Source organism: Ammospiza caudacuta, chromosome Z (assembly GCF_027887145.1).
Source record: "Ammospiza caudacuta isolate bAmmCau1 chromosome Z, bAmmCau1.pri, whole genome shotgun sequence".
NCBI lineage: Eukaryota > Metazoa > Chordata > Aves > Passeriformes > Passerellidae > Ammospiza > Ammospiza caudacuta.
Window position 1 is genome coordinate 29,636,183 of NC_080632.1, and position 71,578 is coordinate 29,707,760.

At 39.8% G+C, this 71,578-nt stretch overlaps 3 protein-coding genes across 3 annotated transcripts; all 3 read left to right on the forward strand.

The window, feature by feature from the left end:
* Nucleotides 1–1,182: 1,182 nt before the first annotated feature.
* ZNF367 (zinc finger protein 367) lies at nucleotides 1,183–8,242 on the forward strand. The gene is made up of 5 exons (XM_058824062.1): nucleotides 1,183–1,713; nucleotides 2,693–2,843; nucleotides 4,463–4,582; nucleotides 4,954–5,092; nucleotides 5,673–8,242. The coding sequence occupies exons 1-5, from the start codon at nucleotides 1,354–1,356 to the stop codon at nucleotides 5,911–5,913; spliced, it is 1,011 nt and encodes a 336-aa protein (XP_058680045.1). The 5' UTR covers nucleotides 1,183–1,353; the 3' UTR covers nucleotides 5,914–8,242.
* Nucleotides 8,243–8,924: 682 nt separating this feature from the next.
* On the forward strand, nucleotides 8,925–30,261 carry SLC35D2 (solute carrier family 35 member D2). Its single transcript, XM_058823923.1, has 12 exons — nucleotides 8,925–9,067; nucleotides 11,811–11,844; nucleotides 13,440–13,526; nucleotides 16,333–16,400; nucleotides 19,182–19,253; nucleotides 21,200–21,268; nucleotides 22,338–22,440; nucleotides 24,391–24,483; nucleotides 26,694–26,761; nucleotides 27,502–27,580; nucleotides 29,345–29,427; nucleotides 30,032–30,261. The coding sequence occupies exons 1-12, from the start codon at nucleotides 8,925–8,927 to the stop codon at nucleotides 30,132–30,134; spliced, it is 1,002 nt and encodes a 333-aa protein (XP_058679906.1). The 3' UTR covers nucleotides 30,135–30,261.
* Nucleotides 30,262–34,108: 3,847 nt separating this feature from the next.
* HSD17B3 (hydroxysteroid 17-beta dehydrogenase 3) lies at nucleotides 34,109–55,432 on the forward strand. Its single transcript, XM_058823924.1, is given in 12 exon segments — nucleotides 34,109–34,194; nucleotides 34,196–34,260; nucleotides 36,951–36,995; nucleotides 43,128–43,199; nucleotides 48,579–48,692; nucleotides 49,149–49,215; nucleotides 49,984–50,026; nucleotides 52,090–52,124; nucleotides 53,150–53,231; nucleotides 54,899–54,912; nucleotides 54,914–54,962; nucleotides 55,268–55,432. Coding segments are annotated over 12 exon segments (837 nt in total).
* Nucleotides 55,433–71,578: the final 16,146 nt, after the last annotated feature.

Genomic DNA, 71,578 nt, shown 5'->3' on the forward strand with positions numbered 1-71,578 from the left:
TTAGCTACTAATGTAATAAATGTAAGCTATGTTCTCAGACTGGAGCAGCCCCGTGCTGAAGGGAAGCTTATGTTTTAGTTCTCTACCACACTCAACGTAAAGAAGCCGTCACTCATGTTGAAGTGAAGCTTCTTATGTCTCAGTTTAGAGCCACTGCTCCTCGTCCTGCCGCTCTGAACCACTGAATAAAGTCTGGCACCATCCTCTTAAAATAACACCTGCCTTAAGAACCTCCTAAAATTCCCGAGTCGACGGCCGAGAGAACGTCTTCTACACACTTCTCACAGCCCCGGGACTGGTGCACGTAGCTGTACAGCCACAAGTGCCCTATTGCCACGGCACCGCTGCTAGACGGGGCGTCTCCCCGGGCGGCCCCGCCAGAGCCATAACGGCCGCGCCGGCCCGACCCCGCCCGCCCTGCGATCGCCGCGGAGGGTACTCTCCCAGCCCGTAAGATCGGTCCCAGCTCTGTCCGCCGCTGAGGGCAGGGCTCCAGCAGGGGAAAGGAAAGCGTTTCCCCCGCCCCAGGGAGGGGAAGCCACGACCCGCCGTCCCACCGCCAGGCGACCCCTTTAAGCCGCCGGGCGCGCCAACTCCGCTGCGCCGCCAAGGGATTGGCCCGTGCAGCCCGCCCACAGCCGAAGCGCGCCAAACCTGCCCGGGCGCACCGCCCCTGCCTCCCCCCGCCCCCGCCCCGGCGGACCAATCTGCGCCTCCGGCGGGGCCGTGAGCCCGGCTTCTGCCCAATAGAATGGCAGCAACAGCCCGGCCTCGCCCTCAGGCCCCGCCCCGGGGGGCGCGGCCGCCGACTTTCCCGCCCAGCGGTTGGCCGGCGGGAACAGACTCCCCGCGACACCCGCGCCGGGCCGGGTGATTGGCTGCGCTCGGGCGCGAAACGTAACGCGGGAAAACCTGGGGCTCGGCCCGGGCTGCGAGCACGGAGGTATCGCAGCGGCGGCGGCGGCTCCTCCTCGGGAATCGCCGGGACCGGGGCTGCCAGCGGGGCCGGCTTCGCTTCGGAAAGGTGCGGGGACGCTGTGACTGCTTCGCTCCGGCCGCTGCCATGGCCGGGGGCCGCCGCTGACTTGGCGGACCCTCTCGGGGGTGGCCGCGGAGGCGGAGGGGTGCGGAGGGCCAGCCGCCGAGACCATAGGGAGCCGCCGTCCTCAGTGATGAGCGGCTGAGGCGAGCCCAGGAGCCCAGGCGGCGACAGGTGGCGACGGCCGCGGGACCTCCGTGCAGCTGCACGGCCCATTCCGGTACACGGGCGCGGACTGCGGGGCCGTGCCGCCGCGGAGCGCACTCCTTTCGCTCTCTTTCCCACCCTTCGCCGCTGCCCGCGAGGGTTCGGCGATGGCGGAGCGGCTCCCGCCGGGCGCTCCCCCGGTGATTTTTTGCCAGGACTCCCCGAAGCGCGTCCTGGTCTCCGTTATCAAAACCACGCCGATCAAGCCCTCCTCGGCGGGGAGCGGGGCCGAGGAGCCGATGCCCGTCCCGCCCGTCCCCACCAGCCCCGGCTTCAGCGACTTCATGGTCTACCCCTGGCGCTGGGGCGAGAACGCGCACAACGTGACCCTCAGCCCGGGCGGCGGCGACAGCACCGCCGGCCCATCAGCCCTGCCGCCGCCCCGCGGGGGAGCGGGCAGAGTCCCCGGCGGGGACGACGAGAAGCCGGGGAGCCCGGGGAGCGGCGGGCGGCACCGGCACCTGAAGGTGAGTGCGCGAAGGGCGGGGGCGGGCGGGCCGCGCGCCTGCAGGGTGACTCCGCCGCGCGCGCCCCTCCCGCGCTTCCGCCCGGCATTTAAAGTGAAGTCACTTCCGGCTACGGCGCGCGCGCCGCGGGGGAGAGCGGGGAGCGGGGCGGCTGCCCGTCCTCCCTCCTTCAAAAAGTAAAAAAATAACCATAAAAAAAGCCATCCTCACCGCCGAAAAAAACTCTTGTCTTCTCTCTCCTCGCGTCTGGAGCGGTCTGTCTCGTACTGAGGAGCCCGTTCTGGGCTCCTCAGTACGAGAGAGGCATGGAGCTCCTGGAGTGCGTCCAGTATAGAACAACAAAGATTATTTAGGGACCGGAGCATATATTTTATGAGGAAAGGCTGAGGGAGCTGTACGTGTTCAGCCTCAAGAAGAGACGATTGGGATGACTTTAATAATGGATATGAGTATCTTACAAGGGTGGCAAGAGGATGGAGGTAGGATTTGCTTGTAACAAGCTGGAGGAAAAAAAGGCAGTAGGCAATAACTGTTACACAGGAAGTTCCACCTCAATATGAGGAGGAATTTTTTTATGTGTTGGTGACCAAGCATAGCACAGGTTGCCCAGAGAGGTTTTGGAGTCTCTGTCCCTGGAGATACTCAAGAACTGCCTAGACACAATCCTGTGCCATGTGCTCTAGAATGACTGTTTGAGCAGGGAGGTTGGAGCAGATGACCCGCTGTGGTTCCTTTCAGCCTGACCCATTCTGTGATCCTGTTCTCAGTTTCCCCTGTGCTCCTGAGCTCATGGTGGTGCCTGTTATCTCCCCTCCTGCACCGGGCCCTTAGGAATGGGCTGGGCACAGTCTGGTGTGGCTCTGTGCTGTCACAGCACCATCCTTGGTCACGCCTTCGCTCCAGGGGATGCTGTGCCAGTTGGCCAAACTGCAGGGAGGAGGAAGTGCCCGAGTTTAGTTGCCTCGTTATTTGCACCCAGGATGGAATAAGACGTGGCCGTCCAAGAGCAGACACCGTCCGAGACCTGATCAGTGAAGGAGAGCACTCTTCCAGCAGGATACGCTGCAATATTTGCAACAGGGTCTTTCCACGAGAGAAGTCACTGCAAGCCCATAAACGAACTCACACCGGTGAGTAAAAGGAAGGTGTGAATAGCTGGGGAGAGCCACTTAGGAAGCACAAATGAAGGAATTAAATCCCCCCAGACAAACATAAAGGAACCTCAAAGAACTTGACCTGTTATGATTTTATTGTAACTGCTAAATTAACCACACTTCGCACTCAGTGCTTGTCAGTCAATCAAAGTCTTTGTAACCATATTTGTAGTGGGGAAGTGTAGCAGCAATTTAGGCTATAATAGTATAGCCAAATTGTGTAAACATTTTATCTGTCACTGACTCACTTTTTAAGAAAGACTGTAGTCTTGGGCTTGGTACTCTGTACTTGAGCCTGGTAGCACTTTGTATCCTGATTGCGTCTTTGCGCTTTGTTTCCTCTTTGCTGACGTATTTTTCACATCACAATTGAAGTTTTGCTGTAAGAGGTTAGGGTAACTTAAAAAGTGGCAGCTTCAGGATTGTCACATCCTAGGAAGTAAGTTTAAATATTGAGAGAAGAGTCTACAGCTTAAAATCACCACCCAGTTTTTTTTTCCCACCACCTAAAATTAATTTTCTGGGGTGGAGGAGATCAGGCTAATTTACTGAACTGTATTTAGAAGGTGATTTGCAGTTAAGTTTAAATGTATGATGAACTCACTCAATACTCAGCTGAGCTTAAACTGAAGATGCTGTTTGGGTTTTTTAAACCAAGCAAATACATTTTATTTCTTCAACAGAACACTGTTTGCCATAAAACATGAAAAATGTAGTTCACAATACAGACACAACCACCAGCACTGCCCTCAAACCAACCAAAAAAAATCCCACAAAAGCCCTGGCTATCACCATCTCCTTCTGACTCAGGTCACTATGACTAATCTAAATAATGATATTAAACACCAGCATTCCTCATTTTTTGCTCAAAATAAATTATTTCATTCGGTCCTGCAATGTGTTGAACTTGTAAGAACTACTTAACTGCGTAGAGCTTACCCTGTCATTCCTTTGAATTAGTAAGCCAGACTCACCCTCATTTTGTTGCCTTCCTGAGGGCAGTGGCATGGCATACCTTTGTGTAGTGTGTGCAGTCAGGTCCACTTGAAGGAGGGGACACCTGCTACCTTTGTTCTCCTGGTTGCAGTTTGCATGGAGAACTCTTCCTTGATGACTGATTTAAGAAAACTTGAATCTGGAATAAGTTTCTCATGCACCCTTCATCATTATAACTTTTCTTGAACATGAGCTATTTCTTCTAATGAGATATTTCTATAACCTTGTAGTGATGTTGACCTCAGGATATTTTACCCTAGTTCAGTCTATGGTAAGGATAAAATGTTTCTAGTTACAACTTGTATTACATTACTTGTCCAATTACTTGTCCATATTTCTTGCTTTGTATCTGCACAGTTTCACAAAACTTATGTAGTGCTATCTAGGAGTCTTAAATCAGGAAATGTGACAAGGAAAAGTACAATTTTTTTTTTTTTTTTTTTTAGGAAGTGAGTGTGTTGTTCAGTAGCACAGAGCATGCGCTTCTAAGTAAACCAGGATTTTTTAAGTAGATGCAAGTTTCTGAAACCAGGGACCACTGCTGGGTGCTATGACACTTCTAGTCATCTTTCATAAATCTCTTCTGTTACTACTTTTAGGTGAAAGGCCTTACTTATGTGATTACCCAGATTGTGGGAAAGCCTTTGTACAGAGTGGGCAGCTCAAAACTCACCAGCGTCTCCACACAGGAGAGAAGCCTTTTGTCTGCTCAGAGAATGGTAAGTCATCAGAGAACGATTTGCAGCTTTCCGGGGTCAGACTAATATTGGGAATATATGCGTGTTGACATGGCAAAAGCTTTGGAGTTTAAATTTGCTGGAACTTTTAGGGAAGGGAAGAGCCCTGCAGAATCTGCGTAATTCTGCAAGTATGTATCTAAGGATTGCATACATTCTGTGTCAGTGGATACTAGTGTATAAAATAATGGGGCGTGTTATGGACCTAGAGCCTTTGGTTTTCAACAAAACCTAGGGTATTTGTGAATGGGGAAGGGTGGATTCAGTGGCATTTCTATCCCACAGATGCTACACTTTCTTTGGTTGGCTGCTTTCTGTAACACTTCTTCATTGTCACTCTGTGTTTTTTTAAGGCTGTTTAAGCAGATTCACACATGCAAACCGTCATTGTCCCAAACATCCCTATGCCCGACTGAAGAGGGAAGAGCTCACAGACAGGCTGAGTAAGAAGGAGACAGCTGACAATAAAGCTGTAGCTGAGTGGCTAGCGAAGTAAGTTTCCTCATCTTTCTCAAAATACTTAAAAGAGTAGTGTAACACAGCATTATTCTTTGGGATAGATAAACCTCAAGAAAGCAAAACTAGATGTTTTTCCAGTACACATCAGCACAGCCTTGCCTCTCCTTAAAGAATTATGAACTCCTGGTCAAGACAAAGTTCTTGAGACTTTTTTCTTACAGTTTTGTTTTGTTTTGTGTTTGCTCTCTGCTTCAATACTTTTTTTTGCTTGATCAACACCTGCTAATACTTTATTAGCTAGTGCTACAGTTTTGCTGAATTTGCATGTGTATGAGGTGTACTGTATGTCTGGAAGAAGTGCCTGCTGAGAACACCATGGAGACAAGAAGTCTGTCACAGATGTTCACTTGGGCATTTCACATTTAAAATACTGAGTAAAGAAGTTTTCTGACAGCTTAAATGCTACCATATAAGGGCTGAAAGGTAAAGCCAAGTGCAATGCCCAGTTGGATGCAAGCTAGTACTTGGGAGGTTTTTGCCCATTTTGAATTGTTGGTGTGTGAGTCAATTGTTGTGTGTATTTTACAAGTATTCCTCACCTTTGATGTTATAGATACTGGGAGACTAGAGAGCAGCGTGCTCCTGCTTTGAAGACCAAAGCAATCCAGAAAACAGATCAGGAACAGCAGGACCCAATGGAGTATCTTCAGTCTGATGAAGAGGACGATGAAGAGAAAAACAGTGCTCATTCAGCTGCCCGCCACCGTCGCCTCCAGGAGCAGCGTGAACGCATGCATGGCGCGCTGGCACTCATTGAGCTGGCAAACTTAGCTGTGGCACCCCTGCGACAGTAGATAGGAGGAGCAGTCTCTGCCCAGGAAAAATGTGCTTTCTGGTGTTACTTAACCAGTTAGATCCCAAGCATAAGCTAAGCACCTTATTTGCTTATAATAGGCTGCTATTCTGTAGAATTTATGAAGAATGTTGTTGCCCCATAACATGGGGTGAGAGAATTGCACTTTTGTTAGGATAGAAGACAGATGTAAAATTTCTAAGTATTTTGTAAATATGGGACTGCATAAGGCAGGGTTGATAAATTTATGTGTCATGGGAAGCTAGATTTTGCAAGGTTAACTCATTTATCCGAAGCAGATTTCACAGGAAACACTTTCTGAACAAAGTGTTCACAATTAGCAGGATGGTACATGTGGCCAAAGAAGGCTAACAGAAAAGTATTTATCTGACTATCTAGCAAAGTGATGAGTCTGGGGATATTGTTAAACAGCAATGAAACCATGTTTTTCTAATGTCAGTATATCTATACCTAGCATCTCCAAGGCGAAGGGCAGAGTTTAGTTATCTCAACTTGTACAGGGAAAGAAAATGCTTCATGCAGGGAATGTCTTCACTGTGACTGCCCAAGGTATGAGGCTTGACTTTGCTGCTTCACATTTTTTTGATTTGATTTCAGCAGAATCTCTTGGTAGCACTTGTTATTCCTAACATGTGTAGTTGGGAAGTTTTGCACATTGCTTTATCTGAAAATGATTAGTCTTGCAAAGTCTAGAAAAAGGTAAAGAACTGGTAATATTTTTTCAGGTTTTTGGGCCCTGTAGTGATTTGGCACTTGATTTTGTTAATAAAGGGGTTATTTACAGGGTGGTTTGAGTTTGTAGTAAACTATTCTAGGTTCTTCTATTAGCAAACACTAAGTTTTAAAACATTGCTTTTATAATGATTAGCAAATAGAAGCCTCCATACTTACTGTGCATAAAGCCACCTTACTGCTTTACTCCAGCATAACATGCCAATTTTTTGTTCACTAACCATAGCACAGCTATAAAGTAAACACTGCAGAAAAGTATTCACTATACAAATAGAAAATAGGCTTCCAAAGGTAGTTACAAGTGTGTTAACAGTGTGATTTCATATATTTCCCAAATAAATGAAGTTGCAGAATGCTGTCTAGTACTCAGATGCTGATATAAAATGTTTAACAGGGTATCTTGTCACTTTGTGAATGTTATGTACTTTCAGTAGCATTGCCTCATGGTGATCTTTTACCATATTTTGCTTTGAAGGCAGCCAGAGATTCCTAATATGCTAACAAAACTTTGTTTTCAGATTGGACTTTTTGTGTGTGGTTTTGTTGTTGGTTGTTGTTGTTAAGCTACTGCTTAAGGGGATATTAATAATGTGTATTTACTGACCTGCTTGCTTTAATTTCTTCCTCTCGTTAGAAGTCAGGAAATTCAGACGAGAAGGGAAGTTTCTTTTCCTCTCGCTTGAACTGAAAAGGAAGAAAACATTTTGTCAATCACTTGATGTAGGATGACCAGATGCATACAGCTGTTCCAGAAAAGTAGAGTGGTTTTATATCAGAAACTGCAGCTGTTGAAGTATGTTCTCTATAACCTTCTGTGGTTGAAAATCTCATTAATCCAGTTTGTTTAAATCCTGTGTTGATGCACTTAACTAAAAAGAAATTGAATAATTTTAAAAAAGAAAGTGTCTTTCATTGATTGTAAATAATTTTGCACCAGTGATACGGTTTAACTTCTGCTTCAGCTTCTGAAAAAAATAGCAAGCACTAGTCATACAAGGCTTCTTTGCCTATGTAAAACTAGTAATTCATTAATGTATGTAAGTTTTGGGTTTCTAAAAAATATTAAGTGCTTCTGACTGTTCATCTGACTTCATGTGAATAGTCTGATCCCAAAATGAGCCCTGAACATACATCTGTTGTAATTCTGAATCATAACTCAGAATTGCTACCAAGTAGTGTTTCACAGGGCAGAAGACTGTAATTACCAGCCACTTGCAGACTGGAATATTACTTCATCAGGATTGGCTGTGGATTTTTTGGTGGGGTTTTTTGTTGTTGTTGTTGTTGTTGGGTTTGAGGTTTTTCAAGTTCTTTTTTCAGTCAGCCAGAATATTTCCTCAGGTCTTTGAAGTATGACAAGTACACTGGATTGTACTTTGCCATAGACGAAATTCAGACAGCTGAAGCAGTTTTCGATCATGACAAGTTTAAGGTAAAATACCAAGTTAAAAAAGCAAAGATGGGTTGTGGAAGACTGCTTTTTGTTTTATTAAGTGATTACATACAAGAAATTGTTTGGTTCTTTGAAAGATTTAAATTGTAGTTTGGTGTGAGTTAAAAGCAGATGAGTTGATGTGCTGTCGTTCTAATAGATGCTTTGAATAAAAACTTGATTTAATTTTCAGGTTTAATGTGTGCTGTTTGGTAATTATTAAATACTCTGCCTCCTCCTCGTTTCTGACAGCCCAGCTTGTTGCAGAGAAGGCTTAAGGTGTTTATTTTCCCTGTCCCTTGAAATTTGACACAAGTTAAACCACCCAAGGCAAATTGTTTTTTAGTTTCAGGAACTTGTGAGAATCCGTCCCTCCGCGCGAAGCCCAGGCCGAGCTCTGGGGGTGCTGAGGGCTAGCTGCAGCAGTGCCCCCGCGGGGTTCGGCCCTCTCCCTTCCGCAGGCTGGCCCCAGAGGCCCCGCTTTGCCGCCGGCCTGGTTTAACAGCAACGGCCGGGCGCTCTGGGGGCCGGGCTGCCGCGGCCCCGGCCCGCCGGAGGCCCCGCACGGTGCCCGCCCCGCCGCCGCCGAGCCCCGCGGGCCGCTCTGGCGGGCGCCCCGGCCCTGGCGGCGGCAGCGCCCCCGGCAGGCGAGGCGCGGCGCGGCGCCGCTCCAGACCCGCCCGCGGGGCCGCCGCGCCCGGACCCGGGGCCGCCGCCGCTGCCGCCGTCTGGGGACGGGCCGGGGAGCAGGAGGAGGAGCGGCGTCCCCACGGCCACCCTGGTGCAAGCCCGCGGTGCGGCCCTGCTCGCCGCCGCTCGTCGCCGCCATGAGCGCCGGGCAGGCCGCGGGGGAGGAGGAGGACGCCGCCGCCGCTTCCCCAACACTTCCCAGGGTGCTCTCGGCGCTCTTCTACGGGACGTGCTCTTTCCTCACCGTGCTGGTCAACAAGGCGCTCCTCAGCGCCTACAGGTGAGCGCCGGGGCGGAGCGGGCGGCCCCCAGCAGCCGGTGCCGGTACGGCCGGTGCCGGGCCATGCCAGGCTCCGTCCTTGCCCAGCGGAGAAGCCTTCCTCTCCTGTTCCCTTTCCCGGTGGCGTGACCCTCGGGCGTCCGTGCAGCTCGGGATCCCAAGCAGCCAGCTAGTGGGTAATGTGCTGGAAGCAGGGCCAGTTTCTCCAATCTGAGACCCCACCCGTGCCCAGTATGTACCGGTTCTGCTGCACCGCCCGACGGCAGGCACAGTTCTGACTACGCCCGTCTTTTCCTGCGGGTCGTTTCGCTATTCCCAGAGGATCGCACTACCTGAGACACCCGTGAGGGAAACAGCGTATCCTTTAACTGTTCCTGCCGAACAGTATCTTCCTTCCAGCATCTTTGTTTTCTGAGGCAGCCAAAAACGAAAAGTGAACCTCGTAAAATGGCTTGATCATAAAAACACTGAGAGATTCCGTCCTTGACTTGATGGCGCTAATTCCCATATGGAATCCAGGTGATATTTAGATTCTTCTACCACTGTGTAAAGCAACAGCATTAACTGCACACCTCTTACACTGCATTTTACTCTTAGTCTTGCAGCTGAGGGAAGTAGGAACTTGGGCATTCATCTCCAACTCTTTTCCCATCTAGATGTGTATACTTGTTACACTTCGATCATCCTTCTGGGTCCCTTCTGACTCAGGATATTCTATGATTCTATATTGTCCTGTGACTGCCATTTTTGTCACCAGTAACATGTTTTACTTAAAATCTTTGCTCTGTTTTTGCTGTGGTTTAGCTCATCTTGAATCAAAATAAGAAAAAGAAAAACCAAAATGAGAAGAAAGTTAAAAAGCCAAATGTCATTTTCTAACGTTCAGTGCTATTTGAACATATAGCAGCTGTATTTAATATGTCTCATAAATGGTACATGGTGCAAGTTGAGATTTTATTTTATAGTGCTTTTTATCCTATGGACTGCAGCTCCCTGAAAGTCCTTGGCATACATCTAGCACATCTGCGTGAGATAATCGAGTATGTCCGTCAGTAAACCTAAGTTTTGTATTAAGACCTTACAGCATTGCTGGAAATATTTAGGCCTCTGCAAATCACAAATGTCTGCAGAAATCTGTGTAGTACAGTTGGACAAACTCTCCATCTTTATATGGGGGAGCTGTAAATATTAAACAAAAGACAGTTTAAGTGTCACATGATTATAAATGGAAGTCCTGCTATTTTTTATGTTTTTCCTGCCCCCAGTACTTCTGTTTCCCTGATCTCTTTTGCTATCAATTGCTCCTAACTCTGTGTTAGGACAGTAGTGCTCTTATGGCCTTTTTGCTGTGAGTCAGCGTGTTTGTTTCTTTTGTCAATGCTTTGTTCCCATCTCAGTTACGTTAATATTAGATGTACATTTCTCACTGCACTAAGTAGGATAACTGCATCTTCTGCAAATGTCATGAAGTTCAACAAGGCCAAGTACAAGGTCCTGCACCTGGATTGAGGCAATCCTAGGCACAAATATAGTGTGCATGGAGAATGGGTCAAGACTAGCCCAGGGGAGAAGGACTTGGGGGTGTTTGTGGTAAAAAGCTGAATATGAACCAACACCATGTGTTTGCAGCTCAAAAACCCAACACCTGGGCTGCATCAGAAGAGGTGAGGCCAGCAGGGGGAGGAAGGGGATTCTGTGCCCCTGTTCTGGTGAGACCCTACCTGTAATAATGCATCCAGGTCTTGGAGTCCCCCAACTCAAAGAAGACATGGACCTGCTGGAACTAGTCCAGAGGAGGCCACTAAACACAGTGGCTCTGATCACAGGATGGCAGCACCTCTCCTGTGAAGACAGGCTGAGAGAGACAGGATAGTTCAGCCTGGAAAAGATTCCAGGAAGACCTTACTGTGGCTTTCCAGTACCTAAAGGGAAGAGCTCAAGAAGGACTTTTGAGAAGGCCATGTAGTGATAGGACAAAGGGAAATTAGGCTGGACTTAAGCTGAAAGAGAGGAGGTCTAGATTGATACTAGGAAGAAATTCTTTACTGTGAAAGTGGTGAGGCACTGGAGTAAGTTGTCCAGAGAGCCTGTGGGCTCCTCGTCCCTAGAGATGACCAGTCATCAAGACCAGTCTGGATGGGGCTTTGAGCAACATGGAGTAGTGGAAAGTGTCCCTGCCCATGGCAGAAGGTTTGGAGCTAGATGATCTTTAAGGTCCCTTCCCTTTCTGTGACTCTATCCATGCTTTCAGCTAAAGCCAACTGAAGGGTTATAGTAGGAATGTAGCTGGTTTAGTAGACAATAGATGTTTCTACAACATTTACTTAAGAACTTGATTTTGACAAAAACATATTGCTAGTATGTTTGGATTGTAGAGATAAGCTTCCAAGTTAGAGCAAGTGCAAGATGTTTTAGTTACTATCCCCTCTTAGGATTTAAAATGTATGTGTAAAGCTACTCAAGAAATGATGCATTAAGAGTTCTCTAAGTGTGTTACCTTCACTTATGAGTATTCCCCAAACAACTAGCAGTTCAGAACTGATCAACTGTACATGAGCTGTATCATTTGGGCTTCAGAAAGAAAATATTTCTACTACATTGAGTGTAGTCCGAACTCTTCTTAAACACAGGCCAGACATCCTCATGTTTAATTGTTGAATTTGGTTTTAAAATTTAACTTTTTTATTTTTCCTAATTATTTATTTCCATTCCTCAGTACTAAATATCTGTTCATGCTTTTCAGCTTTCCATCACCAATGTTTCTTGGAATTGGACAGGTATGTTCACAAGTAAAGCATACTAAAAAGTATTCATTATTTTTTTAAGTTAAACTAATGATAATAGAGGTAGATTTTAGGGGGCAAAATCACAGTTACAGTGAACTGCTTGTCTTCTGGATTAGATACACTTTAAGGAACTATAATTTGTTTCATTGAAAACAGGCAACTTCGAGCTTTAGTCAAAATTACTGGCTGGAAAGAGTCATGTGAAAGACTGGAATGCTATTTAATTCTCCTTGTAAAGTTCAGTAATTAAGGAATCTGGCCTTCAAAACTGTCCAGCTTTGTTCTAGCAAGTGCATACATTCTGTATGCATACATTCTGTATACATACATTCTGTGAGGGTCCTTGAGCCTTTGTGGACTGCATGCAGAGATATTGCTCCTGTTTGTAGCCAAACCATTAATTTCCTCATAAATTTCTCCCCGTTTTCCAGTAGGACCAGTGCAAAATTTTGATTCTTTCTTGCTTTATTTACCCATGGGTAAGTTGGAGTATGGCAGCAGAAATGTTTGTTGTTAGGAAACATTGCAATAAAACCAAAGTTCAAATGCTTGTGGACTGGGTCCATAAAGAGGAATGTATCACTGCAGAGGGATCACTGATAAAGACTGAGCCTTGAAGCAAGTATTATTTAGGCAAATACATTTTATAGGGAAGCTAGTGAGGGAGTATTGAAAACAGGGTACCACAGGTCTGACATCTCTGCTGTTAGGTGCTAGAGAGATGTAAAATGTCTTGTAAAGACTTTGAGATGTGATAGAGTTTTACATACCCGGACTGCTCAAGGAACCATAGACCTTGAAAGGCTTGAAAATGTGGCAATAATTCATGTCTTGATGCGGCTTTTTTCTTTATAGAAAAAAGAAAAAGAATCTTTGCAGAATCAAAGACTTAATGGCATTTCCATTTTTTTGTTGACAGATGCTTCCAAGATTTTCCTGAACACTATATAAAGTACATATGATATGGTATAATGCTTTAGTCTGCAGAACATGACTCCACCTCATCCTCTAGATAATTGATTGATTTGCTGTATTTTCATATTAGGAAAATTTGACCCTTTGTTTTGAGTCCTTGGGGCAACATTAGCACCTGTGATGTATGATTGCTCAGATACTCTTCTGCATCTTATTCTGTCTGCATCTTTACTATTTCTTCCTCATGTTGTCAACAGATTGATCAATGCCCAACTTCCTTGTTGCATTGCCAAAAAAATGTTTTGGGAGTGGTTCTGCAGACTAAACTATTCTCTGAGTAAAAATTAACATGGTTTATCTGGGATTGTGTCTTATTTTATTTTCTCAATTCCTTCTCAGCATGCATTGTTTCACAAAATGCCACTAATTTTCTTCAGGATAGTAAAGTATATTTGCGTATTTTACTTTTAAATAAATACCTGGTGAAATTGTTTCAATAAGAGAAAAATTACTTCAATTTGTTAATTTCATTCTGTGCAGTTCTTTTAAAGAAATACATAAAACCTAGCATTTGTCAAATTCATATAAAGATTTTATCTTTGAAGCAGTTTTTTGTTTCACACATTATAATTTTGCTCTTGCATGACTTCTCATTTTTTCTTTTTGTTTAGATGGCAGCCACTATACTTATCTTGTATGTGTCAAAACTAAATAAGATTGTTCACTTCCCTGATTTTGACAAAAGTATACCTGTGAAGGTAAGGATCACATATGTCATGGTATTAACAGGAAAGAGTTACTTCTTATAGTAGCATTCTTTCTTATGTAGACAAGAAAAACATTTGCATTTCTTTTTCAAATGGGATTCTTTGCATCATTGTTTCATTTCAAAATTGATTTGATAATTTTAATTTCTCTGTAATATTCTAGTTTGGGCAATAGATATAAACTCTGTTTGCAGAGCAATCTGGTGCCATTTAGTTATGCAGCACATAGGAAGGGTGCTTTACCTTTATACAGCAGGATGAAATCTTCCACATTTCTGAAGATTTTTTGTCGAAATAGCTCTCTGTGGGATCAATGGGAGATAGGTGTTTGTGAAAGACTTTTAAACACGGCATAAAGAGAGAAAGGCTGCTTGGAAATATGAATGAAGCATGTGATAGTAGAAAAAATAGTAGAAAAGTAATGTGGCAGATGAGAAACCAGAACAACAGCTGACTCCCAGTATAACATTTATGTTCCATAGGGGGGGCTAAAATAATGCCAACTGAAAATACTGTTGGTAGTGACTAGCTGCATTATACAGTCTAAAGAGGCAGGATAGAACAAATGTGACAGGATCTCCTCTTACCTCAGTTTGGGAACTAGGATATGAAATTACTACAGCAACAATCCTCAAAGAGTTTTGCATCTATGCAATGTTGCTGGAATGTTTTTTTGATGCATTAGCCTGTGTGTTTATGTCTTGTTGCAGGTTATCAGTTGTGTTTGCTCCAGGACACAGGGAATGTTCCCAGCTCTGCTGAGGGATCAGATAGCATAGCTTTTCAAGCCCACATCTTTACTGCAGAATGTCTTGTCTTCCTGTCAGTGTGAGGTTTACAGTGGATGTCTCACAGATATGTTCATTCTTAATGCATGTTGAAATCATTGGCATTTGTACAAGTCTTGGAGGAGAATCTATGGTATTATTCATAAAATAGACAATCCTTCTTTATTATTCCAGAATAAGAAAGAAGGTTTCCCAGTGGGTAGCTTTGAGTTCCATGTATAAACAACTTATTGAGACCTTGAGAAGTTTTTTCCCTCCATCCCCACAAGTCCTGCTGTGGTCCCTCTGCTGTTGTCTTTGCTTTAACTTATATACAAAGGCATTAAAAAATACAACGTGTATTTTCTTTATCCTAATAATATCTGTTGTTTGGAAGACTTTGCTGGATAGGCTGGAAGCAGTCAACATTTTAGCTTCCAGGACCTGTACACTGTTTGTTGTGTGGATTTGACTAGTCATAGTGAATGAGCTGAATTGCTCATTGTTGATTTCTCTACTATTTAAGGAACCCTTAGTCCAACTCCTTATCCTTTTGTCAACTTTTGCTATGACACTAAGATAATCATTACTTTTCACTCCTCAACTGGTAAATGTCTTCAGTGCATTCAGCTAGAGTTTTAAAGTAATGAAATGCTTATTTTAGTGACGAAACTTTGAAATTCCTGACCCCTTTTAAGTAAATGATTCACTGATCTCTGCTGTTATGCTGGATGTTGTAATTTTGTCTTTACAATGGAATGAATTTCAGAGGAAAGATAATATAATGTCTACTCTGTTTTCAGCCTATAAATTAGATGAACCAAAATGTTCTGAATAAAAGTCTGCAGATGAGACTGTGCTTTACAAAATTTTTGCAAACTTAGGTCAACAGGCTGAATATTTATTGTTACTCATACTCCTGCTTTCTTTATACTCCTGTTTACTTTTACTGTGACTTTCACTTAAAAGTTAACTTCAGTTGACTATCAGTTAACTTTTACTTCACTTTTTTCTCTCTTGCTGTGAAAGAAACACACCATTTTTAACATAGATTAAATACACCCTACTCCTCTGTATGCTTTTCCAGCAAGGTTTAAAAATGAATAGCCTTTGACTTTAGTGTCCTCCAACGTCTGTCTCCCTGTTTAGAAACAAGAGCAACTATTACACATTAGGATAAAGGATCTGTTACGTCTTTCTGCCATCTCAGCCCCTCTTGACTGATAGTGAATGGGACCAAATGTACACACTGCCTTTGTCCCCATTGATTACCTTGGTTGGTTTAAATCTTCTGCAAATTCCAACCTTATCCATTCTGTGATAATGTAATTTTTTCTGTAAAAGGAAAATTAATGGCTTTGAATTGCAGCTGATAATTGTAGGGATTAATGTATTCTTGTACATTTTTTTAAGGCTCACAAGTTCCATTATTGTTTCTCTATATTGTGTTATGGACTATAGATTTCTGTGCAAGTCAGTCTCTTTGCTGGAATCAAAGTTTAATTTACTCATAATTACTTAACTTTCCTTTCTAGTATCTTACAAAGCAAATTTTTTGGGTTGATCTAAAATGTTGCAACTTCCAGCTATATTAATAAATGTGGAATATGTAGAAGAGCACAGCATACTTATAGTTTATTAACTTTTTTATTCCACCTCTTCACTTGATTATTTAGATACTGTTTACTGTATTATTACCTTTATATCTGAAATTAAATGTTAAAATGGATATTTATCTGAGGATTATAGTAATTAGAATAAGAGTGATTAACATTTACTCTAAATGGATTCTAAGTCTCATTTGTGATAAATTGCAACTCTTCTAATGACATCAGTGAAGCTGTGGTCATGACCCGTCACATAAATAGGAGCTATAGATGAGCTTGCGGCATAGTTACCTTTTTTTCTGTTGAAAAACCCCTCTTTCTTCACAAAAGTACATCTGATATGATGAGTATCAAATTCTATCAAGTGCCTCAACACTACTTCTAAACAAAATAATCTGAGTTATGCTTTTAATTTTATCACAGTTATTTCCTCTGCCTCTGATTTATGTTGGAAACCACTTAAGTGGATTATCAAGTACCAGCAAACTCAGGTACAGTAAGTAGAAGTTATAAGTAGACTGTTTGGATTTTACCCTTTTTTCTTGTGGGGTAAAAAAGAAACACTGAAGAAGAGCATTGTCTGGAGTCTTAAATCCATGTGGTGTCTGTCTGTCTGTCTAAACCCCTGGTACTGTTATGAAATTTTTACACAAACATTTGATCAGTTTACAAGTTGTCTACTTCCTTTAAGGGGAGCTTAGCCAGTCCTGTGCTGACATAAAATCACAATACTCCTATGTAACCATGAAAATGCTTACACTTTTGCCTCACACCCAAGCATCCAGCTTTTCCTGGGTGTCTTAACCAGAGAGTTGGAAAACTGTTTCTGAAGGAAGCAGCATAAGGAAAATGTTTGTACCATGGTGTCATGGCAGATATTTAGGAATCACCAAGAGATGAAAAATTACTGTGTAGTGGAGTAGTGGTGGTGCTTGGGGAGGTGGTGGTTGTCAGGGAGCGCTGCTGAAGAGTGCCTTGACTCCCATGTGCCTGTAAGCTAAGACCCATGAGAGCTGCTTCCATGCTAGTGCTAAAAAGGTGCAAGCAATGCAGATAGAATGAATGTCTGTATTTTCTGTGGAAGACAAGCACAGAAGCATGATGGCTGCACCAGGACTGGAGGATACAGCTAGAGGATACAGCAGGATACACCACTACCATGTGGTGGTTTTTTATGTTGTTGCAGGCTCCTGAAGTTTTGGTACTAAGCTAAACCAAAACAGAATTTTGCAGGTTTGTGTGCAATTCAGAACTATTAGACAGATGCTAGGAAAGAAAGTAAAACCACAGAATCATAGAATCATCAAGGCTGGAAAAGACCTGTAAGATCATCCAGTGCAACTGTAAACACAGCTCTATTACCACTGTAACCCTGGACTAGTAATCTTATCACCCAATGCCAGATCCAAGCACCCTCAGGGATGGTGACTCCACCACCTCCCTGGGCAATCCATTCTAATGCCGGATCACCCTAACAGTGACAATTTTTTTCTAATATCTAGTCTGAATCTCCCCTGCCTCATCTGAAGGCCATATGTTCTGGTGCTCTCACTGTAGGCACAGTGGAAGAGACCTGCCCTCACTTCTCTGCACCCTTCTTGCTGGGAGTTGTAGAGAGTGATGAGGTCCCCCAGTGTATTACTTTTAATTTGTTTGCATTTCTGTGGTGTTGTTCGCAGGGGTCTCAGGACGAGGGAAGGGACAAGAATTTTGATTCTATGTTTCAGAAGGCTGATTTATTATTTTATGATATATATTATATTAAAAGAAAATTATATATTAAAACTATACTAAAAGAATAGAAGAAAGGATTTCATCAGAAGGCTAGCGAGGAAAGGAATGATAATAAAATCTTGTGACTGACCAGAGAGTCCGAGACAGCTGGACTGTGATTGGCCATTGATTAAAAACAATGACATGAGACCAATCAAAGATGCACCTGTTGCATTCTACAGCAGCAAATAATTATGGTTTACATTTCATTTCTGAGGCCTCTCAGCTTCTCAGGAGAAAAAATCCTAGCAAAAGGATTTTTCATAAAATATGTCTGTGACACATTTCTTTTTATTTATAGAATTAATATTCTCTAGCTATGAACACTAGATGCCTGGTTCTGCAACTCCTTGTTGAATGTGTTCACGAGCTGTTCCACTGAAACAGACATTAAGACTTAGACAGTACTGTGCCTGGTAGCACTTCAGCCATTGTGAATATGGAAGAAGTTTCAAAGCTGTAAAAGTTGGGTTTTTCTTTCCCTTTTCTCTGATTGTAAGTTTAAATGCTTAGTAGGGTATGTAAGTGCACCTTCTCCCTCCTCTGTGGCTTGTATACCTATTTTAGATTTGCTAGTTTTAACTAATTTTTATAACAGAAACTTTAAAATGCCTGCAGTGTTCCTACCATTAATATTTTGTTACATTGTATTTTGGTACAATATATGAGACTTGTTTACATCATTGAATTCTCCACCTTGTTTAGGTTGTCTGGAAGGTGCAGGTGATCCCATGCAAAAATTCAAAATATCTGTTGTAAAGTTTTTAAACATTGTGTAAGGAATTGTATGATTGACTAATGCAATTGTTAATAATTATCTTTAGCAGGGGATTAATTGGTCCATATGGCCATGCTGTTATATTTACAGTGTCAGATGCAAGTGTTTTCTCACCCAGAAAGGTTTCCAACTGCATTACTTCATGCAGATCAACAACATCTTGCTAAAAATAGAAGTTTGTTTCGTAGTTGCAGCTGTGGCCCCACCTTTTATGTTTCTTGTATTTCCTCTAATTCTTTGGTCATGGATTTATTTTACTTTTTCAAAGTACAGCTTGTTTACTAAGCATGTTTTATTTGTATTTTATTTCTGTTACATGTTTTCAGAGAAAGGTTTAGTGTCTGTCCTCTTAAGTTTCGATAGAAATAGTTTTTATTTAACTATGGTTATGAATTTTACAGGAAGAATTATTTTATAAGGGTTACGCTAGGTAAAAAATACCTACTATATTCCAGTTCAGTAATGCAGAGTGACCTTCAAACATAGCCAGTTGCACAAATTTACTCACTGGCAAAGCTTGCTATCTTTCAATTATTTGATTGTCTAATGTGCATTGCAGACTGACATTCATATAAATGTACTAAATTATTTGCTATTTGGTTTGGTTTCTTATTCCTGGATTAATTGTTCCATCCCCTGGGTTAGTAAAATAAGAGTTAGGATATAAGAGTGCTATTAATCTAATACTATGCTTGGATTTTTATTTTGTTTTTTTTGACAGTTTGCCGATGTTTACAGTGCTCAGGAAGTTTACCATTCCACTTACTTTACTGCTGGAAATCATCATACTTGGGTGATCCTTTTTGTTTTTTTTGGGGGTTGTGTTTTTGTTTGTTTTTTTTTTTCATTTAAGATTCCTTTACTTTAGATCACATCAAATGGATGACTTGTGTCATCTCACCAGAAAATTGCATGAGTGATTTTTACTTACAAATAGACAAAAGCAAAGAAAGTGATTTATGTAGCTTTTTTGAAGGCATAGATTAGACATTTTAGTGAAGAGAGGGAAAAAAATCAACTTGTCTCCATTTTCATATCTCATTCTCTAGACCGTTACATGGGTTTCAGGTCAGCAGACACAACTCAGTCACTTTCAGTGGTTATGTTTGTGTCTTGTCTTGGAAGCTTCTGAACTGTGAACTGCTTCAAACAGACAGATCCTTATGTCTCCAAAGAGTGCTGATAGCATGGCAGTCTGCTTATGTAGAGTAACTGTCTGGGTCAAGTCTGAAAACATACCAGGTTAATAAGCAAAATGGTATTTACCAGTGCTTAGATCACAGAATTCCTTACTTACAGACACCTATGTTATTTTTAATGAGAAATTAAGAAGGATATGCTAGCTGCTCAGGATCTCTAATTTCAGTAGTACTGAGTTGGAGGAACAGGAGTAGAAATACATCATACTTTGTCCAGAATTCCACAGTTCTATCCATATGACTGATGCTGAGCTCACCAGATGAATTCACAAGGAAAAAACCAGCTTGCTGAATCTGAACCCAGGCAGTGTGAGAGTGATGATCAGGGGAAAGCTAAAACTGCAAAAAGCCCCCAGCTAAACTGTCATCTGCTTTTGGCTGACACAGCAGTTAATTGATCAATGTGATTAATATTGGGAGATGCTCTGGAATGCTTTTGTAGTTTTAACTTCTCCCAGGGAAAGCAAAACTTGCTGTCTTCTGTTGGCCTGAAGACTCCCACAAGCAAGTGAAAAAAAATGTGAGTCAGTGAGATGCACATAAATGCTCAGCTGGAGAACAGCAATGTGGCCTGTGAGTGCAAGCAAGTTCCTAACCAGTGGAAAGCCTGGGAGGAGAATGCTGTGTTGGTGCAGACTGACACAGTGGACTTCGTCAGGGCTGAAAGTGAAAGGACTCTAGAGAGTCTGTGCAGGCTTATGTCAGGATTTTTGAAACAATCAAGATTTGGATTGTTACTCTTGAGAGTCATTATGATCAAAGCCTAATTTATCTAGAGTCTGCTCAGCACTTTATTCTTGGGACACAAGATCCTTTAAACACAGGATTTCTCCAAGAGTATTTCTTCAAAGAGAATTGTACATTTTGTTTCGAGGATCTTCTCTCTCAGTTCTTATCTTGACAGAATAAGGACTAGGGGAATATCTGTAAGGCATGTTGCAGTACAATTCAAAAATGAGTGCTTAAGATATTTCCAAATAAAGTGGTGTAGATATAAAAACCTTTTAATAGGTTTGCAGTATGCTTTTTACTACTCTGTGGCAGCACTGATGTGGTGGTGAAGAAAGTTATAAGCTCCATGTTTTCCCTTTCAAGTAAAAAGTTTCAGTTTGAGTTCAAAATAAGTATCTATTTGAAAATAATCCAGACAGTGTCCTGTATAGCAGCTTCCTCAACAGAGGTGGTATGAAAAACTGCCTGAGAGATGTACTGGACTGCTGGACGACACTGAAATATGTCTATTATGAATATCAATACACATTAAATTTGTTTGGTTCAGTGCTGTTACTTTGAACCTTTAATCTTTTATAATTGTCTAGTAAGAGAATGCTCAGAGTGCTTTTTCAATCTCCGTTCTCAGGGCCAAGGTCTGACAGCATGGCATATGAGCAATCACATTGTTTCTGTAAGGTTGTCAAGACTTTGCCCTCCTATTAAGTGTTCTGTGATTGTTAATTGCTTTGAAACTTTTCAGGCAGACAGCCATTTAATCTCTGCTTCAAATAATGAAAATGTGAACTGTTTCAATTTTTGCCTGCAGGAAACGGTACCCACTGAATATTATAGTCAGCGTATTTGCCATCATTCTTGGGGCTTTCATAGCCGCTGGGTAAGGTTTTAATTTCTCATACAAAGCCATATTATGAGGGGAGGGACAGCAGGAGAACTTTTTCCTTGTTTAATTCTGAGTAAACCTAAGTGGAGACAAGTTACTCTAGATAAAGTTTTGATTTGGAAAATCTCTCTAGTGACATCACTGGGAGCTGCAGTTATACAAAGGAAAAAAATCTAATTCCTGCTGACAGTCTTTGGGTGTGTCTTTTTCCACCTCTAAGTTTTCCATGTTTGCAGGATCATAAGTGAAGCAAGTTAAAACTGTGTGAAGAATCTTGTTTTTATTTCATGGTATCATTGTATTTTAATAATCTTGGAAAAGTATATTCTTGTTCTGGATAGAAAGAATGATATTTTGGTTGTCAAATATGGAGTTACACATTGTATTTTTTTTAATCATAACCCCCTCCCCCCTTTTTATTTTTTTAAGTTCCATTGTGAGATAATTGCTACAATGCACCCATATGCTGTTCTCTGTTTTCTGTTTGAACATGCCTTTACCTATCTGCAAAGTTAGTGTTTTCCTTGTTTGTTTCCTGGCTTTGCTATGAACAAGGGTAAATAATTTCCATGTGATGTGACAGAGATAGAGCCATGTCCTGTCAAATGAATTACCCTGTATTGATGAAGTAACTAGTCAAAAAAAAAAAAGGATGGCAATATGTCTGAAAAACATACAAACCAGTTGGATTTTATTCCCTAGCCGCTTTCTTTCTAGTAAAAGAAATAGGCAAGTAAATTCAGTTATAATTTGACTGGTTGTCAGGGTTGAGATGGGTGGAATTTTTCTCTGAATGGAAACTGAACATTTTCTGCGACTTTCACACTGAGCATTAGGAACTCTGATGTTTCATTTGTGGTGGTCCTGTGACTGGAGAAATGTAAAGTACTTTGACTTACAAAGAAGGCTTGGAGCAAAACCTGTGACTGGCTGGAGTTCATGGGGTTTGCATATCCTCATTCACAATATTTTTCTTGGTAAACAAGGTAATGCAATGCATTGCATATTTTTTGCTTATTTACAATATAGTATTTCTTTCTTTCTTTCTTTCTTTCTTTCCCAGGTCTGATCTGTCTTTCAATCTGGAGGGCTATATCTTTGTGTTGCTAAATGATATCTTCACAGCAGCAAATGGAGTTTATACAAAGCAGAAAATTGATCCAAAGGTAACTTGGGGTAATTGGTTTGAATTTAGCAGTGAGCTACTGTCTTGGTTTAGGGTAAATTTAGGGAGGGGTCCCTCTACAAAGCAAATTCAAGTGGCTCTTCTCCCTACCTGATTGGGAGATAAACTTCCTTGGAGAAAAGTGGAAAAAAATATTTATTTAACAAGCAAGGTACTCACAAACATGAAAAAAAAAAAAGAATAATATTAAGCATTGCAACCTCACACTGTTCTGAAGAGATGGCAAATTCAGAGAGAGAGAGTTCTTGTCATGGAGTGTAGCTCGGCTTGCTCAGTCTCTTATCAATCCCTCTGGTGCTAGAAAATGCTGTGTCCTGGGCCCTGGTGGGGCACAGACATGAGCTCCTGATGTTTTCCTGGGTTTTCAGTCCAGAGCAGGTTTGAATAGTTCCAAGAAAAAGACAAACTACAGTCCAGGGAACTTCTCTGCCTCAGCTAGCTAAAAGAACTAACTAAAAGCAAAGGGGAACTCTCTCCCACTGTCTGTGCTGCAGACAACACACATCAAGAGAGAGAGCTGAAGCTCTTATCTCTATGTTCTTGAATACAGCTGCCTCAGACATTTCACCGCTTCTCCTTTTCCCTCTCTTCATTCTTGGATCTAGTTTTAAAGGCACAAAACTTATTTCTAGGCTAAACAGACAAATGGGGATAAAATTCAGCATCATAAAGTCACCCCATTAGTCACCCCAGGACACCTACTTATTACATGACTTTTACGTACGTACCATTATGAACTCATAAATAACTTCATTTACTTTCACATTCCAGTTGATATATGCATTCTTAATAGAGAACAGCCTAGAAAAAGTTGTTATTTCTATCTCTGGCTAGACTTTGGTAAGCTAACTGTATTTTCTTTTCTCCCAAAGCTTTTAAGCAGAGTTTGTAGTTATTAAAAAAAAAATCAAACCATAAGCAAACAGTTTACCTCTAAATTTGATATGTATATATATAGGGATGATGACTTTTTGACTAGAAACACATGTTATGTGAGGTTTATGTAAAATAAACAGAGAACTGTCCAGCCTAAATCATAACCACAGTAACTGTAGTCTTTTTCAGTTATCTAAAAGCAAGTCTTCAGCAAAAGCAGGTGTGATAAGGTATTAGGTGATGTCTTGATATACATTACTCATGTAAATGTGTATCAAGGCTGCTCTTCAAATGCAGTGTCATGAAACATACTAAGCCATAGCAAAGAGCAATCTTGGATAGAGGTTTGGTTTCTGACTTCTGTGCTTCACTCTGTATAGCAGAAATATATATCTTTTAATAATCTCAGACATCTTTGTCGATTCCAGATTCCTTTTGTATTTATAAGCAGCACTTAACAGCCTCACAATTTTCTGCAAAACACAGGAGAAGAGATAGGCTGCAGAGATTTTCTAAGCAGCATGGCTGAATCTGTAGGAAGGGAAGGTTATTTTTTCATTCTCCTAATTTCCTGCCTTTGTGCCAAGCAAGTTAACCCACAGGTTATGTGGCAATCTTTAAGTCGCATAAAGTTACATCAATTACCAGTGATTACAGAGTTCTATCTATGAGTCAAACTTCATTAATTTTCCTGTTATATGTTTTCGTGGTTGATTTGTAGTAGAATGAGTAGGTGATTCCTTGGCCAGGGAAAGACTAGTGTGAAGTCAACACAAAGCACTTCTGGACCAGTGCTTTTGAAAGTTCCTAGGGTTGTATGGGAAGTGTCTAAGGTATAACAGAGTAGTAACACTCTGCTGAGTGCACAGAGTGAGTGAAGAGGAATTTCAGCTTAGTATGAAACACTGAATAAAAGGATTGCAAGTTTGTATTTTAAATTGAGATGTACTCTGTCTACTCGCTGACAATAGTGTCAGAAGAATTACCAGAGAAATATGCAGTATTTTGCTCCCAAGTGGCTTTTAATGCCAAATGCCATGTTTGTTTTTCACAGGAGTTGGGAAAATATGGTGTCCTGTTTTATAATGCTTGTTTCATGGTGATTCCAACAGTTATTATTAGCTTTTCTACTGGAGATTTTCAGCAGGTAAGTAGCAATATTGCATATCTCAGACTGATAATGTTATTTTGTTCAGATTTCATTTGAGGAGTGAAAGGGAGGGGCTTTTTGGGAAGTGAGAGGGGCTTTTTGTTTGTGTCTGAAGAGGTAATTCTCCCTTAATGTTAGTTTGATCAGTATGAAAAGTGTGAGTTAGACTCAGCCTTCACAGGTAAGAACTTTAGTGTATTCCCTTAAGGAGAAGCTAATTTGTGTGGTAGTCCTTATTTGAGTCTTTGACTTGGAACTAAGGTATGTTCAGGTACACCCAGCTTGAACAAAAGGTTGAGAATCCAGCTGCACTGTGTGATTTGCCACATGCTCTAAAACAAGATTGCAACTATACAGACAATTTTCAATCTTACTCTTTGAGTCTTTCTGTCATTCTGATGTCCAGGGCAGATTTCTGTTTAGTCTGTCTAGTTTAGTAACCTACATTGTGCATTCTCATAGAATGAGAGCAAGACTCTCCCCAGGTAATCCTAGTACAGTATCTGTAGGCAGTATGTCCTGATACGTAAAGTATCAGACCAGAAGGTTTTCCTGGCTCCTACATTTGCCACAGAAAATTCTTTGGAGGATGTAATAAATCATTGTAATGTTCTTTGTTGTATGTTGTTGTGCCCTGAACTCACACGATTTTGTCACTGTGTTCTTAGAATTCTGCTTTAAGCAGAAAAATTATGATTCCCTGAAAGTGCTAGAATTAGGTCTGCAGTGAATGTGAAATTTCTTTATGTCATCAGTTCAACATAACCTTGTGCCAGTTTAGGACAAACTTATCCAAGGACAAGATGTTTACTTGTTATTACAAAACAACCTGAGAACTTCTGCTGTTTATATAAACGTTCCTGAGAACTTTTGTTATTTACAGAAACAGGCTTTGAGAATTTGCTCCTCACAGCTGCCTTTTACTTTTCCATCAGCTATATATGATTATGGCATGTCTGAACAAAACTCTATAAGCCATTTCTGAGCAAAATTCTCCAACACTAGTGTCAGTGTGACACACAGAAATCAAATTGCAGAGAAAACAGAGAAAATGGAAAGATGCTGATGATATGCAAATGATTGCAAATAACCATTTTACTGAGCAGATTTTCAGACCAGTTTTTACCCTGGCAGAACTTCTTGCCTTGACCCGTCACAGCATACGTCTTCTGCTGTGAAGTCAAAGCAACAGTGCCATGTCTGTCCCTACCCCTGAGTGGTAGGGACATGCTTCTACTCCTCTAGCTAGTTCTGTAATCTTGGAGAGATTGCAGTTTTTAAATGAATGCCCAAGTTACTAATTTCTCCTCTGCTAGATGGCTCACTGTAAGAACAGGAAAGCATGATGCAATGTAAGAGGAAGGAAGCACCAGAATGGCTCTCTGTTATACTTGGCAGCTTGTAGTTGCACACCAGCAAAATTCTAGTAGGGCAGAGCTGCTCAAGAGCCTTTTTACCTATTACCTCACATGGTGGAGGCTCAGCTGGCTGTTAGCATGGCCTAACGGCCTTTATTCTGTTTCTCAGGGATGTGTTCAGCCTTAGCTGAATTTGTTGTTTATGTAGCAAGTGTAAACTAACCAGATTACAATGAGGCATATCCAGGAGTTGCTAGAAATGGAAAAGAATCTCTGACATGTTTCTTAGTGGCTGGTTGGCACTGTTTGTTTGTTTGCTGCACTTCACTAGGGAGGATACTTCAAAGCAATTGAGCCTTTTCATCAATATTCGTTATTGAGAGACCTTAGTAATGCTCAAAAACACAGGCTTGGGCCCTGAAAGTTGTTCATGAATGAATCTCTGGTGTGGAAGAGATTTAGAGGAAATTATTTATGTATTTGCTGTTTCTGTCCATCTCACATCAACACTATTTATTATCTGTTATTATTCACAGTGTTAGTATCTGTCAGTAAATAGCAAAACATAATTTTCGGTATTGTGTTCATGTTTACTGCTTACAGTGTGCACTTGTGTACCTGCACTGTTCTACATGTTACAAGTACTTGTCCACGTATCACGGATGCTGTCATCCTGCTGTCTGTCGAGTTAGATGCATTAAATTGTTTCCAGAAATAGTATAAGTGGTTCATAATTTTGGTATGAATGAAATGTATTTTGTGAATTTACATATTTTCATATTAAGTACATTTTATATGTGTTTACAGTTGATTATATAGCACATAATTCTCTCTCTCTCTTTTTAATAGGCAACACATTTCCAGCACTGGACAAATTTTTTATTTGTCTTTCAATTTATTCTTTCCTGCTTGTTGGGGTAAGGATATGGGGAAATAAAGCAGGTTGTTTTCATGTCAGTGTTTCAAATTGCAAATCTCCAATGTAAGACTCACTAATAAGTTATATTAAAGTTCAGAGAAAATGGGTTTTCCCCCAGGGTTATGTCTTGACTTTTAATTATTTCTAATGGTGTAAATAACTGTTCAGTGCTATCTGGATTTTTGACCTCATAGTACAGTGCTGAGCAATATGACATTTAGCATTGTATTTTCTGTACAGTCTCTTCTGTCTGTCTTTTCCAATAATCTAACTTTGTAGTTAATAGCATGTAAGTCCTTGAGTCTAAGAACTGTTTCAGTGTGTTTGTTCTTCAAAGCAGCTGGAAAAGTGTGGGAGACTTAAAACTATCGAAACAATGCTTTGTTCCTGTTGAAACTGCAGAGTCAAAGGAAGAAGGAGTTGCATCCTGTTCTTCTCTTACATGTCAAAACCAAGGGGTCAAACTAACTTTAAACACTGACATATAAACAGCACAGAGAAAAGAGCTGACTCTGCTAGAGCTCAAGTAGCATAATTTAACATGTATTTTGAATATTCTCTATGTGCACATCATTAACTGAAATTAGAGATTCACAGAAATTCTTTTACAAGGGTTTGAAACAGGTGGGATTATAGATTCCAGAAAAATACTGATCCAGATAATGTTGAATATCTTGAAGTAATGTTAAACTTCTTAGCTCCCTGGGAGGAATTTATAAAATTTTCTCCTTTGTTTAGGTTTCTCTTGATGTATTCTACTGTCCTGTGCAGTCATTACAATTCTGCACTCACGACAACAGTAGTTGGTGCAATCAAGGTGAGTTATGGACCAGAAGAGGGAAATAAAAATGCTCAAATAGACAGGAAAGAGCATTGGCGCAGCAGTGATCTTGATTCTGCTTTGAGATGGAAACTCAAAATGAGGGCTAATACTGAGACGCTGCTTGTGCCAAGCAAGGTCTCACTGCAAAGTGACCCTGTTCTCTTGCCTTCAAAGTCAGGTATGCTCCAGAAAACATTGTTAGTATTGATCTATTTTTATTTCTTCAACAAGAGAAACTGGAACAATTTTAATTAAAAGGTGGACATTTAGCCACATTTCATCAGGGAGTATCCTGTGCCTCTGTTGTTTATTAAGTTATTGTGTGTTAGTCAAGATGCCCTCATGCAAATTCAGGTGAACTTTTACTTTGGGCTAAACTAATTTCCTTTGCAGCTGATATGTAAGGCTTTTGTAGATACAGAATAATGACTAAGGTGAAGTATGGAGTGTGCTTTATGGTTAAGTGCCTCAGCCTCTGTGTGAGAACCTGTGTTCTAGCTGAATGGACTATTTAATTTTGGTTTGTACAAATTCTGGTCAATTTAATGAAGACCAAAACATGCACATCTTAAAAATTGAACCTGGTGTCCTTAGAGTCTGTTTTCTTTAACTCAGTTTAACTTAAAAAACTGTGCATCTTGCTTTGTATTGATGAGGACAGCATGTCTAGGAACATCCCTGACTGCCCATGCTTTTTTAGTAGGCCAGTTTGGAGAGAAACATAGGATTATAAAGCTGAAAGAGAAAAGACAAAACTTATGCAGCTGTGGGCAAAAGATTTTCAGAATTCAACTTAGCTTAACAGGAATAATAGTACTGAAAGTGCTCCCTTCCATGACTAAGGAAAACAAACAATTCACCATAACAAAATCTGCAAAAGGAGGGCAGTACTTCTCTTTCTACATCCTTTTTCTTTTTTGAAAGCTGCAAGATTAATCTAGTAGTTTTCATTCTGTGGCTCTGAAAACATTGTTTTAAATTTTATATGTCTGCATCAAACCATTAAGTCAGGGCAAGACTATTTCTATTTTCTTAGCTGTAATAGTCTTTGAAACTCTTTGAACAGTGTTAAAGTTGAGAAGCAGGTTATGACACAGCAGTCTCCATTAGAGACTTGTAGAGACAGATGTCATTATGCAGACTAGCCGCTAAAACATTTAAAAGCCACAAAATGTTGGTAAAATGATCACACACTTCTACATTTTGCCTTCTGTCTTTAGGGATCTATTTTTCCAAAACTTGAAGCAGGTGGGTGAGAGGTAGAATTTTTAAAATTAAGCTGTGCCTGTCTTGAACCTGTACCAAGTGATTTCAGAGCATATTTAGTTGGAAAAGTAAGCAGATAACCCTCTTAAGGTAATAATGAAGAACTTTTACTGTGACTTTAAGGCATCCTTTTTATGCTGGAGAATCCAAACCCCACTTTTAAGAAATGAGACTTGAATTCCAAAGATAATAAAGAAATAGATATCAAAAGGTGACCTTAGGTCCATTTTGCCTGATATCAAATGGCCCTTTTTTTCCCTAGAAAGTTACTGTGCATTGTATACATTTAGAAAACATACTGATTTTATTATTCTTTTCGTTGCTGCATTATCCATAAGGCTGACATCCATGAAATTAGTTTAAAGGCTGATTTTAGAGTGGTCAGCAACACAGTATAACCATTTCCTTAGAAAAGTGAATTAGTTTATATTGTTTGTATTCATGGCGGAGAAATCTGACTTAAATAAATGCATGATTTTTGTTTCCTTTCAGAATATATCCATTGCTTACATCGGAATGTTGATTGGTGGAGATTACATATTCTCCATGTTAAACTTTGTAGGGCTAAATATTTGGTAAGTGAAACTTGAATAGCCTTTATTTATTGAAGCTGAAGATTTCTCAGTGAGTTCTAGTTTTATATTTTGTTTGATTGGACTCATTTGGTGATGCAGTTTTGAAACTACTGGCCTGACAAAGCACTGCCCCAGGATGTAAAGGTCATTACAGTTAGTTATGTCTTTTCATGTCTGTTTTCAGACATTAAATATTGCTGTGGTAAGGCCTAATTGTGGAAATATGCCTGCAGTTTTACTGTGTGGAATTACTTAATTTTTTATGAGCAGCAGTTCTGAGTTGCGAGGCTTCCAAGTAAAAGTCAGGTGGGAAGTGAGAACACTGACTGAATGAGTTGTGCCCATTGAATATAAGCTCTAACTTGTGAGTGGTTACTTTCTGTGCTTGGATCATGCCCTGTGTGTGTGAACCTGTGTGAGCAACTGGTAATTGATCTTTGTCTGCTTGGGGCTGCTTTTTCAGATGGGTTACATAGCTCTTAGGCACTCCTAGTTTATAATAGCTAGTGTTCTTTAGCTCTTCAGAAGGAAAGTTATGTACCTATGAAATGACATCTGTAACATCAGACATCTTTGATACCACTGTTCATTCTCTTTTGTTTAGCATGGCAGGAGGACTGAGATACTCATTTTTAACATTAAGAGGAAACAGCAAGCCTGCACAACCTGGGGATGAAGAGAATGCACTTACAGTGTCAAAGACTTAGACAAAATGCCTGCCTTGAAAGAGACTGAAGATACAAGTTTGTTTAGCATTGCCAACACCTTAAATAAGTATATGCTGGAACATATTTGGAACAACAACAAAAAAAATCTACCTCAGTTGTTACAAATGCACACAATTCACTGGCTCAGAAATATTCTTGCACACCATTTTTTTTACATGCAAGCTAGTTTGATTTTAGCTTTTTCTTCCTAATCTGAAAGCCATTTTGTAGGAAGGAATGCTATGAGCCAATCTTAAGTTGTAAATTTCTGCATTTACCTGTACTTGGTGCTATTTCAACAAGATCTTTCAGCTTTGTTTCAGTGACTGCCTGAAGTCTCTTGAGGCAAAATTCCCTGTAAAGATCATGAGGCTTGATTCACCATTGCCTTATGCCATATGCAAACCTAGGTATCACTGGGGAGATGAAAGATCCTAGTGGTTCAGATTGATTTTACACATGCATGTGCTCTTGAGTAAGTGATATAGAAAGTATGGAGCAAAGAGGGTATTTGCCCCCAGATTGTTCCCTGTGTAAGTGTCAACTAAAAAATTCAGGCTATGTCCATGTATGTACATTGTGTAGGCATTCTCCCTCTGTGTTTTTCTCATCCTCAATCACACTATGGTGTTCTGCAGAAATTGTCACTGTTGTTATAAATGAACCCTCATAGCTTTGCAGCAGATCAAGGAGAGTAGGGAAATGACAGGAGATATTTTAATATTTGAAGATTTTGTGTGTGTGTGTGTCTCTGAGCCAGTACTGACAAATCTATTTTTGTTAAGGTACATTTTTCTTTTTATATCACATTCCCCTCCTCTCACCTTTTATCTGCAACCTCCTTGCTGCCGAGAAGTGGTGCTACTGTGTACAAACATAGTAGGAAAGAGAAACATACAAATGTGGAAGACTGATTTGTGTTTAAATAAGGAGAAATGCTAGTGTCCTGTTGTGTCTTATAGATACAGTAAAAGCTTATCTGGTACTCATTTATGCTTTCAGTTCTAAGCAAGAAATCATAATGAGCCTGGGGATGACTACAGTAGGCTCAGCTGGTATTGTGTTTAAGAGGCCCAGATTGATGGTCTGAGTGATCATCTGGGACAATAACACCCATATCTATATTTCAATAACACCTGTATCTGTATTTCCTTCTTTGAAAATACTTGACAATGCTTACCTGTTTCTCTGAGGATAAACTGTTAACCTTTGAAAATGTAATAGGCACACTGAAGTGCTGGAAGACAGCAGAGAAATTAATCTTGTTGAAGTTCTCAATTCCCTGTGAGCATGAGCCAAAATTTTTGAAAATAATCAAATCAAAAGAAGATTTGGAAAGACTTTGAGATGGAACCAGGGTGGTCTAATGACTTGTTTGATCACTTCAATTAAAATACAGCTAATCTGAAAATACAGAAAATCAGAAAACATTACTCTGTGTGTAGCACATCAGTGACCAGTCTGAATTAGATCTAAGAAACATGTGGGTAACACCAGAAGATTCAGGGAGTGACTGCCTGCATGGATTTGAATGGCAAGAGGAGCAGTGACTGCAGATACTAGAAGTGGCATTTAAAAAGACATGGTCAAAGTGAAAAGAGAAACCTGAGCTATCGATTTTCTCACAGCTGGCGAAGAATGACTTTCTTTTCTGTCTGTTGAAGACCTGCGGAGGGAAAGCATTGCTGGAAATATTTTTCCGTGATCGTCTGTTTTTAAAAATTTCCTTTATGCTTAAGAACCTTCAATATTTTTGAGTGTATTCTTTCATAAGGCTCCTCTTTCTTCATAACATCTCTACCTCCACAATTTCAATTACTGAACCTTAACTCTCTTCCATGAGACAAGGTATTGGAAAGTTTTCATTTATTGTGAAATTAGTATGAGTGCCATTTGATTGCAGTATTGAAGAACACACAAAGGCATCTGCTAAATAAGATGTAGTTCCCACAAAGGAACACTTAACATTTGCATATAATTAATTAATATTGTGTTCTGCCTTTTATAAATAAAATTATACAGATTACAGTTTTAACAGGTATTTTGTTTGGCTTACTTTTTTTTTTTGTCAATGGACACATTCAATTGTACCAAGCACATGAACAACACTACCATTTGCTTTTTATATGATTAACTCTTCTAGTGTACTTCAAGTAGTTTCTTTAGCTCATTCTGTACCATAGTGATTTTAATTTCTTGTTCATAGAATGTTTTTGAAGTGCTTCAGACTTAGATTTTTCACCTGAAATACAGACCTGATAATGATAGTCTTTATGACAATGTTACTCAGAATAATTTAAAAAATAAATCTAGGAATAACAAGAAATAGATACTATCTAGAAGTACTTGCAATTGCTTGTATACTTTCGCAAAGAAATTCAGCTTCAGTCACTTTCTGTTTTCCTCTGTGTCTGAGATACTGTTGATTTCAGTAAATTTGCTGATTAAAATTCTGGCAATATGGGCTCAACCAGACACAACTATCATATTAGAATTTAGGAAATTGTATGGCTGTTTCACCCAGAACATCAATAATTGTGTCTTACTAAGATAGAAACCTAAAACTGATTTTTTAGGATACAGCTGCTTACTTTTCTACAGATTTCATATTAATGAACTTAAGGTTTTAAATATGGCATTAATACCATTACAGGTGCCAGGGTATATTTACAAAGAAACATACAAAGAAAAATCATTACTGGACCAGAAAAAAAAGTTGTCCTGTGCATTGATCTGTTCATGCTCTAAATTTTGTGGGGCTTCTTTTAACACTGTAGTGAAGTGAGATTAATGAAGAAATGTGATCACCCAAGCGACTTCCTACCTATTCACTGTGTAAATTTTTCACAGTGGATTCCTGTGGAAGTCAGAGAGGCAAAAAAGAACTTACCTCAGAAAAAAACCACTTAGACTGAACAATTCTTCACATACTTAAGAATTTATTAATTTTCTTCTCATTATCTTGACCTAATTTACTTATATTGGGCCTGTGACTCTGTAGACCTATCTGAGACTCATTACCAACCACAGGAAAAGAAAATGGAAACATACAAGTCCAGAATAGAAGACTGACAGCTGTGGAAGATTGTGTTTTGATTCCATCATTAAATAGAAGGAATTCTTTTAAATTTTGGGGGCATTATTTTAAAAGAGGTATTCAGCATTATTTTTTACATGTAGAAAATAATGATACCTCTTCAAATTTAAAGTCTTCCTTGAACAGTGAGTGATTTTTTGGGTTATTCGTGATTGATTGTAAATACTTTTCTAAATGTAATATTCAAACCTTTTTTATTTGTTTGGTCTGGCTTACTTATGAGGTTAGCCCTGAGAGGAAAATTAAGACTGCTTTAGTGTGAGGAAACTGGTTTGTTGTTAAGCTAAGACAGTAATGATTTTTTATCTTCTTGTTACAGATAAGCTAGTATTACCTTCCTTGTGATTCAGACATTATCTTGAAAAGCATCTGCACAATTATGGGTTTCTATCTGAAGGTGTCAGTAATGTAACATGATAAATCTTTTTTTCTGGTTCCAGTGTGACTTTGTCCTGAAAACGTCTGGGCCACAATTTAACTCTTCACTGTAAGAGGTAGTGTTGATCTCTATTTGGGGTATTCTTTTTTAAGGGTTTGGTTTAGATACATCTCTGGTCTCTATAAATGGTAAACGATGGCAATAAAATTAGTTTTTTGGGTTTATGTAGTTTCCAGAAAAGAAGTGAAACCTTTCCCCTGAGGTCAACATCAGAAATCATTGTTTAGTTTGGATTTTCTCAATAATTTACAAAAGTGGGTGTAATGTAGTGATGTTATGCTAATCTATATCCTGGACATTTCCTGGAAAATGAAATCATGTGACTTGATTCATCCTCTAAATTCTCTTCCAAGGCTCAGAGACTAACAGTGGGCTGGAAGGAGGCATTTTCCATGTAGAGAGTGTCTTATTCATACAAGCTCACAACCTTCTCTCACCATGGAAGTGTTCCAGCATCAGCTACTCAGTCTTGTTGGGGCTCTGATCTGTTTCTGTACTCTGATAAAATGCATCAGATTCATGAGAGACTTTTCCATATGTCTGAAGTTCTTTGCCTTAGATTTTCTTTCAGTCAATGGGAGAATGGGCAGGTAAAGGAAATTGCTTCACTTTCTGCTTGTAATTGGGTGGTGGATTGTTACATAACTAATCAGGAATGGTTTTCCTTGTATTTTTTCTACCCTGTTCCTTCAGAATGAAACACAGTTTCTGATATATATGGTTTGCTTGGTTCCTTTTTCTTTTCTCCTAAAGCTTTGGGTTTATGAACTTGAAGGTTTTGTGTACTTGGGGAGAATAGAAAACTGGTCAGACTGGTAACAGTTCACACCCTGGTGTGTAGCTGTGAATTCTTTCCTTGTTGCTACTTCTGCTGTTTTCTCTCTGCTGCAAATGCTTTTATTTTAGTGGCATTGCCCAGATCCTCAGTTTTCTGGTCTGTGAAGCTGCTAGTTTATGTCTAGCATATGTGCTCCAATCTTCAAAGCAACTTCTCTTGTTCCTGCTGATGTCATTCCAGTGTGTTCTTTTCCAAATTACTGACCTATCCTTAATGATACCATTAATGAACTAAATTTACTTTAGTCTAAAATCTTCAAAAGCTGCAAGTTGGCAGTGTTTTCTAAGATAGTATGCATTCTTGTAGAATAACACAGAGTTTAACAAGCATCGGCTTCTTCCTATTGATTATTCATGTGTTTCTTAAGCTCATTAGATGATAAGTATAAAGCAGGGATGAACAGCTCCTGAGTTCCTTGGCTGCCAGTGTTGCTGATGGCAGCTTGTTGTTAAGAAATTACCTGAACAGTAGACTTGTATTTGATTCCTTCTTCCTGCATTAGAATTGATGGGACAAAATATACAAAATTATAAATACATAAAATACATCAATTAAATATATAATTAATTATTAAATATATGTTTAACTACCACATCTTCTAGTGGATTAATAAAATAAATCTATTCCTGTAGAAGACCTGCCTGAATACCACACACTTCTAAGGCAGTGCATAGGGCTCATTTTGACTTAAGTGAGGCAAAGACCTCCCTTCTGTGTATGAGATGAAGAACAGCATGTGGAACTTGCTGTGTAGAATCTTTCTTTTCTCTTCAGGTTGGAAGACTTGTTTCTTTCAATGAACCTTTATGCTGTGTTTCTATAAACAAAGTCTTCTGGCCCCAATAAAATTTATAAGGCTCAGATAATTTGTGTTATCATGTGGCACATGAGATTCTGAAAATCATGAAAATTAAAGTTGGCATGTTGACCGCTCTGGCTGTTCTTCTCTGCATGGTCACGCGTAGGACGGCCTTGGGACAGCCCGTGCTTCAAAGGACGAGTCTGGACTCTTCAGATTTTCAGCTTTCAAATTGTTTATTATTTCTTACCTACAAAATTTTCTTTCAGCCCAACAGAGGTCTGACCAGCAAGGCAGCCAAGGGCACTCTGCCCTCCTGCTGGGTGGTCGTCTATTTTTATACTAAAGACTACATACATCATATTTACCTTTATTTCCCAATACCTTTCATCCATATTAGCAAGTGTACCTTCACCAAGGACCAATCCCAAAGCGCCAACATCACCACAGAAAATGGATGACAAGAAGAGGAAAGAAGAAGGACAAGACACGCCCTGATTCCTCCATCTTGTTTCCATAACCCCCCTGTACCAAAATCCCAAAATCTATATTTTCACCCTGTAAATACTTCATTCTTACACCGTTCATTTCCAAGTGACTCTCTTGTCCTCAAACAGGTGGCACATCCTTTGCAGGGTCAAAGTCCAACCACCAGGCGCTTCTGGCAACATTCCAGGATTTCCGAGCCCCCCCCAAGGGTTGTCTCTGTAACTCTGGACATCCGGAGTGATGTGCTGAGTTGCCACAGCATGTGGAAGCTTGTTTCTCAACAGACTCTTCACTTTTCATTTACAGGTCTGTTAGGAAACCGCTCCTTTATTGGGATCTCATTTCCCTGTGAAATCAGAGAATAAATGTTCTTCTGTTGGCAACACCTAACCATTCAAAACCACTTTGCTTTCTGTATCTCTGTTGACACAAAAGTCCTTAATCCACATTTTTTTTATATTGACTAGTTTTTCATTTGCTCTAAACCTTGCCAGGTTTACCTTGGAACTGCTTTGGTTATTTCTTCTCTATTTCTAAGGTGTTAAGAATTTTTATTTTTATAGTTCCTCTCTTTATTTATATGCATAGTGTTTAAAGTTCAGAGTACTTTACAAATGCCAGGATTTGTTTATTTTCATAGTAAGACTAAATCCAAAAGTAAACAGAATAGTACAGCTCTGAAGAAAGAGCATTTTATAGGTGGCGGCAAGTTTGATGTGATCTTTCCTTACAGACAGAAGTCTTGTGTGAGAAATTGTTGTATCAGTTTCAGGTGGTCTTTATCTCCTACCATTCTGCCACCAGCATATAAATTCAAAGCTTGCAAAACAGAACTTGTGAAAATACATTCATGGAAGAAAATTCTGCCAGCTCTTCAGCAATTGACTTGTTGCTTATGGACATCACTGAAAATGAGAGTAATAGCTACCTCCTGTACCACATGGACTACCTTGGGGAGAGATTTGCTTTAATGACAAAAAGTGCTGAATGAACTAAGAGATGCATTGGTCACAAGGAAAAATATTAGGAGACTGGTTCTATTCTTCAGTTGAGACATTTAGGTTGTATAATTCAGGAAATGCAGATGATGAAGATTGAACAATTCAGAAATTCAGAGATCCAAATGTAATCTGTATCATTTTTGCTTTCTCCAGTCATCACAGGAGCAGGAGATGGGATTGGAAAAGCATATTCCTTTGGGTAAAATAGATTGCCTACCTTTCGTTTTACCTTAACAAAATGACAATTGCTATCCCTCCATCAGTGTCTTCAAATTAGTAAAATTATTCTAGAATTCAAAGTTACTGTGACAAACATGGTCCTAATCTTTCTCTCATGTAGAACCAGAATAGCTTTAATCAGATTCTGAAAGGAAACAAGTGGTGCATTTCAGAGGAAGGTCATTTGCGGCTCAGTGGTCTCATCAAACCAGGGAACTAAAATGCGTGATTCAAAAGAGGGCCCATTGTCTGTCCAGAGAAGGAGGTCTCCTAAATTGTCCCTTTTCTCCCAGTTTCACAGCTAATCTGCAATGAGCTGGTCCAGTATTAACACACAAAATGTAATTTTGTAGCCTTTACACTTGCAAACACATACTGAAAGTCTTATCTGAAATAACCAATAAGGGAGAAACTTGTATAAATTAATATAAACTACAAGTTATGGAAAGTATAAGTAATCCAAATGGTTTAATTTAGAATCAGGAGCTCTAGGAGGCTGCAGGAGGAAGAGGGTCTTTGTGCTGTCCCTGTAGCTGCTGCTGTGCAGAGTCACTGCAGCAGTACTTTGCATTAACCCATGATGGTCAGCGCTGAGGGCAGGCTGGCCTTGTATTGTGTTGTACCAGCCCTGCTATTATTGATTGTGACTGAGCAGTATATTTTCTCCTTGGTGTCTTCTTTCTAAAGTGCCTCCCTTTCTAGAAGCTAAACAGCAATGAATCAAGAGTTGCTGTCTTCAAGGCTGAGGTGACTGGGTGGCAAAGAACATCCTGTAACATGCAAGAGCTTAGATGCGATGCCTTCTGCTCATAGATTATAAAATGTATTTCACAGGAAAAGAAAAAAATTTGAATTGATTTAGAAGGTTTCTGCACTAGTATTTTCATTATACATTGTTTAAACACCTAGACTGCCATTATGCATTGTTTAAACACCTAGACTGCCATTATGACTGCCATTGTTGGGAATGGCCATACAATAACTACTTTTGAAAGAGCATTGAATGTAGAACACTCAAAGACAAATACCAGGTATTAGAGACAAATACCAGGTATTAGAGTTTAACGTTTGGCATAGTTGTGAAAAAACCCATGTGAGAGAAGGGAAAATGCTATTTCCTGTCTACTCACTAAGTTGCAGTATTAATTAGTAAATGGGATGGGTCTGATGAATATATAGGTCAAGGGGAATGAGATGGGATCAATACAGGGGGAGCAGGTATCAAACATTTTTATCATGTCTCTGGGTGAAGTCCTCTGTTTATGAAGCGGAACTAATTTTCTGTGTGATATTTTATCCATGCGAAGGCCGCAAGAACCTGTAAATGTCTAGATTGGAGCTTGTCATTGTTCTGCTTTGTTTGGGCTGTATGGGTTATGCAAGAATAAATCCCATTAAATGGCCAGCTATAACATGTGAATGGCTGCATTATGCCATAAGAAAAAGTAAACCCACTGCTGTTCTCCTTTTAAACTTGGCTAGAGCTGGATAGATTCTGTGGAACATTTGTTCATTATTTTTGGCATTTGTGGGATGACTGAAAGTCATCTTTCTCCATGCTGAGATGTACCATCCTCTCCAGGTGGTCCCTTTGATTGAAGCTGCGCTCAGCTACTGCTCTGTGGGATAGACCCCAAGCCCACACGACGCAAACTCATAGTTTGGCGCATCATCTTGCTGGCTGAAGTAGAAGCACACACTTGTGTGTGGCTTGTAGATAAATAAATCTGATCCTTCTGTTTTAATATTTGTATGTCTTCAGAGGCTCTGGCTCAGTACTGCTGTCTTGCTGCTCTGATGTCAGGATGCAAAATTTTCTGATATTCTTCTGGTGTAGGTTCCTCTGGCATTATGTGCTGATGTGAAGGCAAGCCTTGTATGATGGACACAGTCTTATAGAGTTTGAGTTCTGATGTCAAGTGATGAATTTCTTTCTGATGCCCTCAGCTCAGGCATGGGACACAACTAATTTACGGACTCCACACTTTGTAGCATATGCTACAAGATTCTTAGGAGAGCTGGTTTTGTGTTTTGGAAGTCTGGTGGAATGAGGTTTCCTGTGTTTAGTTTTATGTAGAGATCCCAGTGAGTGGTTCATTGGATAAAACTCAGCAGGCAGAGGTCCAGAGACAGATTACAGTATCTACAGGTTCCATACTCCTATTTCCAGGGTTTATGCCTAGATACAGGACTCCACAAAGTCTCTTAAGCTCAAAAGCTGCCTGGGGCTGTATGAAGAACCTGGCAGCCGTGAGGTCTCAGAACACTACATTGTTGATGCCAGGACACAGACCTTTTGTTTCGCAAGCTTGTTTGAGAGGCAAATGTGGAACTCAAGTTTATCCTCTTCTGAATGATTATCCAGGCTTCCCTGAAGGCTCTACATGTATTTTGAATAGATCAGTTGTTTTGAATGACTGACCTTCTTGAAGATGAAGACCCTGACCTTTTAACAGGTTGCTGTGATGTCAGAGTGCTGGAATTTTGGATCTAGTTTGCTGTACGTACTTGAAAAGCCAGGCTTCTGTTACACTTGGTCCATGAGTTCTTGGGCTGGTAGGATTTAAACTCACCAGACTTCCAAGAAGAAAGAAAAGTAAGTCATCTGTGAGTCTGCTGCTGGTCTGTCACATCTCTACTCAAGGACTAGCATTTCAGGTACTGATGTAGTATTGTTTGTTCTGCTTTTGTGGTGTAGTAACTACAGATGTGCTTTACCACCTGTTACTGACGTAGCACCTCAGACATACTGGGTTTATAGACAAGGCCATGGCATACTCTGAGATTTATGGCTTGGCCTCTTCACCCTTCTCATGTGATGTCAGGGCATAAGCAGGGTGTGTTTTGGCTCATGTGGTCACCATTCTTGCTACTGTTAATAGGTCATCATTCTCTTATAAGTTAGGCCAGTGCTTGTGTTCAATCAGTGTTTCAGCAGACCATTTTGAGACAGACCACATTCATTTAAAATTAATACATTTCCTAATTTAACAGCTCCTTAAATCTTAAATATTTGTTTCTTGTCCTGAAATTCTGGGTAGTATTACCAGCAGTATAATACCTGTTAAATATGATCTTAATTTTCCTGTCCTGGTTGCAAAGTATTGTATTTTCTCCACTTGATCTTGGATTTATTCCTGGAAATACTGCTATTGTCCTTGCACTGCACAGATCATGCAGAGCTAGCAGGAAAATTGCTAGATCATCCTGCTCTGTCATCTCAGTTCTGGTCTGCTGGAACAAAACCAGGGTTGAAATATTTGAATCAGAATGAATGACTTTTTGATTTGTAGGGACCCTACAGTTCTGAATCCCAGTTAAAGAAAGACAAAAGGTGAAACATGGATCATATCAGTACAGTCCTAGGGAAGAGTCTCTTCTCTAGGAAGTTGAAGATTACTGTAGGCAGCTACAGATTACACAAAGCATTAATAAGGATTTCAAATTATTACATCTAATAACCCATGTAGAATATAAGGAATTTCTCAAGGTAAATGTAGCAGTCACATGCAGAAGCAGTCATGGTTTGAATTTAAACCTATCTCGCCTTTCACAAAGCTTTATTGTTTAAAAAATCAATTCAGACTGAGCTGTAAACACATGCTAGAAAATGCAGAGGGATGTAATACTTGTTTAATGTAGGTTTGAACTTTCAATCATGCATTTTTGAGATCCCAGTGTGCTTGAATTTTCTTTATCATTAGCCCTATTTCTAAATGCTTAGTTGTCATGATTCTTTGTGGCTGATGTTGTTAATAATGTTCTTACATTTAGGCAGACTTGAGTCTCAGAAGCATTTTAGTCCTTTGCCACTGGGAGTCAGGATTTCCTAACATATGCAGCTTCCCATTACACACTGGCTGGGAGCCAGTGCTAATTCTTTACTGAGAAGGGAAACACCATTCTTTAACATCAAAGCCTTTGTATATTAGGAAAATTCTTTGTGCTAAAGACATCAACACTAAAAGTTACCATCATTTGAAATATTAAGCCAGGTTTAACCTTTCCTGCAGATGGCCAGGGAATTCTAAGCAAAATTGGTTTGTTTGCTCGAGGGTCTGTTTGTATCTCATGGTAATTACAATGTTCTACAAAACCTGTTTCTGGAAAGGATACACATTTTCTATGTGGATGAGGAAGTAAAAGAGACTAGTCAGAGACTAATCAAAAGAGACTAGAGACTTCCTTTGCCTTGACTTCTGGTTAGCCTGGTGCACAGCAACAAGAGAGGTTCCTCTCACCTGATAGGTAACACTTTCATAAGGTTGCTCTAAATATGTGCTTTTAGGTGAAATACAATGCAACCTTAGCAGTAAGAATAATTTTATAGTTAGGTTTTAGGAGGGGGTTTTCTATCAAATGACATACAGTGAAAAATGTATGATACTGAGAAACCCAGTGAAGCAGAACTTTTTTTATTTTGTGTATTATATGGCTGGCAATTTGTCTTGGGTCTGAAGATGCAAAAGTCTAAACAATCCCTGTGCAAACACCCCCAAATGACAGAAAGGAGCAACTGGAAAGACCCTGGAAACAGAGACCATATCTCTGACTGAAAATGCCTTGAGTCAAATTCCTTACAGACAATGGAAAATCTACCAATGTGTAGGCAATTATAGTTCACTACTTGAGAGCTTCAAGTGGAGTACTTAAAGCAGACTTCTGAAAACCCAAAGCACCCCAGTCTGTGCAGGTGCCCTTGGAGCCCTGATCAATTATGTTAGAGGATCTACGCAATACAGAATTGTGAGAAAGGCTGAATATGCAAATGGTTGTGGCTGATGCCTTTAGCAGGGCAATATCCCCTTGTACTCTTGATGGAGAAAATTTTTGAGCAAAGGTCCTTATTTCTTAACATTCTCTGCATTGCCTCATGAGAACCCAACAGGACAAACTGTTTCCTCAAATAGTTTAAGAAGAAAGTGTTGCAGTGAGTCAGCTATAGAAATGAATAGACCTTCAGTGGGTGGTCTTTGGCAGTCATTTCTTCTTCTAAGCAAATCAGAAAGTTCTTCCAGATGATACAAACTTTATCTAATTTAGCTCTTTTTCTCCTTTCTCTCGCAGGCATTTTTCTAGTTTTAGTTTTATCTTTCTTTATAAACTCAGCTCAGCTGACAATTGTTAATAACTTCATTTCAAAAAATGGGGCCATGGCCCTTTCTCTGACTTTGCCTAAAAATCTGATGGGAATGGGGGGCCTCCGAAAATCAGGAGAAAACCATTCTATGTTTGTTCTGCACATGGTTACATGAAACTGACCATAAATGGATCGTTACATTAAATAGTGTTTGCAGCTATAGAATTCCAGCTATTGCAAACGTCTTTGTGGATGTACATTTTTGTGACTCTATTTTGACTGTTTATGTCTATAATTCACCTTTTTTTCCTTTGATTTTTTAATATTTAGTTCTTTTAAATTTGCATCTAATTAAAAAATAAGAAAAAAACAGTTAAAAATTATCCATCAAACCTGCATCAGATCTAATTTATATTCAGTGAAAATTATTAAAGTCCAAATATTTTCTAACTGTTGGGCCTTCAATTCAATAGGCTTAATGTACTTCCTCAGGAAAAAAAATGATGATGGAAGGTGATGCTACGAAATGACTGGAAAGCCAGCAGCATGACTAGGCTCCGAAATAGAAATAGAACTAAAACTAAAACTAAAACTAAAACTAAAACTAAAACTAAAACTAAAACTAAAACTAAAACTAAAACTAAGACTAAAACTAAAACTAAAACTAAAACTGTGTTTCTGAGAAATTCCATGTGATTTTCACTCCCTGCAGACTTTCATTTATTTGAATTTGGCTCAAATTATTTTTATTTTTCATATCATTGGGATTTGATTGTTGTCCAGTATATTTTTTTTTGTAAAGGTCCAAAATTATGCAGTGAAGAAAATATTCTGGAAGTCTCTAGAAGACTGATTATTTTTTGGCCTGATTTTAACTTCTGTTGTTTATCCATTAGGCAAGTGACAGGTGAATGAAAACAATTTCAAAATTCATTATTACTGTTTTTGCAAAACTTACAAAAAATTTTGTAAAAAATTGAAAGATCCTTCTTGTCTTACTATTTCTTAACAATTTTATATTCCTCTCTTGTACCTGGCAAGAGGTGAATTAACTATAGTGATGATAAGGAGAACTTTTGAAAAAATGAATTTGGTAAGCATTTGTCTCAAAATTATCCTCCCATTTACCAGGCTGGCTTTACAGGGAACTGCAAATCTTTTCCCTTGTTATCTAGCACAGCAGGCTGCTGGATATTGCTACAGCTGTACCTCCAAGTATTTCTCCAATACTAAGAACATCTTTATATTACTCTGTCCCTTGAGTTCTTCTAGACATGGATCACTCTAAAATATATGCTTACTTTCAAAGAGTGTAATGGGCTAAAAAAAAGTGAATGTGTGTTCTTTACTGCCTTTAACTGCCCTCAAAAATCTGTAAATACAGATAAATAGATTACCTTTAAAGTAGTTCTTGGAACAGAGCAGAGGAGGACTAAAAACAAAATCAAAGCACCAGGTTTGTTTTTTGGTTGGTTGGTGGGTTGGTTGGTTGGTTTTTTAAGGCTTTCAAATTACATTTGGCTCTTGATGAAACAGTTAAATAGAGTGCCTTTAGAATTAATGTTCCCTTTCTTTTCTTCAAAGGAAATTAACCATTAATCCTGGTGAATGTCTTGTATAAATACTTTAAGATTGACAGTTAGAATTTATTTAGGAGTCAAATGAGTTTTTATCCTCCATTAACTTTACAGATTGCTAGAATGAAAATCATTCTTTCCACTGTCTCTTTTTCTATACATGGTTTCTATCCAGCAGACTCCTTGATTTACATGTTTAAAAGTATGTGTCAACCCAAGACTATATCTATACAAGTTGGAAAGACTTTCCCTTAAGAAGGCTTAGCAGCTGAGTCCAGCAGAGTACCATCAGGTCCAGGGAAGTTAACTAAGAGAGCAGCACATCTGTCTGGGATGTGGCAGACTTGTTTTCAACCTGCAGCTACCAAAATCAAGGAATGGACCCAGAAATTTTCTATCCAACGTGCCTCTCTCTTTCCTTTTTTTTTTTTTTTTTTTTTTTTTTGGTGGGCTGGATAGGCTTGTTTTCTTTGGAAAGAAAGGGGTATCTGACAAGGACAGCTGTAAATTCTTCCACACTTTGACTGAGTACAAGGCCACCCACTGGACACCTTCCTGACTGAGGCCATACTGCTCTGCACTGTGTAGCAGCATGCAATGAAGGACTTGCCTGTCCTGCAAACACTCCTACACCTTCTGCACACATCCATGGCTTTTCAATTGCTCAGTGACAGCTCCAAGCTTCACTGACAGCAGCAGTGTTATCCATGTAATCCAAGGTGTGGGGAGATGTGTTGTGTGACCCCAGAAATCAGGCTACACTGATGAGATTTAGACAGTGTTCCACCTGGTTGTGGTCATAGCCTTTCCCACAACTTGCTGAAATAGGTGACAAATCCCAGTGAGGTGTTTCAATTGTTTTCAGCAAGTTTTAGCTGAAGTCCAGAGTGAGTCATTTGTTATTTATTGTGTCAGGTTGGAAATTAGTATCTTAGTAACAGATAGATGGCATGAACAAAAGGAAAGAGAGAAAAATACAGTGGCTCCATTTTCAAACTGACTGTATTATTTGCCTAATTATACTGCCACATCTGTTTGGATAGTGAGTGCTATAAATTAAAGGAGTCTAAACTGTGGGTAATTACAGACATCTCAATGTTTGGCTTTCCAAGTTCTGTGGGCCACAGGTGTGCCTGAGAACAGCACTCAGAGCTGGAGCCGGCAGAAATCCACAGTAAGAAAAACATTTCTCCAAAGACACACTGGAATTGAAAACTGGATTTCCATTCATTCAGACTGGAAAGCTCTTTTAAAATTAGATTAAAAATACCAAAGTAGGTGTTACAGAGGGCAGACAGAATCACTAGCACAGGTATACTGCTCATTTAACACATTCAGTACTGTGGCTGTGAAACATTGATCAAGCCACAATACCAGGGGATGAGAAATTATGGAATGCTACTAATTGCAGTCCTGTTTCATTTCTTCTGCTTACATTTCCTGAGCAAGCTGTACAGGCAGAGCTAGGTCCTGTTTGCAAAATACTCCCTTAGGATCCATTTATATGTTAAGGATCTGTACCATACTGTTGTTAAAGCCAAATAAACAAACAAACAAACAAATCCACTTCTGCAAGATACAAAATTCCTCAGCACAAGTGTGGTTGGGGTTTGTAGGGTTTGATTTTATTTTTTTATTTGTTCTGATTGGTTGTTTTGGGGTTGGTTTGTGGTTTTTTTTTTTTTTGTTGGTGGTTTTTTGTTTGTTTGTTTTTGTGGTTTTTTAGTAGAAACAAGTATTTTTTAAATGAAAAATAAGGTATGTCATCCTCAGATACAATAAAAATACAGCTGTAGCACTTTAGATTAGCAGAGAACACAGTTAATGAATTTGGATTTGGTGATGCAGGAAACTATACAGAAATTATGTCGGCTACTATAGAATTAAGTAGTGAATAAAAAAGGAACCCACACAGCCAAGGACAAAATATACCTTACTCCCACAAAGACCTGTGAAGATGCTAATTCATTCAGCTGTCCTCCCTGCTATAGGCTGAGTTTCCAATCTGCTCTGCTGTGTCCTCTGGCTCTTGTCCTGCCTGCTCCAAGAAATAAGCAGGTAACATAGTGAGTTCACTGACTAGCATAAAACAACTCATCTCACAAGCCTTTCTGCATCCTAAAAGGACATTTAAAACTGTCTGTTGTGTCTTGCTGGTCCCTTAAGGTAAACTCCTCAATTTACTCTCCTATCTGTAAATTTCCACTGAATATGAACACCGCCTAAGATTTAGTGCTTCTCTCTTTATATTCAAATGTTGCTGTAGTACTTCAAGAAGGCCTTTCAAGATCAGTTCTTGGGCATTCATTTTGCTACATTGATTTTCAGAACATTTTTGTAACTCTCTAAACTATCTAAATAGGAGGGGAGTGATTCTGGAATGCTGTATATCCTAAACAACTTCATACTTCATTCTGATTTATTATCTTTTCGGTAAATTTCAAAAAGCAGCACATTATCCTATCTGACAGCAGATTCCCAAGTGGTCTAAGGCCAGAAGAAGTTAGATGTAAAAGTCTAAGAAATACATCTTATAACACATTGAACTAACTGAGTTGGTTCCACTTTTAATTTTCCTTAAATTAGTTTTTACTCCATGATTCAAAATAAAATAGAATAAAAAATTTTAAAGAAGAAAAAAGACAATAAACTGTCCTGGTGTTTGAAAAGCTAGGCTTTTTACTCTAGGACACTTAGGACTTTTAAACAGAGATGTAATGGCTTGAATCTTCAAAGACTATCATAAATCTGTCATAGGGAGGGAGAGACATAAGAAACGTTGGAAATTGTTTTTTGGCTCTCTCCTTTGCAGAATTGCTATAATTTTCTGAAGAGCTATCCCTGGATAATTCATTTGTCAGCATGAGAGTTTTATTGTTTTTTAATATATTGGTTTATTCTTATAAGAGATGGAGGAAAGCCATCTGGAGTACTTGTTTGTTGGCTGACAGTGCTGGTTGCAGGCATACAGTTCTGTACAGACAAGGAGTTGCAGAGAAAGTCCAAATGGCTTGTTTGATCCTCATTTTTATGTTGCTGTAGTTTTGGCTGCCCTTCTGATTGCCCACGAGAAGGATGGCCACAACATCACTATACTTTTTAAGACCATCTCGTTTTGTTTATAGAGCTCTTCAAACAGAAGGTCACTGTAGGTGTCTGCTCCAGCTGTTGCTCTGTTCTTTCCCACTCACTGCATTTACACTCACAATGTCCTTTTATTTATAGCTCCACCATTCACCCAGCCTGGGACCATGACGGGGTCATTTGCCACTAGAGTTGCTTTTATAGGTTGAAGGTTCAAAGGATGTTTTGTCCCTTTCTTACACAGAACTGCAGCTTAGAAAGAGGGCAAGAAAAAGGGCAGTCCTTCCTCCTTTCTTCTGTCATGGAGACAGATGTCCTCTAAAACTGCACACAAGATGCAGCACAGATTTCAGATCTGCAGTCAGTGTGCTTGCTGTTTCCTTAGACTTCATTACTTGAGTAGTGTAAGGTGTTCAAAACTTGCAGTTTGCGAAGAGCTTTGAGGGGCAAAGAGGAACAACTGGAAGGGAACAAGTTTATCTCATCCTCCACTCAAACAGAGGTTCTGATTTGTTGCAAATTGATCTGCTGGACCCAAAGCCAGCTTTCTGCATCCTTGCTCTCCCACAGGAGCTGGCACAGGGCCTCTTCTTAGTGAATGAGCACCAATGGATGAAACAAAATTTCTGGGTAATAATTCAGCAAGTCTGATTCCGATTCAAGGCAATGCTGTCTTCCGTATGATAAAATCAGAATACAGGCCAGCAAGAGACATTTTGCCAAAAGCCATGCACAATTTTTGCCATTAGTATGCACCTGAATTCCTGCCACTTGCAGAGAGCCTGCAATCTGATACTCTATTGACATTTCCAAGCTTTGCCTGTCACTTTTTCAGCAAACTTCATCTGGATTTCAGGTTGCCCATAAAACTTGAAAGCGGGTTTAGTAGCAAAAATTTACAATGTGAACATCTTGTTAGAGGAGACCTTATTGAGCCCTTTTAAAGGAGAGCCTTGCCTTTAAAAATGAGTAAATAAGAGTTTCTACTTCTTTTCCTCATGAAACTACATTGAAAATATGAACAGCAATAAATCAACTCCTGAAAAAAATGGCAATGTACAGCTGGGCTCCCCTCCTGCATAGAAATGACATTGGAAAAATCACACACATTTCCCTTTCCTTTCTAATTGACCTTGTAAAATTTAAGCTATAGCCTCCCTAAAATGCCTTTCAGTGCTGCAAAATCCCAAGAAAGGTTCAGACTATGAGAGGGCAAATGTTAAAATAGGCAAGGAATTTTTCAAAAATAATACAAAAAGTGCTGCATCCCATCCATCCTTGTTTACCCGTCCTCTTGTGTAAAAAGATAAGTTCCACTTGTTAAAATGCTTATCTTATCCATCAAAATTATTTCAAACTGTTCAGCAAAGCTGTGCTTGTGTAGGGGATCTGGCATCCACATTCATTTGTTTAATGTATGCTGACAGTGTTCATCTATAAATATTACGATAACAAGGGGAAGAAGTCCTGTGTGTCTTATTTCTGAATTTGTTTTGCTTTACCTTACTGAAGGACTAAAGGTCTTCTTACAAGACCTAATGTTGTTTAGGTCATGTAAGAAAAATTCCATTGATTGAATCCTTCCTATATTTGCCAGGCCATTTTCCTGAAAACAGCTGGGTAGAGTGGGAGTGTTATGCTTGTGTTGTATTATTTCTTAGAGTAAGAATGTTGAAAAAATTGCTTGATGTATGATGGACATTACTTAGCAAGACATCTGGTTGTTTCTCTCATTACTTATTACAGCTCCCCCTCTTTCTCTGTAGATGCAAACTGAGGTTTTCTTGGCTGGTTGGTCTTTGGTTTTGGGTTTTTCTTTAGTTACAGAGCTGGCCACAGATCAAAAGGTGAAGGTTATACAAGCTGATTTCACTAAAAATTCAGTGTACAAGAACATTGAAAAAGATCTGAAGGACTTGGATACTGCTGTTCTGGGTCAGTCATTAAGGTCTGTTAATTGACAAGAATTTTATGGCTGTGGTGTATTTAACAGACCATTGTATAAATGATGTGTTGTAACAACTTGTTAGCCAATGCTTAAAATCAAATATACATAATGAGTCTGTGGCTCATTATCTGGTATGACTCATGAAGCAACAGTGAAAAGATGGGGTTTTGGAAGGTTTTTTTGTATTTTAAAGAAAGTCATCCTTTTAATAGTGAAAGAAATGAAACAACAGCAGCAATACACAAACAGCTTTAGCAGCGGTCTGTTTTTCTGTTCCCTCAGTATCAGTGACCTCAGTGAAAACAAAACTTAATGCTAAACAGTGTTTCTCCTCACATGTAGCTCACAATCTTGTGAATCTTGAAGAGAAGCACTTTGTTTAATTAGAGGAACTATGCACTTTGTCTAGATTTGATTCTTAACATTGTATTTTCCCTGACTAGTTAGCAATGTTGGAATGCTTCACAATCCTATTCCATGCCATTTCCTTAATGGAACAAACATAGAAGAATTAGGATTATTCTGTAGATTTCATCTTCAAATGTAACAATGAGGAATGGTAATTCATTGAACAAGGCACAGATTTTGCCCCTGCTACAAGAAAGTGTTAACTGTTCAGTTGGGTTGGAAACGAGCTGGGCCTGAAAAAGCATATTTTGATTTGGGTTTAATGCTTGGAAGAGCTTGAAAGAGAAGAAGAATGGTAGTTTTCAGCTAAATTGCAGGAAGCATCCAGTGATAGAGGGGAGAGTGCAGCTGGCCTGGTTGGAACAGGGATTAGCAGACCTCCCTTCATCCCTGCTGGCTGGTAGTGTAATGGGGTCCAGTCCATTCACAGCCACAGCTGAAAATATTGGGTTCTTGTTAGTGTTATTAAAACTTAGCTTTTTTGAGACATATTGCTTAAGTATGTGGAAACAAACAAACAAACAAACAAACAAACAAACAAATTTTTAAAAAAAGAAAAGAAAGAAAATAGAGAGAAAAAAGAAACCTCATTTAAGTGCTGTTTACTTTGTGGAGGAATTAATTTACAGTGGTTGAATTGAGTGACAGGATTAAGGATGTGATCAAGTACTCCATTGTCTTATTGTTATTTGCCTCTATATCGCTTGCAATGAAAAGGCCAGAATTTCTAAGTGTGTATCTTCCTAGCACTTCTCTCAGGATTCATTCAGTTTTTATGTCATCTTCTCTTCCAAATCAGAGAATCTCAGGCAGGCTGCTTCTGTCAAACTCTCATTTTAGGATGAGTTTACTGTTTTGTTGCTTCCTGCTGAACCTTGTCAACTGCAATATTATTTCTGTTCCAGGTAGATATGTGACACCTTCCTATCTGTTCTGGGGCTGTAGTGTAATTCATTAAAAAGTGCATTACTAGCTTTTCTATGTATTATAATTTAATTCATCAGCAGACAGTGATTTTCAGCAGGACTATCAGTGTTAATTTAAGGAACCCACCTCTTTCTATTACCTGTGAAATATTTTGATCAGAACTGACTGGAAAATTCTTAACACAATTTCTCAGTTGAAACACATCCTTGCACTACAGCTGAAACACTTAAAACATTTCACAAATCATTTTTGTTTTGGTATGCAGGGAGATTTCCATCAGAATTAACATTTTCAAGACAGGTAAATCTGTAGTTTGAATTTTAGCACCGTGCATTTTTTTTTGGTCACAATTCTCTTTTGCCAACATATTTTTGTATCAATGCAGGACAGAAACTCCAGAATCTATCTCCTGATTCTGTATTGTTACCCCTTAGTGCTAATTTTGGTCAGCTCCTTCCCCTCCAAGAACATTTAGTATTTCATGCTTTTCAACTCTGATTAAGATTTGTATTGCTCTGCTGTTTGCAAGCAGCATGTTAACATGAACATGAGCAGAAGATCTCAACCTTGACTTTCATGCCTTTCATGTCTTTCTAAAAATGACATGAAAATTAACAGCAGATGTTTGTCCCTCTCTGGCTTTCAAAATTTACATCCCAAATTTGTACTGCTGCTTAATGACTTAAGATAATAAATCATGTAATACCAGTCAGTGGAAGCAAATTCTGTAAGTAGCTTTGTGACATTTCTGCTCACAGGATATAGGATCTATTCTATTTCTGTATCAAAAGAACAGAAATATCTGCAATATCTGAATGCTATATATATATGCCATTCTGTACCCTCTTGATCTGGATACAGGAGGTTTTTCTTTTTGTCATTTCCCACGTTACCTATATTTCAGAATCAACCTCTTTTGTTTTTGCAGTGCCTGGGCATTGCTTACCCCATTGCTGCAACCACATCCTTTTCAGTGTTCCGCGAATATTCACTTTTCTCCAAATTACAGAGAAGAAAGTATTCTCCTAACCAGCATTCCTCATGGTTAGGTTCAAATAATCTTTAAATCTTTTTGGATTTCCTTTCCCCTCCCTGTCTGGATTCCTGCTAGATCCCGTTCACCATTTCTCGCAGTGTAATGCCTGAGGTCCAGGTATCCTGGCTCCCACAGATGTCAGTGGGATTTTCAGCACTGCAAAAGAAAGACCTTTTCCCATGTTTATTTGGAAATTCCTCTTCATCCAAGCTGATGCGACTGACTGTGTTTTCAGCCTTGTCAACCCCACTCTGCTCCTACTATCCTCTTGAGCACAATAACACTACTGAAAAAAATATCAGGAAATAACAAGTATTCAATTAAACTGTGCCATTAATTTGCACTACTTTTCACTACTGCCCTTTTCAAGTTAGGTCACACTGCTGTCCTGACACAATTCATAGTGTTAGTATGACTTTTTCCTGGTACTTGGGCTTCCTATCAATAATACCCTTCAAAAGCGCGAAGAAAAGCTGATTTCTTATCTGAAAAATGAATCTAATTTCACTTTAAAAATCAGATTCATGGTTAAGTCTATTGCTAAAATAAGAATGAAAAAATAATAAAATAATTAGCACTAAAAAAGATCCTAAAGCTCTTTCTGGTTGCAGAAAAAATTATATATTTTCCTGATTTTCTGCAATTTCTGATCCAGCTAGAGGCAGAAGTGAAAATGCAAAAAGAACATGGAGTTGACTTTCTCCTTGCAGTTATGATTCCATGTTGAAGAATTATGAAATTCAGAAACTGTTGAAAAGCTTTCGATAAACCTAAGACTCTCTCACTGCTTAGAAGGATAACCTTTGGAGTTTTTCAACAACTCAGATGATTTTCAGGCCACAAGCATTTCTAAAATATTTTCCAAAATGTGGAATGTGCCATATTTTAGCTATTTGAGCTGTATATATATGGCTTGATCAAGTGAAAAAACTTGTTATTAAAATAAAATCAGTTCAAAAATGCTGTCAGGAAGATGAGGAATTGAAAGAATTCTTAAAATACTTGTCATATAGTTGACAAAAATTGTTTTGAAACAGAGGCAAGCAAGGTATTTTTTCTATAACTTTGAACTGTGTTAAGCTTCAACCTTCAATGCCTTTAGTGGTAGTTAGGATTTTTCATTAACTTCTGAACTTCACAGTCTATCAATCAGTAAGATATCTTCTACTTCTGTTATTGCTCTATGATTATATGTATAGGAACTCCCACAAATTGTCAGTCAATTGTAGAACAGAGCAGAAAACAAAATATGTATCTGTCCCCAGTTAAAAATGTGTGGCAGAAATAGAATAGGATGTGATGGGCCTAACAAAGCAAGAAACAGCATTTGAATATATTATCTATTCTTCTAAGAGTGGTAGATTGGCTTGGAATAATGCTTTTCAAGCTCTGGAAATACCCATATTACTAATCAGAGACATTAATTCAGCTGTGCGATTAAGGATCTCTGTCCTCTTTTTGTACTATGTGTATTTTAGACATGGGGTCCTTAAACTAGAAGTTTGGCTTTTTGGGTGGAATTTCTAGAAAATATTGTTAAATACTCTAAATTTTAGAGGCCAGTACATGCTTTTAGTTTTGGCAAAAAGAAAATATTTCTTATTGTTTAATTTTCATTTTGTTTTGTTTTGTTTTTCCTTGTTGTTGCTAAATGCATTGGGTTTCAGTGATGTGTACAGGGAGTTGCGAATGGGGAAGCTAAACCAACAGATCCATGGAACAGGAAAAAGAATGTGCTGGCTAAAGAGCAAAGGGGATCTGCCAATTATTTAGGAGAATAAGAACTTTCCTCTGATGACAGACTTTTTTGTCTGTACAATTGCCTGTACAATGTCCCCATGGTTCTGATTGCAGCAGGCATTCAATTTTCACTTATGACATTACTCCTGTCTGGTTTAGACCAAACTAAACTGTAAAAAGGGGGTCTTTTGAAGGCACATTTGACAGTATAATAGGAGACCTATGCCTTCTGGGGAAAAAATTGTTTTCTGCTCATGCAGAAATATACTACTATACTTTTACTATAATCCTGTAAAGTGTAAACAGAATGTAACTGTTTAAATTAAATTTCAGTCAGAAAGTTCTAATTCTGAATCTGTCCTCTGGTCTGAGTACTTTCCCTTGTCCATTATATACAACGTACTCAGCTGCTAAGGTAAATCTTTCACATTGCTTTATGAAGAAATCCCCATTAAGTGTTTATCAAAACATTGTATCAGTATAACAAATGGTCAGACTATAAATAGCATTGCTCCATTGAAATAATGAAGTAATGTAAATTAGCAATACCTGACAACCAAAAATGAGTGAAACACTGTAAATGAAGTCAGCTCAGGGTATGTCTGATTCTTGGAATGATTTTGCCTTTGATTAATAGTATTATACCTGTGCTCACAATTTGTCTTCATTCTGGAAAGTTATGAATTTTACTAGGCTCATTTATGTAGTTTATTTAAAATTGTAGATGCACAAAAGTGCTAGGTTTTGCTTATGGAACCAAGAATAAAATTTCTGGTAGGTGACTGGTGAGTTGCCTAACTTCATAGATTTCACCTAAATTTTTGCTCTGAATTTGAATCCATGAACTCACAAAAGTGAGGAATGAATGATTTTGAGTAAAACTCCAAAAGTAACATGATCAGCTCAGGTTTCCTTCAAATGAAAAATTCTAATGATATTTTCTTAAATGTAGCTAAAGTTTAGATTGGCAAAAAAAAAAAAAAAAAAGAAAAAGAGCTATTCTTGGTAAGAATATATAGTTTTCTATTTCCTTTTTCCCCTTTTATGTAGATCCCTCATTGCTCAAAATTTGAACTTCATTAAAACCAGACAATTTTAGTTCCTTAAAAATGTTTACTTAACATTATTTCCAAATGATATAGTACATTAGTAGGGTTATGTTGTCTACTTGTCTTTTTACATTCTCAGGTATCTTTTGACTTTGATGTTTCTTTTGTTTTGGCTTGGTGTTTGTTTTTGTTAGTTCATTTGTAATATTTTTTTAGTCCTCTGGAGGGAAATTATTTTACTTGTCAACATTATATCATCCAATATCATGACAGTATTGACGTTACAGTTTTAAGACTATCAAATGATGGGTTTGGAAAACAGTCTTTTTTTTTTCTTTACTTTTATATTTTTCATTACAGAGGAGCAATTCAACCTCATCAGGTGTCTGACTATTTCTCAAAGATCTAACTCCTAAAATCTCTCTTGAAAGAATCTCAACATTTGCACAAAATTAGTATGTGCATACTCTTCATGGTGTGGAGAAAAAGTTAAATAAATCTAAAAGATTGAAGCTAAAACTTACCTTCAAATTCAGAAATACTTGACTTTGAAACATTTATCTGTAGGTTATGCTACCAGCTAAATACTGAAGGCACGAGTTTCATTTTGCTCCACTTTTCATTGCAAAAGAAACAACAAGTGCAAGTGTCCGACTGGCACAGTAGAGATCATCCAGAGCACAGAGCCACATGAAACAATAGCTAGAATAAGTGGGACTCTACTTTTTCATTAAAGTGCCAAAGCTTCCAGTGCAGTCTGCAGTAACACTTGTTGCATGTCCAGCTCAGGACAGTGCCAGGTTCCATCTTTCCTGGTGCAGAGAAAGAGTCAGCCTCGCCCAGGTGTACCAGCAGAAACTGCATCTTGAAAACTTCATTTCTGTGCTTCCCACCAATGCCCTGGGCCTTAGATTGTACAATGCTAGGCCATTTGTGCCAAGGACATGTTCACACTTATTTCTGAGGATAGTGAAAGCACTGAGCTTCCTATGCTAATGTTTTGTTTTGTTTGGTTTGGTTATATTCTGTCTAGGCTTTTATAAACACTTCTACAACCACTGCAAGCGGAGTATAAGGCAAAGGGAAATATCATACAGGTGTTGCTGCATCTTGCCATATTAGCCTTCATTTTAGCAAATTCTTCAAGAATGTTTGAGATGTCTAAATCTGCGTTGTGTAGCTGTCCTCAGTGAACTGCTGGGTGACTCTACAATATTTTTGTCTCCCTCTATATGCAGCTTGTTTCCTTATGTCACCATAGTACTATCACTGATTCCATATAGTGCCCTAATCCATTGCAAACATCAGTTAGAATATGTCAGATGCTATGGGATTCTGCAGAGTGCCTTATGTAAGTATTAGATGGCATTACACTGTTGTTATAATTTTTTTTTTATTTTAGATACTGATTCCTTATGGTGTTTCTGCTCCAATGTACCAAAACCCTTGTGTTATTACAAAGACAGCAGAAGAGTTTCTTAGTGAATCACTGGAGTATGTCACCTTTGGAGATGAGATTTTTGGATGTTTCACCCGTGAAATTTTGATTGAATTTGGGTGTGTGTAAATGTCTTCCAAAGACTCCAGCCAAGTCTGTCTGGGCTCAGCCTGCTCTTTTCACTTTTTTGTAGACCTTGGATATTAAATGAGAAAGAGACAATCGGTTGTTAGAGCTAATATGGCACCAGTAAAATATGAAGAGAGGAATACACAAGTAAAACGTAGTGGTTACAGCATGGTATGGTTTTCTCTGCTCATGAGCCTTGAGTGAGCTTAGTTTCATGTCTGGTTAGTCTTTGTCCTCCCTCCAGCTGCCTGTTTTCATGACCTTGCTAAGGAATTTTCCAAGACCTCTACTCCTTCAGAAAAATTGGCCAGCAATTTCAAAAGTTTTTAGTGGGGGAGAGGAAGGACATAAAACCTGAATGTACTATCACAAAGACATCATTTCCTTGGATACCATGCTAACAAAATAGAGTAAATATTTATACACAGCAGCTGTTAATGATGAGCATTAAATGAAATTGTAAGAAAGGCGACAGATTTGCTGAAAGCACAGGAATTAACATTTTCCTCCAAGAGAAATGTGGTTACTGAAAGCCTGAAGTAAAAGCTTTTGTGGGCCTCATATAGGCTCTAAGAAATTTATATTACCATTTTAACATAATCTTAAAGGTCACCAATAATTATACTTATTAATAAAATGATAATTTGCTTTATTTCCATCTTGTTCACAGTGTATTTTCATGCTTTCAGTGAGTGTTTTGTGTCTTTGGTTTCTTTGGAAATTTGCAAGAAGATAAAAAGAAATCTCAGAATGTAAAGTACACGCTGGGCTTTGGGAAGCCTGCAATGATAAAAAAAATTCTTTCTTTCCAGAGCCTGTGAGCAGCTCTGCAATATCCAATATGGCATGTAAGAGGCAGCAACAGGGAAAAGGATGCACAGTAATTCTACACTGCTGAATTAATCCAGAGGACAAGTGTTTTGACTGGATGGCTGTCAAATCAAACTGGGTGCTATTAAAAGTTATTTCAAGGACAATGCAATCACCAGGCATAGTCATTGTGGGATTATAAAAGGAAAGTCCTGCCTAATTAATTTGATACCCATCTAGAATAGGGTTACTTGCCTAGTGGATGAAAGGAATGTGATGGGTAAGGCTTTTCTTGAATTTAGTAATATTTAGTATGATTTTGGTAAGATTTTTGATGCTGTCTCTCAAAGTGTTCTTCTGGACAAGCTGTTCTGATGATCAGGTTCACAGTGGATGGAAAACCAGCTGAATGTCAGAACTTCAGGGGTTTTAGTTTGTGGGGCTACATCTGCCCGGTGAGCAATCACCAGTGGTATTCCTCAGGAATTCCCTCTAGGACCAGTTCTGGTCAACAACTTTATCCATGATCTGGGTGCAGGACTTGAATGCACCATTAGCAAGAGTGCCAATCATACCAAACTGAGAGGTGCTGCTGACTCTCTCAAGGCACAAGAGCCTTGCAGAGGGATCTGAAATAGATTGGAGCACTGGGTAATTATCAGCAGCATGAAATTAAACAAGAACAAATCCAGATTCTGCCCCTGGCATGCAGTAAGGCTGGGCACGAGTGTAAGCTGGGAGAGGAGTGCGTGTGGAGCAGCCTGCCAAAGGGCTCTGGGGTGCTGGTGGGCAGCAGCTCAGGGTGAGCCAGCAGTGTGCGCCCGGGCAGCCAGGAGGGCAAACCCCATCCCGGGGGGCAGCAGACACAGCATCACCAGCTGGGATTGGGATCATCCTGCTGGACTCAGCCCCGCTGCCCTCACCCTGAGTCCTGTGTGCAGGGCTGGGCCCCACGCTCTGACAAGGGTGGGAAGGAGGTCCTGGAATGGTCCGGAGGAGGACAACAGAGCTGGTGGAAGGGCTGGAAGGCACATCCTGTGAGGAGGGGCTGCGGGCTCTGGGTCTGTCTGGGCTGGAGAGAAGGAGGCTCAGGGGTGACCTCATTGCTCTGTACATCTCCCTGGGCAGGGGACCTGGAGAGGGAAAATCTGATCTCTTCTCTCTGCTCTGGACATCAGGAAGCACTTTCCTATTGAGAGAATGGTGAAACACTGTCACAGTCTTCCCAGAAATGTGGTGGATGTCCTGTGCCTGTCAGTGCACCTGGACAGTGCCATTCACATTGGGCTTTAACTGCTAGTTGGCCCTGAAGTGGTCAGGCAGCTAAACGACACAATCTCTTTAAGTCTTTCCAACTATTTTATCCTGGGCTAGGTTTGTTTCTGCTATTTAATCAGATATATTTCTGCTAATTAAAAATCAGTAATTTTCAAACGTCTTTCAATTTTGCATGTTTATTTAACTTCTGCATTTCAAAAAGTATTTGTAAAACACTTGTATGAAGATAGCAAGGACTCTATTAATAAATGAGATTTTTTGCCAAATGTGAGGGACAGTCTCTGTAATCTTTGCCATGTAGATGGAAGATAAATCACAAAATGTATCCTGCTGCCTCCAGAAATTCCTGTCTGCTGCATTGAAGTTAATGACATCTATGGACAACACATCATAGACATATATTATAGCACCATTTAGGTCCCAGCTTTCTGCAAGTCTCCTAAATTTGTTGTTATAAATCTCAAAAACAACCAAAACCAACTCAGGACTGAGCTGAGATATCTGAACTGAAATAATGAAAATTGCAATACACAAAATGATATGTATCTTTCCTGCAGTATAATCAGATTTAGCCCAGACCTGCAAACAGTTGTAAAAAAAACACTTTACTCACATGGGCTCCTATCAGTTGGTTCTGCCACTGAATTCAGTGAGTGCTGATACACTTATGTTCTTTCATGTCAGAATTGGAAATAAAACTATTACTTGAATATTATCACCCGATGTAGAAAACATCTGGAAATGAGACATCTATGCTGGACATTTCAGCATTGCTGGTTTGAAAAGCAAGGAATAGAAACTCTTTGTTCATCACTCCATAAAGACTATGTTCTCAAGTGATTAAACTGTATTCTTTGAAGTGTTATATTTGTGCAGCTGTGCAGCAAATAAGTACAGAATACAAGATATGTTACATATTGCATGTACACCAAAAGCTGTTGAAGTTCCTGGGGGAAGTGTGCATTGAATAGGAGGCCCAAGTGTGGAATGTAGGGTTTGTGTTTGTAGAAGTGTCTATTTCTGTACGTATGTATGTGTTCAGTCAATGCATCCTCAGGTACTGCATGGATGCAGTGCGTGTGTCTTTCCCAGTTCATCCACTCTGGGCACATGCAGAGGCCCTGTCCCCAGGCAGCTCTCTGCAGGTTTGATTTGCATGCATTGGTAGGTCCTGCAGGGTGAAACAACTCCTAAGGAGCAGGGACTGCTCCTGCTCTGGCTGAGGCAGTGGCGGTCACTCCGGGATTCAGTCACAGCAGCAACAAACCTGAGCACTCCCATGCCTGCAGCTCGTCACGATCCCAACAATATAGCTACAAATCCCTTTATTTTCCCTCTGACTTTCACACCATTTACCCAACTCCTGTTAAAGAATACACTTTCACCCTTCCTACAATGACAATGTTTTGTCGCTGGATACAAATGTTTATCCGACACACAGGGACCCTGGTAACACAGAGGTACCATTGTTACAGGCATGGGTTAGTGAGTAAGAGACTTGGTTTCCAAGGTTTGCAAGTCCTGTCATCCGTGACAAATGACAATTCCATGTTTCTTGTCTCACACCAGTTTATGGTTGTGCATTCTGTGTGAGTCTTGCAGGCGCTTGAATAGAGAGCCGAGCAACCAGCTCAGTGTTGATTTGTTTCTCTTGATGAACATAAGGATACTGTTACTTGCTGCTCCTGCATGGTCAGTCTGTGGAGCATCCTTGTTTGACCTTCCAGCTCAGGCAGATGGTGTGATTCATGGGGTGTCCTGAGCAGGGCCAGGAGTTGGACTGGATAATCCTCATCAGTCCTGTCCAACTCAGCATACTCTAGGATTCTATTATTTTGTTTTTCTATTTGCACAATATTAGGCCGGATCCTGCTGACTTCCAATCTTCTAATGATAAAGTAGAAATACTCTCTCTAATGATAAATTACCTAAGTCTGCAAAAAGAGGTTTTTCTTCCTTTGACGTCTCAGAGAGGTTAGTGAGTGGATCAGACACCAGTGTGTAAGCTTGGAGGACAAGCAATCATACCTTCCTCTTCATTTTGTACACCACGTATTCTCTCTGAGCACTGAACAAACAACACAAAAGTTATAGTATCTGCTCTTGCTCTGAGTTACGTTATCTGCCCTTGCTCTCGGGCGTGGTTCATGGGGAAATGGAAACAGAAGGGAAAAATGGCAATTCTTCCCAGTACTCCCCACCTAGGGAGAAGGTGAAGGAGCAGACCAGCAAGTCAGGCCTCCTGCTTCTCCCACAGAACCCATAGCATGGAATTTCCTCTTTTGTGGTAAAACATTGGTAATAACCACAAAATTGCATGCTGGAGCAGTGGCTTGTCATGGAAGGATTCAGTATTATCCCTGTTTATGGAGTGGAAAGAAGTGGGAAGAGCTGAAGCCCCTGCCCAAGCCACCTGGAAGAAGGAGGATCCCCTCAAGACAAACTCTGTTCACCTCTCCTTGGCTTCATCCTCCAAGGAGCCTTTGACTTCTAAGGAGATTCACAGCTCAGAAAGTCAAATGCCTCAAAATTAAGAGAAAAAAATAATGGCTATCCATGTAGAGCCAAACTCTGCTGGGCTTATGTGCTTATATCCTGACCCCACCAAACCTGGGAGTTTGGTGAAAAGTTGCCATCCATGCCTTAATGGGGGGTTATGCCTCCTTTTCCCAGGGTCCCTGGAACAGGGAATTACAGAATTGTTTACATTGGGAAAAAACTTCAAAGATCATCTACTCTAAAACCTCTGCCACAGGCAGAGGCACCTTCAGGAAACTCAGCCTGTTTTTCTGAGCAGTGACAGAATAGAAAAGAGATAGAAGAGCACTGGACCTGTGGAAAAAAGAAATTGGGTCAGAAATACAGTGTAGTGCACAAAGCAAAATATTTCAAGGCCCTCTCCTTCCTTCACACATTCACACTGGTTACATTCCCCAGCTTTTCCCTGTGAGCATGCATGTGCATAGTCACATATGTGTGATGCCATAGTGTTGGTGGCCTGAGTTACCTTGAAGTTGGTCTTCAATAAGGGCCACAAAAAAATAAAAAAAATTGGAGAAAGTCAGACCTTTTTGTCCTTGAGGCTCCTTTCAGGTATAAAAGTGCAAATGTTCATTCAGGGTTTTGAATGCATAGTGTGCAGGCCAATATAGAGTTGAGTGAGGGTTTTGCTGATTTGTTAGGTTTTTTGTTTAGTTGGTTTTTTGGTCTTCTGGGGCTGTAGGGGTTTTGTTTGTTTGTTTTGGTTTTTTGTTTTGCTTTTGTGTTTTGGTTTTTGGTGGTTTTTGTTTGTGGTTTTGTTGTTTCAGTTTTGGTTCAGTTTGGGGGTTTTGAGGTTTTTTTTAAATTTTTTCAGTTTGGCTTGGTTTGGTTTTGTTGTTGTTTTGTTGGGTTTTTTGTTTTTTGTTTTTTGCTTTTGACTACTTTTCTGTTGGTTTCATTGTGTTTATTTCCCCCAAAATACCTCTTTTTGGAGTAAAGATAAAACAATTTACAGCTGTGGGATGCAAACTTCAAATCTTTGACTCACACAGATTTTAGTTATTACATTAGTCACATGCTCAGGCAAAGCAGAAAATCACTCCAGGAAAAAAATCTCTCCAGTTAGCTCAAGACTACTAGATTAAGGAAAAGAGGAACTATGCAGTGCAGGATTGCTTTTAAAAATATGTTGTATTCAATCAGGGAATTACATCAGCACTTGAGTTAAAGCCTTACTTTCATGAAGATTGGAGCTTCAAGTTTGTCTAGACAAGTAATTTACAGCAAGGGTAAAAATCTAAACCATTGAATCCTAATGTTGTAAACAGTCTGTTATCAAGACTGGTAATACAGACAGAGCTCTGCTTTTCTCAAGGACCACCCACAAGAGAAAGAATTTGATATGGCAACTTGCCTGAAAAATTTATTTATGATATCCCAGTATGTGGTAGCTGCATGAAAGAGCTGTACGAGTGGGGAGTGCTTTGCTGAGGGAGCAGCTGATGGGATTGGCCTTGACAGTGACTGCAGCATGCACTTCAGAAATGCCAGTCCTCCTAAAACACAGAATAAAGACAGGGAGTCTTCAAAGAGCCGCTTGACTATTCTGCTCTGTCCTTTGGTCTTTCTGGCATTATGGCATTTCAAGAATCCCAAATTAATCATAACATGTGTAAAGGGACAGTTGTCTTTCCTCCAGCCCCCTTTCCTTTTAAAGAGCCTTCTTGATTAAGAGCCTACTTGCAGACCTTCTGCATGGTCTTTGAGCCACAGTAGCACATATCCTGGTGCATATGGGTTTCTGAAGGTGAGGGCAGAGCTCAGCATTACAACCCAGAGTTTTCCAAAGTGAGACACACCATCAGTCACTGTCGGCAGCTGCAGCAGGAGCATGGCAGACATCTGGTATAAACTGCCCCTTGACAGCCCCTAGCATCTCCTGAGACCACTGTAGAACAATGAGAGCTTTCTAAATCCGCTTTCAGTCTTAGATATTAGAGCTGGATACCAGCATCCACACTTACACATTTTAGAACACTCTGTGTGATCTACATTGAAATTGCTGTCCAGCTTACTGAGAGAATTGAGAGAGAGATAGCAAAATACACTTCTAACTGAAGCCCCCTACATTGATTTTGGTGTATTTTAACATTTCAGAAATTATTAGAATCAAGAGTGACTGAAATGTTACATAAAGCATATTTTGAACTAAAGCTATCTAAACTTTTCCAATGTTTCAAATCTAGCTGAATCTGGGCATTTGTCATGAAAAACTGAGGCAGACACACCAAAAAGGAGACCACCTGTAAAACAGTTCTCTCCTCTCCACAATGTTTTGGGGTTTTGATTTTAGTGGGTTTGGTTGGGTTTGGGTTTTTTTTTTGCTTTGGTTTGGGTTTTTTTCCACTTTGTTTTGGCTTTGAGTGTTTTTTAAGGGGTCGAGTGGTTGTGAGTTTTTGCTGTTGTTGTTGCTGCCAAAAAGAAAGGTACATGAAAAAACAAAAGGGTGATTAGTGTTCCTGGCTACTTGTTTGGTGAAGAAATACACAAAAAAGGAAGCTGGCCCAAGAGGGTTATTACATTCTTCTCTTCCCTTCTCTTTCCTCTGCTGCTCTACAAAGTTCCGAGTTGAATGGTTCAGGAGTGAGTGGGGAGCAAGGTCAAACACATCTTTACACAATGAAATCACATCTTGATAGCTTTGCTAGCTCAAAGGGAGAGTATAAAATCTACTGGAGGATGACCTGTTGCATTTTGCAATGCCCTGAATTATCCAGGCAGCTAGGATTGTTACTCCCTAGGAACAAATTAAAAATATTTAGAGTATTCCCAGGGAACTTTTTGGAAAATCTGTGTGGCAAAACAATTGTTGCTACCGTTCAAAATGCTAAAGGCCTGTTTCAATACAACAAGAGACTTTGTTGAAACTGTGACCTGGGAGGAGATGTCCTCCCGCCACCAGGCTTTGCTATGTTGTGAGCACAGTGTGAGTCTGTGCTGGTGAAATATCTTCACTGAACAGGTCCATGAAAATTATATAGAGATCAAAGTTCTTTTCACCGTCTTCAAATAGACATTCACCTAAAATTTGCTGTAGAAGTAAATAGTGGGAAGAAACAATGACAAAAATGTGTTTGTGCAGAAATATTTGGAAAAGGAAAGGAAGAAGTCAAAAGCACCTATTTTGACGTAGATTAAAGCCTATTTTGGGTACAGGAGAGAGGAGGATGTGTCTGGCCCCAGTGCCTGACCTGGATCAATAGAAGGGGAGTGATCTAGGCTGAGGACTGATGCAGGTACAGGGCTCAGTAGGGAGTCTGTGATTATTAAGACCTCTGAATCAAAGTGTCTCTCCATGAAGACAAGAACATTTGTCCCACATCAAAGACACTAAGATGTGAAGCCACCTTTTTGGAAGACTTATTGCAGACATAGGGAGGCTGGTTAGTATTACTGCTGTTTAATGGCTTAGAATATGAAAATACTGTGAGTATTGGGAAACGCAGTTCTTTCCCTGCAGATTGGACAGCCTAAATGGCTTCTGGAAGAAAATAGATGCAGCCTATATAAGGATTATAGCTGCTTCCTGTCCAGGGTAGGCTAACTTCTACAAGTGTGCTTCAGAAAGTACTGATCTGTCAGCACAGAAAGTAAGCAGGAGAAAGGCTTCCAGTGACCTCAGTGGGCTTTGGCTCAATCCCTATTGAGAAAGAATGAACCTGCAGGAAGCAAGACACCTTCTGCTGAAAGCAGATATTGTGTTTCAAGGAAAACTATAGTATTGTAATCTGTCTACATTCAGTTCTAACAGGTTTTTTACACAGCACGAATCTCTTGCAGGGAAGTGACCCAACTGAGTTAATCAGACCAACTGACAATTCTTACTGAATATTGAAGTGCTATTATTGAAACTATGAGAGAAAAATACCAGATTTTAAACGCTTATGTAGGATGGGTGAGCCAGTGTCTGGGAATGAGGTGTAGCAAGGCCTCACTCCTGGAACAGGCATAGCAAGGACGTGCTCTGCAGGGAAGCGAGCAGGTTTGTGCTGCTGACATGAGGAACCATCCATCTTATGCCATACTGGAAAACAGAAGCACTGCCTGGCACCTGAAACTGTCTGCTGGGAAGCAGCAAACCAAGAGCTGGCCTCACCCCTGAGACATGCTGCAAGAGCGTGTAACCAAAACACAGTCAGCAGTGCAACCCCAGCTTGTGCGTGGGGAACAGCAATGGTGCCCTGCCAGGAGCACTCCAAATTGCATGAAAAGCAGAAGAACTCAGGGCTGAGAGAACAAATCAGACCTGTAGGTTTTATGTACACTGCTGTTTAAATAAAGCTCTCAAGTTCGAGGGAGCCATGCAGCTATCTGGGCAGGTACCTCTGGGGGGCACTATGACCACAAAATGAAACCCTGGAAAATTTGGCTGCTGTTTTATTCCCCTGGCTTTTTTTTTTGTCTAATGGCATTACAGGCTTCGTACACTCATTCAGCTGCTCTCTCCAAGATATATACTGAGGGTTTTCTGTTCGGATGGGGTTTTTTTTGGAGAAATGAAAGAAAAATTAAATGCTGATTTCGAGGGAGTTTTTCTTGAGACAGAGGACAGTGAAACCCAGATAAAGGCATCAGTGATCTCTGTTCTGCCTCAGCCATACACAGACCACAGCATGTTTCAGCTCCACTCTTAGGTCTGGCTATCCAGCAGAAAGTTCTGCCTTCTGTACACCTCTCAACAGCATGCCATCCACATTAATAACTTCCAAAACACCTGACTAGGTATGCTCACACCAAAAGCCCACTGATGTCAGCACAGTATTGAAGAAGGATCAACACTACAGGAGATCAGCCCATGGGGCACACCTGGTTCTGGTTTATGTCTGCTCTGCTTGCAGAGTTTGGTCTAAATCCCCTGTGTTGTTCCGTTCCTACCCACAGGCTAACATATGGCTGGGAGTCAGATCATCTGACTGCTTTATGGGCTCTTATCTTTCACTGTGCTGCACACAAGAAGAAATACTTCTGGATCTTGCTCTGGTAGAGCAAACAATTATATAAGTGACATTAGGTAAATAAAACATCTTTTTGCCTTTGAAGAACACAAAAGAGTGTTATATATCTTGCTGATCAAAGGTTTTATATTGCCCTTTTTGTTACACACACAGATTGTTGTATTTGTCTAATGTTTACAGCATGTACAGCTGCTTTAATCTGTCACTCGGATTTCATAGTTTGTCTGCCTTTGGTTTTATCTCAGCTTTGAACAATAAGGCTTAGTGAGAAAGTATAACTGGGTATTTATGCTCCCTTTTTATTCCAGCTTAGGTTTTCACCTGCATCTTCTTTCTAATCCATTCCACCCCCTACTTTCCAGCCTGTGCTGAGCAGCACTGATGATTTAAGATTATAGTAAACAGGATGGAAATATTTCAGATATCATCAGAATGGTATTCTCCCTCACACACAGTGACAGAGGAACTTGAGTGTGCATGCAAGAGTGGGAGAAAAAAAAGAAGGCTGTAAAAGGAACTGAGTTTAGGCATTGGCAGCCAGACAGTGGTGTTTTCTGGCAGACTGGCAGCTGCAAGTTGCCTGGAGGCTTTTTGGGCATGGTCAGGAACCACAGAGGCCATGGAGCCAGTTTCATGACACCCTCAAGAGCACAGCCAGACAGTCACACACAGACTTCACAGAACCATTTTAAAGCATTTTTAAATCTAAATCACCTTGAATTGTAGAGTCCAGAGCTGACTTTCTAAAAATGTAAATGAAGTTCTGAGCCTATGTGAAAGTTGTGAGACAAGTATAACTTGTAACTTCAGCTTTTTCAATTCATCTGAAGGCACATCTGTTTTAAACAAATAAGTATTGATTCCCTGATATTTTAGAGTGGAGAACCCAACTCAGCTTAAACAAATAAAGCAGCTCATCCCAGTGGGCTCCTCCAGGGCTTGCTGCAGCTTGGCCTGTGTTGGATTCTTTCACTGATCTCTGGTACCTAGATAGGTCATGCAGTGAATTTGTTTCTTGACTTCTTTAATTTGTTTTCTTCCTTAGATGGGACCAATATCTGTGAAAACTAAAGCCTCTTTAAGATGAAAATTAATGAAACCAGTTTTGCTAACAAGAGTTGAATACTTTGTGACTTAATCAAGGGCCATTCTTTACCTTGTTTGTCTCTTCTCTACTGTGTTTTACAGAGGCAGAATATCTGGGTCACCCGGAGAGAAAACCTTTTGATGAATAAAGATGTGCATGCTAGGAAGTGGAGAAGAAAGAAACCTAGAGCGGAGCTGTCTAGGGAAAGGGATGTGAGATTTACGGGAGAAGTGTCCCTGGTGGCAAAAGAAGCTTGGAGAAATGTCTGCAAGGTGTGGGTTCTGGACATAGCCTCCAGTGAGACAACCAAAGGAGGACAGCTGCAGACTGAAAGACTAGGAATATGTCACAGCTGAGGTACTAGAACAAAGACCAAGGAGAGCAAAAGATGTCCATGAAGATGGAAATCAGCTTGTGAGGCAAATGTCTAATTCCCAAAGCCAAGTGGAAAGAGTTTCTGTAGAGGGGAAATTGAGAAAGCAGCAACAGGTAAGTAATTTCATTTTGCTTTCAGTGCTATAAAAGCAGTGAAAATCTTTAAACCTTTCCAATATGACTGATTCTGCCTGTCCCATTACTTCTCCACAAGTCTGCAGGCTTGTGGAGTCATTCTAGCAGCTCACTCTTATTCCTAAGGGTCCTAAAACTCCTTGCTGCTACCTGGCTTGAAATGTGTGCCCATCAGGGGGCAAAACCAACACCAATTCCATTTTTCTCCCTCCTTCTCTATAATTTTGGACTGTGAAGTGAATATGACTTCAGTCACATAATGGGAATGAGCTGAGGGTCGTGTGGCCCCTGCTGCACCTGAATTTTAAATTTATTTATTTCAGTTCATCTTCTGGGGCTATTTTCCTGCAAGATAATGTAGTACAGCACACAGCCCACAGTTTTAATTAAAGCCTGAGAATGTTTTGTAAGGAAGTTCTACAGTCTGCAAAAAGACCAAACCCTTCTGAGGATGTTATATGTATATCACACTTAACCACATGCACCCAATGTGAGTTGCTCAGAATGGATAAGCAAAGCACACTCTGCCCTTTTCTTCAGTGCAGGAATAGTTTTGAAAACAAGAATGTTTAAGGATTAATTCCTTACCAAAAGAAAAACCAAACCAGCAGAAGCTCTTGGTGTCTGAGACAAATGCTTGCAGAACATTGTCTAGCCATCTACACATGCTGATTTTATAGACCCAGGCTTTAAAAGGCAGCTTTCTTCTCCCAGAGCTCCACCCACATCATAAATCAATAAATAGATCAATAAATAAAGTAACAAAATATCTCTGCTGCTGATGCACAGTAGATGCCAGTTTCTCTTCCTGTTCTGTTTGGCTTCCAATGGATTGTATTCCAATGAATGGCACAGAGTGGGTGGCCCATACATTGATAATCACCTTAATTTTCAGAGTTGCCTCTATTACTAAACTGTGTCACTGATCCCGTCTGGATTACAGAAACCAATTTTACTGATGAAATCACAGAGAATTTCAGTAAAAGTTTAATAATATTCTTTCAATATTGAATAACTGTGTGGGTCTGGCTGTGCTTGCAACATAGGCATATGGCAAGCACATGAACAACATGCTGTACTCTGAACCTATTGTTTTAGTTTGTTTCTAGCAGTTTCAGTCCAGAAAAATCCATTGCTAGTAAATTACTTGTGATGGTTTGTTAGGAGAAAAAGATGTCACAGCAGAAGAATATCCTCTCTCCTTGATGCCCTCCCTTCCCCCTGCCTGTTGAGAGAGTATTGATGTTGCACACAAACAACTTTTTAATTTTCTTTTTCCTAAGTATAAGCAAGTCTGGCAAAAAGAAAGTAAACTTCATGATTTAATAAGAGTAAATCAAGATTTGTCAGGAAAGATAGTCCTTTGTTAGACTGAGTTTCATACTTGGATAAAACAGGAAATCTTACAGACACATATGCCCTCCTCCAGATTCTAATGTAAAAAAAAATATTGCCTCTCCTCAAAAACACTGTCCACTTTTATCCTTGTACGTTGTATCACAGCTATATTAACACAACATTCATATCCTTGTGAGCAACAATCACAGATACTTGTTTCTTATTTGAAAATTTCAGATGTTGCTTTTGGAGTTTTTGAGGACACACTCACAGCCATCTCACCTTTTTTTACATTCTGTAATAGCTTTGGGCATTAGACATTTGCCTCACAAGCTGATTTCCATCTTCATGGACATCTTTTGCTGTTCTAGGTCTTTGTAACAGACTTCACAGTAAAACTGAAAATCAGTGTATTTTTTAAATTTTGTTTTAACTTTTAGATATAATACTTTTATATATTCTCTAATCTAGTTGCAAACTTCTGCTTAATGTCAGCAACAAGTTCTCTTTTCTTAACAGCTGCTTAACAACTCTATAGAGACAGCCTCTGTCTCCCCAGGTGCCATGTAATTCCAGCAGTGGGCATATTCCAAATCCCACTTAAATGTGGAGTAAATTTCTACTTTTTCCACATGAGAAGGGCCACCCAGCACAGTCTGATACATCTGATATGTTGGAAGTGCTCACAAACACAGCAAGAAAGTGACTATTGCCTTTTCAGTACATTTTCGCACCCTATTTGATGCTGTAGCACATCTGGATAGTGCATCCATGTCTATGCTGGAGATGGCAATTTCCTGCTTTAAAGCTGTTCCTCCACATGCATTTGGCCTTCTCATTTTTCTTCATCAACCATCTTCTCATGAAATCTTAATTTCTGTTGTAGGGTGTTCATTACCTCCCCAGCGAAGCGGTGCGGACAGAGCACAGCCTCTTAAAGGATTTGAGATTCTTCCCTTGATCTGGGCATGGCTGCCTGCCTCTCCCTGGGAACAGCCGCTGTGTGGAGCATCACTCATCCTCTTTCTTACAGGTCTGCTCTTTGTCCCTGGTACTCAAAAGCTGTGCTGCTGAACCTGGCCTTGAGCAATGTGAAAGTGTGCCACGTAATTTGATGTGAGGTGACACATCAGGTCAGCTCCTCTGGGGATGAGGTGTTGCCCCCAGTTCCACCAATCATCAGGTTAGCTAGCAGCCAGCTACCTGGCCAAAGAAGCACAGCCCGTGTACACAAAAGTGGAATTCAGCTAATTTCACCTCCAGAAGCTACTTTCTATGTTGAACGTGGCAACATAATTCAGGAGGCAAGCAGAGTTCCTCTAGGGGCTGGTAAGCTGCCTTTGCCCTGCTGGGGTGACTTCCCAATGTTCCAGCAGCACCCTGTGGAGCATCCATGTAGGGAAAGCTACACCTAAGCTTGGAGGTAGAGTTACACTGGGATGACCCCAAGCACTCTCAGGGCCATATTAGTCCTTTTCCTCTTCTGGAGGCGCTGGACATTTTAGCGTTTGTGTAAATAAAGTATGTGTGAAACAGATGTTGTATCTTTCCACACAGACACACATGCATGACACAAATGCTCTGAGGCTATCGGGTCGTTTATAATGCTCTTTGGTTTTTATTACCAAGTAGACACAATATTTTTCATGTACACAACTTGCATATTCACTGTTATTTTCAGCTGTTTTAAAGTAATAAATATTCTCATGCACCTGGACATAGTGGTGCTGCAATTCTTACACATTTGCCTCTCTCCCATCACTTATTTTAAAAGTTCAGTATTGGTCTTTTTCTTATATTTCCTATGGTGTTACTCTAAATACATGTATGATCTTAAAAAAAAAAAAAGAAAAAAGAAAAAAGAAAAAAGAAAAAAGAAAAAGAAAAAAGAAAAAAGAAAAAAGAAAAAAGAAAAAAGAAAAAAGAAAAAAGAAAAAAGAAAAAAGAAAGCCAATGGACCTGCCATTTCTCTGCAATCTTGTTGAGACAAGACTCTGCATGGTGCTTCCAAACAGAATAATGGCATTTATCCCAAGGTGTGTTTCTAGCTGTGCTCCCCCTATCCCCAGCAGTCTGTGTGGTGCACTGACATAAATTTGTACTTGTGAGAGTGCACTACCACATAGGGAGCAATAGCTGCCTTTCAAAATGCATCTTTTTTCTTTTGAGAGCTTTTGCTATCAAGTCCAAACACTGGAAAAAATAGGAAGAATAAATCCTCCAATCACACAATTTACAAAGTGTGAAGCTTTAGGATATTAAAATATTATTAAAAGGGTCTTCACTTTGTTGGGTTCACTCATGTCCTCTGCATTGAACTTGACTTGCTCTAGTTAATATGATGTTTCCTTGAGTCAGAGAAAAAAACAAAGGAACAGAGTGAAGCATAAAGGACATATAATCAGGCCAAGACCTCTGGTATCAGGAAAGGACTAAGAACAATCAGTGACACTGGAACACAGATGCGCTTATGCTCACAGAAGCATAATAGCTTTGTTCTCAATTCAGATATATTTTGAAGGTATAATAAAATGTTACATTGCAGTTTCTCATGATATGATGTCCTGGGTGGGTCCTGACATACGTCAGCATTTTAGAAATGACATTTAACATCTAGCAAGAAATGAAACATAATTCTCCAGGTTTACAAGAACGAGTAATAAAGACCATGAGTGATGGTCTGGCAGAAAAGTCCTGGCAAGGAGGATTACAGTGGATTTTAATATGACTTTGGAATGTCATGTAAGGGTACTTTTGAAGTCTACATATTTTGGTATCTGCTTCTCTCTCCATGTACCCCAGCTTCAGCATGGCTGCATCAGAAAAACTGAATGAGTGGTATTATGCACGTGGTATTGTGCAGATTTAACTGCTGGATTGTCCCCTGGGAGCAAGCCACTGAAGAAAGCCCTGCCACAGATTGTAACCTTTCTTCAGCAGAGGGGTGAGTCACAAGAACACATGCTCACGTGTGACAATGAGTTTTTATAGGCCACACCTTCTCCCCTTTTTTGTTCCTGGTGTAAGACCTCTGAACAAGTGAGTGCTTTAGGTGGCATGGCAGTCACTAGCTGCTCCTTCCATGCTGCTATTGGAATGACACTTACGTAAAGGGAAACTTCTTGATGGCAAAAGTTGTGGCCAATAGGGAGGGCATTCCTGATAATGTAATTATTAGCCAAAGGAGAAACTCTGGTCACCTCCAGCAGGCTTCTCTAAAATCCATCACAACATTAACAGTAGAATTGTTGAAAATTCTTGCTCCTCCTTCTCGGTGGGTGAAGTTCATTCTTAATGAGGGGCTTCTACTGCTAAACCCAGGCCATGCTTTCTGTTTATTTCAGTAGATGAAAAATGAGAGAGCTCCCAAGAACAGAGCTTAATCTGTGAAGAAATGGGGAACTCAGCATACTCACTTCATAAAGAAACCTCTAAGGAAATTTGGCCTGTTAAATTTCTCTAGTTTAATAGCTGTGAAGTCATAAAATTTAACTGAACAATGGTTTTCCATATAAAGGTCTCTTCAGTCAATAGTTCCTCTCTAAGCTGTTCCAAATCATCTTGGCTCCAATAAGATCAGATGCTCAAACAGCCAGTGCAGGAAACAATGTGACTTCTATAGGTTTA

Coding starts and splice junctions, on each gene's coding strand:
- ZNF367 (XM_058824062.1), top strand. CDS start 1,354: ATGGCGGAGCGGCTCCCGCCGGGCGCTCCCCCGGTGATTTTTTGCCAG. Junction 1,714..2,692: donor GGCGGCACCGGCACCTGAAG/GTGAGTGCGCGA, acceptor ATTTGCACCCAG/GATGGAATAAGACGTGGCCG. Junction 2,844..4,462: donor CCATAAACGAACTCACACCG/GTGAGTAAAAGG, acceptor TACTACTTTTAG/GTGAAAGGCCTTACTTATGT.
- SLC35D2 (XM_058823923.1), top strand. CDS start 8,925: ATGAGCGCCGGGCAGGCCGCGGGGGAGGAGGAGGACGCCGCCGCCGCT. Junction 11,845..13,439: donor TGTTTCTTGGAATTGGACAG/GTATGTTCACAA, acceptor CTTTTTGTTTAG/ATGGCAGCCACTATACTTAT. Junction 22,441..24,390: donor AGCAGAAAATTGATCCAAAG/GTAACTTGGGGT, acceptor TGTTTTTCACAG/GAGTTGGGAAAATATGGTGT.